The 72,089-nt window shown below is 41.1% G+C and overlaps 3 protein-coding genes and 2 long non-coding RNA genes across 9 annotated transcripts; 2 read left to right on the top strand and 3 right to left on the bottom strand.

Annotated features, from left to right (window-relative positions):
* Positions 1–524: 524 nt before the first annotated feature.
* On the bottom strand, positions 525–3,430 carry LOC141652399 (uncharacterized). Of its 4 annotated transcripts, XR_012547192.1 has the most exons (5): positions 3,267–3,430; positions 3,093–3,141; positions 2,042–2,195; positions 1,492–1,603; positions 525–836 (listed from the first exon to the last, which is right to left on the bottom strand). It is a non-coding gene; the product is annotated as an uncharacterized LOC141652399 (long non-coding RNA). The 4 variants fall into 4 exon arrangements; XR_012547190.1 differs by lacking the exon at positions 3,093–3,141 and having other exon boundaries at positions 1,970–2,195; XR_012547191.1 differs by lacking the exon at positions 3,093–3,141 and having other exon boundaries at positions 1,140–1,603.
* Positions 3,431–22,988: 19,558 nt separating this feature from the next.
* LOC141653780 (tubulin beta-4 chain-like) lies at positions 22,989–25,281 on the bottom strand. Its single transcript, XM_074461631.1, has 3 exons — positions 24,789–25,281; positions 23,996–24,265; positions 22,989–23,891 (listed from the first exon to the last, which is right to left on the bottom strand). The coding sequence occupies exons 1-3, from the start codon at positions 25,180–25,182 to the stop codon at positions 23,230–23,232; spliced, it is 1,326 nt and encodes a 441-aa protein (XP_074317732.1). The 5' UTR covers positions 25,183–25,281; the 3' UTR covers positions 22,989–23,229.
* A 1,596-nt stretch (positions 25,282–26,877) lies between these two features.
* On the bottom strand, positions 26,878–36,813 carry LOC141653779 (glutamate--cysteine ligase, chloroplastic). Of its 2 annotated transcripts, none has more exons than XM_074461629.1 (17): positions 36,523–36,813; positions 35,319–35,595; positions 34,778–34,928; positions 34,205–34,312; positions 32,961–33,053; positions 32,329–32,412; positions 32,135–32,203; positions 31,969–32,039; positions 31,791–31,859; positions 31,062–31,155; positions 30,737–30,826; positions 30,533–30,613; positions 28,859–28,951; positions 28,331–28,411; positions 28,180–28,249; positions 27,909–27,999; positions 26,878–27,309 (listed from the first exon to the last, which is right to left on the bottom strand). In XM_074461629.1, exons 2-16 carry the CDS (start codon positions 35,585–35,587, stop codon positions 27,911–27,913), a joined length of 1,512 nt encoding a protein of 503 aa, XP_074317730.1. In that variant the 5' UTR covers positions 35,588–35,595; positions 36,523–36,813; the 3' UTR covers positions 26,878–27,309; positions 27,909–27,910. The 2 variants fall into 2 exon arrangements, with proteins under 2 accessions (XP_074317730.1, XP_074317731.1); XM_074461630.1 differs by having other exon boundaries at positions 35,319–35,856; positions 35,991–36,523.
* A 14,806-nt stretch (positions 36,814–51,619) lies between these two features.
* LOC141652398 (uncharacterized) lies at positions 51,620–54,572 on the top strand. The gene is made up of 3 exons (XR_012547188.1): positions 51,620–51,787; positions 52,886–52,972; positions 54,376–54,572. It is a non-coding gene; the product is annotated as an uncharacterized LOC141652398 (long non-coding RNA).
* Positions 54,573–69,597: 15,025 nt separating this feature from the next.
* Positions 69,598–70,538, top strand: LOC141651897 (uncharacterized). The gene is made up of 2 exons (XM_074459589.1): positions 69,598–69,812; positions 69,938–70,538. Exons 1-2 carry the CDS (start codon positions 69,598–69,600, stop codon positions 70,536–70,538), a joined length of 816 nt encoding a protein of 271 aa, XP_074315690.1.
* The last annotated feature ends 1,551 nt before the right edge of the window (positions 70,539–72,089 follow it).

The following is a 72,089-nucleotide window of genomic DNA, read 5'->3' as shown; positions in this document are numbered from 1 at the left end:
TCCACTACAAGAAAAAGGCCTATTTGCAACGGACCAATCCGTTGCGAAATAACCCTAATCCGTTGCTTATATACAGTTTGCAACGGATATCCGTTGCAAACTGGTGCGTTGCTTATATGGCGTTGCAAATGAAAAAATATGCAACGGATCGGCGTTGCTAATTTTTATGCTACAGACGTATATTATTTGCAACGAATGATCCGTTGCTTAAATGAGGTCCACGTGGCACCTGTTTGGTCAATTATGAGACGGATTTCCGTTGCAAAAAAAATGTTTTCCGTTGCATAGTAGAGGGAAAAGTCAACCAATTGACTTTTTAAATTAATGGATAGCCGTCACAAAACCTGTAATTTCCGTTGCAAACACAAATGCATTGACTTTTTTAATTAATGGATAGCTGTCACAAAACCTGTAATTTCCGTTGCAAACACAAATGGGAGATTCAAGCATTCCTGCATCCATTTTCCTCCATTTCGTTACGATATCAAACAATTAAACAATAAACTTTAAAGAAGCCAACAATATAGAAACTTGGAATTGTTCATTTAGCAAATTTAAAAGAGTACATACATTGAAAACATCCTCAAAAAAAATCCATACGTAATTTGCTAAGCAATTTCGTTGTCTAGCTATTATGGAGTAATCTAGAAAATTAGTTGGGATTGATGTCGAGTTGCCACTTACACCATCATCATTGAAGTCGTCTCGATTTTGGAACTGGTTGCTATCACAATTTGGGACAGAAAATAAGAACTGGCATTGGCATAGAGGAATGTTACGGGATCAGTCTCCATCTCCACATGAAACTTACAACACATCAGGTGATTACCTACACTCTGTAATCAATTAAATTACATGGTTTGATCGAGTATAAAAAATTGATGACTAAAAAATCCAACTTCATCGTTGACACTTGTATATAGGATATTGAAATGGTTAAAGCTACTATAGATAGAAACAAATTAATGCCCCAATCAATCATTATCCTTCTTACTCTGTGTATTTTACTCAATTAGTTTCATACGTGGCATTCAAGCACAACAAAATTGGAATGATACACTAAAAAAAAAGTGAAAGGAGGAATGAATTGAAACGGAGGGAGTAATAACTCTATCAAATGCAATTAAGGGATTTTTTACCATTGGGATTGTAGGTGCAGTGATCGCCAAACTAACACGAACTGAGGGTGTCCCACGATAAATCCGGGGACGTGAAAGACTAAGAAAAGCATGGGCTGGATACTTGGGAGTACACCGGTTTAACACTATCATCAAAGTGTGTTCAAAGTAAGATATCCGGGTTTAAGGATGAAGACAAAAACAATAAATCACCTACCGAGAATATAACACAGTAACGAAGTTGAAGAATATCAAGTATATAGCACACCATATTAACCAAGACCAAACAACAATATATAACACACCATAGTAATGTCAATGCAGTAAGAGCCTATATGTACACTCATAGCATATTCCAGATTCAATAGATTACCATTTTCTTAGAGGTTTCAGATACAATCAGAATCTTCATTAAAAAGCCATCTAAAAAAGAATGAGTTGAATGGAGTAGTCGCCATTAGAAGCTCATCGGCACCAACTTCTTCCTGTAATGATCCATTAAAGAAATGTAAGATAAAATATATATAGGAAAACAACTTCATAACAATAATAAGTGCGAAAGTACAAAAGAGACATTGATTGGAGAAGGGCAATAAACCTTATTCATGGAATCAAAGATTTTACAGTGACCCTGGTATCATATAAGTATTTTCTAAACTGTCATTAATTCATATCAAAACATTGAAGAATATAACAAACAATGTCATTTCGTTTTTGGTACGCACAAACAATGTCATTTCGTTTTTGGTACGCACAAACAATGTCATTTCTAAAATCAAATAAAACAACACAAACTGAATATTCAAATTCATTGTAACTACTTGACTGCACATCAGTTAGATAACACACACCAAACAATGTCATCACCACAATTAATTCTCCACTTAATCATGCGTTATGATTAACTTAAACCTTCTCTCTACCTATAACTTGGAGCCACCAACAGAGTCCCGTCGATGAGTATTATTTTTGTACAGATGAATGGGGAGTATCTAACAACCGTGTAGTTCTGCAGTCTCATTTGTAATTGCCACTTTTGTCCACCTTTCTTCAACCCAACCCTATATGGCTATATACCTACACTTAATAATACGAAAGTGTGAGAAGAGGTTAATAGGGATAGATACGATAGAACCGTAGTTAGAACATTGCAGCGAAAAAAGGATAGGTTGGGATTTTTTAGGTAGCAATACCATGGAAAAGTTTGAGAGATGAGAGGGAGAATAAAGGCAGGGAATATGATTTAAAATTTTCATTAAAACCGTCTTAACTTAAAAAATTTTAGGTAGGAATACCACGGAAAAGTTTGAGAGAGGTGGAAATTAGAGAAGGTTATGATGGGTTTTAAGTTAAGACGGTCTTAAGCATAACAAACTAAAATTTCATACGGAGTACAATTGATGGATCCTAATAAGAAAATGCAATTTGACAAATTTGCTTGTGTCTTGAATGACCGTTTAACATACGTCGTAAGTCAATTAAGGAGTCCAAAACCATCAATAAACCTAGAAGATTATAGTGAATATAATCTTGCCCTCGACAACATAATACTTAGTGGAAGCAGCACCCACACCGTAAGAAAATCAAAGACTGGGTTCGGGTCATCGTTCTCCACTTATACAAAGTTGTGACTAATCCCTCAAAATGGTTTAGAAGCATCGTCAAAGTAAAGAAATAATGTTCACCAAAAAAGGACTAAAGAATAATGTTCACTACTAACTTAATAAAGCAGCGTCGAAAGTCACTCCGTAACACTTTGATTTACCATCGACAATTTTTTCATTCACCAACAATATACTCCTATACTCCTATTTATTACTTTGTGAATACTTTAATTGTTTGCGTAACATATGTAAAGAATAAAATCACATGAATTGAAGTGGACAATGAATTTAAGCAAAAATCAACACAACAGATTTGTTGATTCAAACGAAAGTGATACATGGAAGAACAAGAGGTAAAAAAGTTACATACCCTCGCAAGACCGATTAAAGCTTATACAACTTGTACATGCCTAATCAATCTAAAGTATTCACAAAGTAATAATTAGTACTCTGTAATTAATTGAAAATACTGATCCTAGCGAATAGCGGAAAACTAATTACCTCTTTAATAATGAATTTTATAATCAATAGCACCATGATATACCTGTTGCTTGCTTCATTATTCAAGAAGTAGGCAGCGAAAATGAAAAGAAAGAGGAGCAGCGACAATCGATCTGAGTATGATGCCAGAATAGCGGGACTTCGAGAGCTTTGTATTATTTAGGGTTAAGTCAATTAAGCACTCTTAAGCGAAATTAGGAGGGCTGTAGAGATAGACGGTTGAGGCAGTATATGCTTGAGTAGATTAGTTTATTAGGGTTGGATAGGTGGGCGGGAAAAAAATGCATAGAAAAGCGACACGTGTCCAGTCTAATTTATAGCGGTTCTTTTATTATACTTTTATATAGAATATAGATATAGATAGATCGCAGGAGTTTAACCAATATGCAACGGATAGGCATTACAAAATCCGTAGCATAAATTAACCAACTTTAAATTTATTAGGCGGGTAAATAGATATGACGCATATCCGTTGCAAATTTTCATTAAACCGTTACATAATTTAATATCCGTTGCAAATTTTCATTTAGCCGTTGCATAATTTAATATCCGTTGCAAATATAATAATATCTGTTGCAAGTAATACTTAGCAACGGCTTATACAGTTCGTTGCAATTAGTCCGTTGCAAATCAGCCTTTTTCTTGTAGTGGTCAAGAAATAAGCGCCGTCGCAGTCACCCTAAATAGTAGACGCTTCGGCAGTCACTTAAAGTGGTAGACGCTACGTAACACGCTATCAAGAAATGCGACCTCACTCACCTTTGTCATCCGACAAGAGCGGCGATCTCTATCAAGAAAAAGACGCTCACCTTTGTCAATCCGACAAGAGCGGCAATCACCCTCAGGAGGCAGACACCGCGACAGTAACGGCCAGCGCAGTTTATACTCGCAAAAGCGATCGAAATGCCTTAGAAGCGTTGAAACACAGTTGAGATACGCACTCTAAACCGCCTCGGCCAAAAAGCGGAAACAAAAAGAGGCGCTCAATTAGTAATGTAAGAAGACAACTCAGACGAAGACGAGAAAAGACCTTGGCCAAGCCAGAGGCAAAGTGAAAACGCTAAAAACAGTTGAGACGCTCAGCTATTAGCGCAAGAGAAAGAAATGAGATAAAGACCTCGGCCAGGCCGAAGGCAAAAGAAACGAACTCTTATAAAAAAAAAAAAAAAAAAAAAAAAAATAACGGATTACGGTGAAGAGAATACGACGACACGGCCCCCAGGGATAAGCCAAAACACAACCTACCAAAGTTGTACAAAATACAAGGAAAAGCAAAAATTACAAATATATCATTTGGAGCGCCAAAAGATGGCGGGAAGGAAGGGCTTAATAATTGGCTCCCGAGCAATTTGAAGCTATCAAAACGCCGGGTGAGCCTGTGACAACCGCCGTCTCCCTATGCACATTCTTGCTTGCCATCGGCGGCGGTAGCCGCATCTTCTTCAATAGGCAACCCAGCGGTTTTCCTAGCGACCTCGGCCTTAGCCTCGGCGGCATCAGCTGCCCTCATTTTCTCGGCTTCCTCCTTGGCCGCCTTAGCCTTCTCAGCAAGAGCTTTTCTCCGCGGCCGCCTCTTTCTCTATCTTCGCCCTCACCGCCTCCTTGGCGGCCTCCGCCACGGCCTTCTCCTTAGCTTCGAGCCTATCGTCAAGCGGCTCGTCAAATTGGCCCCCACGGAAAGGAACCATCAAGAGGAAGAGCTCCCAATCACTTCCTGGCGACTTCTTCGGCCAAATCCCGGAATTTGGCGCACATGTTAGGGAGCATGACGGTTTGGAGCATCTCAATGTCCTCCTCCTTTTGCCCGATGATGGCCTCTTTGCTCGGATCACCTCCCCACGGGCTTTAAATGCGAGGCCCCTGGATTCGTCCCTCTGCTGGAGATGAGGTCGGCGCGCCTGCGAACGAGGTTACACTTCTCCAATGCAACCTTGCGGCTTCGGCCGCCGCGGCCGCGGCTTGGCTCTCTCGGCAAGGACCTCCTTTTCAGCATCCTCCCTGAGTTTTCTCTCGGTAAGAGCGCCCTCTCGGCATCTCCCCTAAGCTTACGCTCATTGAGGAAATCCGGCTTAGCAAACACGGCCACAGCTGATGGCATTACGCTCAAAAACAGTTGAGCCACGGCTTTCTCTGCTCTATGATGCGAGCACGGTCACTCGTTCCACCTCGCAGACTCCTTGATCGGCTTCGTGCCTTCCACTATAAGGCGGGGAGACGGAAGCCTTACAGGATGAAGGGACGGTGGTGACATTTTGATCACCCGACTGCAGTGGGGAAAGGGAAGCCTTACGGGATGAAGAGACAGGTGGTGACGTTTTTATCACCGACTGCGGTGAGAAAAGGAAGCCTTACGGGATGAAGAGACAATGGTGACGCTCGATCACCCGGCCGCACGGGTTCTCCTCCACTTCTTTGATAAGAGCGACGGCCGGCAATGGTGATCTATAAAATTTAATGAAAGCATCGGTGTCAACACGCATTGACATACGGAGAGCCTCGTCATCGGGAGCACCTAATGAACAGAAGCTAAATTTGAGCCACGGGATAGATCCGTACCATGCTTGGCCTTCTTGGCGGAGGACGCATTTCCTTGCCGGGTGGAAGCTGTCTCCTTCCTCTTACGGATAAGGGGAGATTCTTCCGCATCGGAGTCCTCCCCACCGATGATATCAACGATCTCCACCGTCTCCTTCTTAGGGGGGGATGGGAGGTGGAGGCAGGTGTCGCCGCCGTTGCCGCCAAAGACTTTGTTTTCCGCGTCCGGCGCGTTATCTTAACAACCTTCGCTGGGCCTCCTCCATGTTCAAGCCCTTCAGCTGTTGTTCCATAAGATCATTCGGCGACGTCCTGCGGTCATGGGCTAGAGCCTTGGGATGCAAGTTGGCAACGGTTTTATCTTTGTGCGACCCCATTCTCCGGAGGATATCCTCGAGGCAGTCCGGTCCAAAGTGGTCTGCGAAAGAAACAAAGCAAGAGTTAAATAGAAGAAATAAATCGAAGTTCGAGAAACAGGGAACATTGAGAGGGTGATGGGCCTCACACCCCCCCACTCACCTTGCTAGGGCCGGTATGAGGCCGACGTGGCGGACGGCTCATCTGAAGAATGATCTGCGTCGGGGAATCCATCTTTTCGGCACCCACTCTTGTCCACCTCAAAAAGCCTCATCGCGATTTCTCATCCTCCTTAAGAGGGACCTTGCTGGCATCCATTTTAAGCTTCTTCCGGGTAACCCATCTGTCATGCTCGCCTTAGTCTCACACACGCAAATTAACTTGGTCTTTGGAAGAAGCGGGGCGCGGATAGTCATCCACACCTTAACGTACACCCACCCACCCGACCTTGCCAGTCCTTGCAAGAAGAAAGTTTGTCAACAGAGACATAACCTTGCTCCATTTGCACACTGTACCATCCGACGCGGCCAGAGATTGACGGTTTGAGATGATGAAGCCGACGGAATAAATTCACCGTTGGGGCCTCTCCCTTGAAGAGACGAGCCAGGCAAGCGATTATGGTCCTCATGGCCAACGGGTGCAGTTGGGCAACGGCAACGTTCATGGCTCTAATGATGGCCATAACGTACCCATTCAGCGAAACGGGCCCATACTCCAAATGCGCATGTATACGCCGGTGTAGCCCGGTGGAGGGCAACAGACGGCCTGACCCTCCTCAGGGATAACAATTTTGTATCCCCTACCAAAGAAAAAATGGCCCTCGAAAAATGTCTCGCCGGAACAACTAGCGAGCTTATGAGTCCAAGCACGGTCAAGACGGACCTTACAGGCGTCGCCGTGATCCATAACGTACTGCCTCCCCTCATTAGGGGCGAGGCCTTTCCATCATCATCATGAAATCATCACCAAAATCACCGACATCATCATCATCCTCCCATTCCTCCAAAATTTGAGGATCAACTTCAGGAGAAGGAGACCTACGGCCCCCCGACGCAGGTTTACTAGGTCCAGCATCGGCAGAAGACATGTTCGCAACAATTACTAACAAAATAAAAGAAAATTTGTTTGTTTACCTTGAAGAAAAACACTCGCCGGATCAAAAATTCCGAAGATTAGAAGAAAAGGAAACCCTTGAAAGTTTAGAAAGATGAAGATGTTGGAGAAAAATTTGAGAAAATGAAATTGGTGGCCAAAATCACGGAAAAATGCCCCATTTATAGGAAAAAGCCCATGAAGAGGGACCAATCAGGGCACAGCCCATGAAGCGTCAGCCAATCAGCGAACAGACACGTGTCGGACATGCAACCACGGGATGTCAATCGTTGCAACAGTTGAACGTCAATCAATGCAACAGTGACCAAGCGTCTTCAACACGCCCCTTCATATCTGAGTGCCTATTCATCTTCCTCAACAAATTCCTAAGCTTCCGCTCTCCGCCGGCCACATGATCAACCAAGCTAGGAAGCACCGGCCGGGGGCAATCAAAAACAACCGGCACTCTCAACCCTGGTCTCGGCCAGCGTCATTTTTCTTTCCACATCAGATGCCCTTTACGCATCCATGCGGAGGGGGGATATATATGGTACGGCCTAATAAGAACCGGGCCGAAGTAGAAGAAGCCGATGCAGTAGAAGAAGCCGATACAGAAATTTTTGCAAATTACTTGCGCAGAATATACGTTCACATACATCGGAGCCCATACCACGGCATAGACTACGCTGGGGGCAAATTGATGGGGCATATTCTGCACCGCTGACCAAGTCAACATATTGAGCAAGGTCAAAGATATTCACAGCAAAGTCAACGACTTAGACAGTCTAGCCGACGCTCTCTGTCGGCCCTGTCACTTGGGTCTCGGCCAGGCAACTAGCCAGCCGGGGCACATATCCGCGCACTCACATCCAAGACCCCTCGGTCGGCCTGCCACTGGTCCATCGGCCGAGGGTAGAACGGTCTTTCCGCCTGCTAGCCACTTGGCCACTTGGCCACTACGTGACAAAAGGTGAAAGTCTATAAATACTCCTCAACCTTCATTGAGGAAAGGATCCACAAATTAACCTAATAACCACTATTCATCTGGTAATATCTTCCTTATCTCTCCCCTACATCCCCTATCTCAATGCGTATTGTAGAGAGATAAGGAAGATATTACCAGATGAATAGTGGTTATTAGGTTAATTTGTGGATCCTTTCCTCAATGAAGGTTGAGGAGTATTTATAGACTTTCACCTTTTGTCACGTAGTGGCCAAGTGGCCAAGTGGCTAGCAAAGCGAAAGACCGTTCTACCCTCGGCCGATGGACTCATGGCAGGCCGACCGAGGGGTCTTGGATGTGAGTGCGCGGATATGTGCCCTTACCGGGTTAGTTGCCGCCGAGACCCAAGTGACAGCCGACAGAGAGCGTCTGGCAGACTGTCTAAGTCGTTGACTTTGTCAGAATATCTTTGACCTTGCTCAATATGTCGATTTGGTCACCGTGCAGTAATATGCCCCATCAATTTGCCCCCAGCCGTAGTCTATGCCGTGGTATGGGCCCGGCGTATGTGAACGATATTCTCGCGCAAGTAATTTGCAAAAATTTCTCAGACGGCTTTTCATCGATCGGCTTCTTCTACTTCGCCCGGTTCTTATTAGGCCGCACCATATATATCCCCTCCGCATGGATGCGTAGCGGCATCCGATGTGGAAAGAAATGACGCCGGCCGAGACCAGGGTCGAGAGTGCCGAGTTTTTGATTGCCCTCCGGTGCTTCCTAGCTTGGTTGATCATGTGGCCATGGAGAGCTAAGCTTAGGAATTTGTTGAGGAAGATGAATAGGCACTCGATATGAAGGGGCGTGTTGAAGACGCTTGGTCACCGTTGCATTGATTGACGTTCAATCGTTGCAACGATTGACATCCCGTGGTCGCATGTCCGACACGTGTTCGTTCGCCGATTGGCCGACGCTTCATGGGTCGTGGCCCCGATTGGTCCTCTTCATGGGCTTTTTCCTATAAATGGGGCATTTTTCCGTGATTTTGGCCACCAATTTCATTTTCTCAAATTTTTCTCCAACATCTTCATCTTTCTAAACTTTCAAGGGTTTCCTTTTCTTCTAATCTTCGGAGTTTTTGATCCCATGAGTGTTTTTCTTCAAGGTAAACAAACAAATTTTCTTTTATTTTGTTAGTAATTGTTGCGAACATGTCTTCTCGCCGATGCCGACCTAGTAAACCCGCGTGGGGGGCCGTAGGTCTCCTTCTCTCCCGGTTGATCCTCAAATTTTGGAGGAATGGGAGGATGATGATGATGTCGGTGATTTTGGTGATGATTTCAGTGATGATGCGGAAAGGCCTCGTCCTAATGAGGGGAGGCAGTACGTTATGGATCACGGCGACGCCTGTAAGGTCCGTCTTGACCGTGCTTGGACTCATAAGCTCGCTAGTTGTTCCGGCGAGACATTTTTCGAGGGCCATTTTTTCTTTGGTAGGGATACAAAATTGTTATCCCCGAGGAGGGTCAAAGCCGTCTGTTCCCTCCACCGGCTACACCGCGTATACATGCGATTTGGAGTACGGGGCTCCGGCTTTCCGCCGAATGGGTACGTTATGGCCATCATTAGAGCCATGAACGTTGTCGTTGCCCAACCGCACCCGTGGGCCATGAGGACCATAATCGCTTCGCCCGGCTCGCTCTTCAAGGGAGAGGCCCCAACGGTGAATTTATTCCGCGCTTCATCATCTCAAACCGTCAATCTCTCGGCCGCGTTGATGGTACAAAGGTGCAAATGGAGCAAGGTTATGTCTCTCGTTGACAAACTTTCTTCTTGCAAGGACCGCAAGGCTCGGTGGGTGTACGTTAAGGTGCGGATGATATCCGCGCCCCGCTTCTTCCAAAGACCAAGTTAATTTGCGGTGTGAGACTAAGGCGGAGCATGACAGATGGGTTACCCGGAAGAAGCTTAAAATGGATGCCGCAAGGTCCCTCTTAAGGAGGATGAGAAATCCGGCGATGAGGCTTTTGAGGTGGACAAGAGTGGGGTGCCGAAAAGATGGATTCCCCGACGCAGATCATTCTTCAGATGAGCCGCTCGCCACGCCGGCCTCATACCGCCCTAGCACAGGTGAGTGGGGTCGGTGTGAGGCCCATCACCCCTCTCAATGTTCCCTGCTTTCGAACTTCGATTTATTTCTTCTATTTAACTCTTGCTTTGTTTCTTTCGCACCACTTTGGACCGACTGCCCGAGGATATCCTCCGAGAATGGGCCGCACAAAGATAAAACTGCTGCCAACTTGCATCCCAAGGCTCTAGCCCATGACCGCAGGACGCCGCCGAATGATCTTATGTAACAACAAATGAAGGGCTTGAACATGGAGGAGGCCTGGCGAAGGTTGTTAGCAGATAACGCGCCGGACGCGAAAACAAAGTCTTTGGCGGAACGGCGGCGACACCGCCCACCTCCCATCCCCCCCCCCCTAAGAAGGAGACGGTGGAGATCGTTGATATCACTGGTGGGGAGGACTCCGATGCGGAAGAATCTCCCCTTATCCGTAAGAGGAAGGAGACAGCCTTCCACCGCCGGCAAGGAAATGCGTCCTCCCGCCAAGAAGGCCAAGCATGGTACGGATCTATCCCGTGGCTCAAATTTAGCCGGCTTCATTAGGTGCTCCCGATGACAGCCTCTCCGTATGTCAATGCGTGTTGACACCGATGCTTTCATTAAATTTTATAGATCACCATCAACGTTGCCGCGCTTTATCGGGCAAAGAAGTGGAGGAGAACCCCGCGGCAGCCGGGTGATCGAACGTCACCATTGTCTCTTCATCCCGTATATTTCCTTTTCTCACCGCAGTCGGTGATAAAAACGCCACCACCGCCTCTTCATCCCGTATAGGCTTCCCTTTCCCACCGCAGTCGGTGATCAAAATGTCACCACCGTCCCTTCATCCTGCAAGGCTTCCGCCTCCCAACTTATAGTGGAAGGCACGAAGTCGATCAAGGAGTCAAGCGAGGTGGAACGAGCCGACCTGCTCGCATCATAGAGTAGGAGAAAGCCGTGGCTCAACTGCTTTTTGAGCGTAATGCCATCAAGCAGTGGTGGCCGTGCTCGGCGAAGCCGATTTCCTCAACGAGCGAAGCTTAGGGGAGATGCCGAGAGGGCGCCCTACCGAGAGAAAACTCGGAGGATGCTGAAAAGGAGGTCCTTGCCGAGAGAGACAAGACCGCGCCGCGGCGCCGGGCGGCCGCGGGTTCCGTTGGAGAAGTGTAACCTCGTTCGAGGCGCGCCGACCTCTATCTCCAAAGCAGAGGGACGAATCCAGGGGCCTCGTTTAAAGCCCAGGGGAGGTGATCCTGAGCAAAGAGGCCATCATCGTGCAAAAGGAGGAGGACATTGAGATGCTCCAAACCGTCATGCTCCCTAACATGTGCGCCAAATTCCGGGATTTGGCCGAAGAAGCTGCCAGGGAAGTGATTGGGGAGCTCTTCCCTCTTGATGGTTCCTTTCCGTGGGGCCAATTTGACGAGCTGCTTGACGATAGGCTCGAAGCTAAGGAGAAGGCCGTGGCGAGGCCGCCAAGGAGGCGGAGGGCGAAGATAGAGAAAGAGGCGGCCATGAGAAAGAAGCTCTTGCCGAGAAGGCTAAGGCGCCAAGGAGGAAGCCGAGAAAATGAGGGCACCGATGCCGCCGAGGCTAAGGCCGAGGCCGCGATATCGAGGTCGCTAGAAAACCGCCGGGTTGCCTATTGAAGAAGATGCGCTACCGGGCCGCCGATGGCAAGCAGAACAGTATAGGAGACGGCGGTTGTCACCAGTGCTCACCCGGCGCTTTGATAGCTTCACTGCTCGGGAGCCAATTATTAAGCCCTTCCTTCCTGCCATCTTTTGGCGCTCCAAATGATATATTTGTAATTTTTGCTTTTCCTTGTATTTTGTACAACTTTGGTAGGTTGTGTTTTGGCTTATCCCTATGGGGACGGCCGTCGTCTGTATTCTCTTCACCTGTAACCTGTTATCATTTTTTTTTTATTTTTTTTTTTTTTTATAAGAGTTCATTTCTTTTGCCTTCGGCCTGGCCGAGGTCTTTATCTCATTTCTTTCTCTTGCGCTAATAGCTGAGCGTCTCAACTGTTTTTAGCGTTTTCACTTTGCCTCTGGCTTGGCCAAGGTCTTTTCTCGTCTTCGTCTGAGTTGTCTTCTTACATTACTAATTGAGCGCCTCTTTTTGTTTCCGCCTCGGCTTGGCCGAGGCAGTTTAGAGTGCGTATCTCAACTGTGTTTCAACGCTTCTAAGGCATTTCGATCGCTTTTGCGAGTATAAACTGCGCTGGCCGTTACTGTCGCGGTGTCTGCCTCCTGAGGGTGATTGCCGCTCTTGTCGGATTGACAGTGTGAGCCGGCGTCTGTTTCTTGATAGAGACTGCCGCTCTTGTCGGTATGACAGTGTGAGCCGGCGTCTGTTTCTTGATAGCGTGTTACGTAGCGTCTACCACTTTAAGTGACTGCCGAAGCGTCTACTATTTGGGGTGACTGCGACGGCGCTTATTTCTTGACTGGGACTGCCTCTCTTGTCGGATTGACAGTGTGAGCCGGCGTCGGTTTCTTGACAGAGACTGCCGCTCTTGTCGGATTGACAGGTGTGAGCTAAAGGCGTCATTTCTTGATAGCGTGTTACGAGCGTCTACCACTTTAAGTGACTGCCGAAGCGTCTACTATTTGGGGTGACTGCGACGACGCTTATTTCTTGACTGGGACTGCCGCTCTTGTCGGATTGACAGTGTGAGCCGGCGTCGGTTTCTTGACAGAGACTGCCGCTCTTGTCGGATTGACAGTGTGAGCCGACGTCTGTTTCTTGATAGCGTGTTACGTAGCGTCTACCACCATAAGTGACTGCCGAAGCGTCTACTATTTGGGGTGACTGCGACGGCGCTTATTTCTTGACAGAGACTGCCGCTCTTGTCGGATTGACAGTGTGAGCCGTTGACTTTGCTGTGAATATCTTTGACTTTGCTCAATATGTTGACTTGGTCAGCGGTGCAGAATATGCCCCATCAATAATAATAAGTGATAGTAGGAAATTTGTCGTCTACTTCCTAAACCAAAACTATTTGTAAAACCCGAAAAAGCGTAGTATTTAGTCGGGGTCGAACTCAAGGACGGCGGGGGTTGCTACAAAGTTCGATTAAGAGTCAAGTTTAATCAAAATTAAAAGTAAAGGTTTTGGTTATAATCACTAGAGCAAAAGACAAGCAAGATGATGATAATGAATACGGTTAATTAAAAGCTAGGGCTTTCGGGGTCATCAATATGGTCTAGGGGCAAACATGAAGATCAAAAAGGGTCAATGGTGAGAGATTAACCTAAGATGAAGAACCAATGTCTTGGGTATCTTAAGGGTGGCTACTAATTTTCATTAAGTATCCCTCCTCTCCTAACATACATCAAGACTCCCAAAAACTTTCATTCTAAAGGAGAATTAAGCAAAAATTGAAGAAAGGCAAAAGCTTTCACTTGAGCAAATCAACAAACACCTTGAGTGCAATGAATAGGAAAGTTAAACAATTTCACCAAAGACCAAAATATTCAAAGAATCATGCCCATAAATCCCATAAAGAATCACCCTAAACCCTAGAAGGAATCTACTCACTCATGTTAAGGGAAATCAAGCTAAATAGAGAAGAAAAGCAAACAACACAAGGAGGAGACATAATAAAGGTTGTAACAAAATCAAAAGACAAGGAAAATGTAAACAAATGATAAACAAGTAAAAGAAAGGAGAGAAATTATACCAACAAAAGAAAAGATGGAAGCTTGATTGATTAATAGGAAGGAAAACCCTTCAAAATCCCCAATACAAACTTCAACAAACAAGTGTAAACAATTGACTGTTACTAGAACTAACTAATTCTTGCTAAATATTAATAATAATTATTGAAAGATTAGAACTTGATTAAGGAGATATTACAATAAATATGGAATGTTTTTCAGATCTAGGGTTGTGTGCAAAAGGGTTTAAGGAGGGGGTATTTATAGGCTCTCATTGGATTAAGGGAAGAAAGAATGAAAAAGCCCAACTCGTGCTGCGTGTCTCTGTGCCGGCGGGCCGGCTGCCGGCACCCTCTGCCGGTAGCGCGTTCTTTCAAAAACTTGAGAAAATGAAGGTTGCGTAATCCCCTACCGGTGGGCCGGCTGCCGGCCTGCCGGCAGAGAATTCCTCTTCTTGGGATTTTCTTCCAATTCTTAGTGTCAGGTACCCTCTGCCGGTTGACCGGCTGCCGGCTACTTGTGCCGGTAGCGCGTTGCTTTAACTTTGGCCAAAAACTTCTTCGAAAATTTGACTAAGTATGGGATAGTGTTCCCTGCCGGTGGGCCGGCTGCCGGCCTGCCGGCAGAGGACATCTCTTCAGCTTGTTTCCTCCACTTTCTCAACATGGCCATATCCCCTGCCGGTGGGCCGGCTGCCGGCCTGCCGGCAGAGGATTTCTTCTTCAAAATCCTTCATCTCCCTTTTCTTCATGTAAAGGCATTAGAATGCCTTTTCACGCCCCAATTCCTTCATACTTGACTCGGTTCCTACAAAAGGGCACACAAAATGACAAGTACGGGGATCGGGCACAAATGCAAGGAAAGGCACACGAAACCGACTCGTTATGAGCCGGAATGCGTCAAAGAAAGAGGGAAATAAGGTGTAAATAATTCACATATCAACCTCCCCACACTTAAACCTTACTCGTCCTCGAGTAAGTCCAAAATCAATGCACAAGTCCCAACTAAAATAGACAAGGAGAGTGAGTGCACAATATAAGCATCACTCAACTAACCTACTACTTAAGCCGATCGAGTATTAGCGCACTCAACGCCCCTTCAACTCACAATTTGGCACCCATGAGGGGAGAGTGCCCTATTGCAAGGCAAGTTGGGTCTTGCTACAAAATTTTTGATGCAAACATTCAATTAAGCACAAGTCAACATATATGAAGCATCACAAAACTCAAACCGCTTTCCTCATCTAAGCGGCCGTTTTACCTTGAACGATTAAAGGTTTAGGTTGGGAGATACCATCTCATAGTCTCGGCGGGGTGTCAATGCCCTAATGGTGGCTCAAGCAACCAAAATTTGACAACCAAATGCCTAGGAAACAAATTCAAAGGCGGGAAAGGGGGAAACAAAGCCTAACCTTCGAGAATCACATGACACACTCAAGATTCAACTCCATATCAAACCTTTGACCAAAAGGAGACCAAAGACCGACTCTCACGGGGTTCACTAGTCACTCAAATGAAAGAACGGGGTGATTTTTGTGACAAAAAGTAACCAAAATCACTCTCCTAACTCGACTTGCGAAGCATGCCCGCAATCTAATATGGTACTATATCCAATATCCGCAAGAGAAATGCCAAATGATGCACATACGAGAGACAATCGGGTTGTAATGGGGCTTGGGTTAGGTGAAAAGGGATCGGTGCAAACACCGTTTTATGACATGTGAGGCTATCGGATTGAGTAGTCGCCACATCCAACCAATTCACTAAACCGTACCAATGCAAAAGAATTCTTTCACAAAATATGACAAAAATTGTCATTTCTAACCATTCATTTCATTCTTTTCAAAATATGACTCAATTGCAAATCCATCCACCTTTTATTAACACAAATACAACAATCTTTTCTTTTTGTTTTTCACTTCATTTTTTTTCTCTTTTCTATTTGATTTTCTTCTTCATTTTTTTTTTTTTTTTTTTTTTTTTTTTTTTTTTTTTTTTTTGTAAACCTCTTAATAATGCAAAAATTGGTCAACCATCAAGCTTCATTTCACTCATGTGGCATTAAGATCATACACCTCAAGGTGAGTCAAAATTTCAACCCAAATATACTCCACAAAAGACTACAATGACGAACTACTCAACCAAGGTGAGTTGTTTATGGGATGTAGTTATTTTGTTGGCAATAAAAACGATAAGGCTTAGGCTCAAAATGGGTTAACAAAATGAAACAATTGACTCAAAGGCATAACGAAAGCTTATTTGGCTTTGTGAGGTTACTTTATTTGAACAAAATTGTCTCAATATGCACACCGACACTTCTACGGAATCAAGGAATGAGCACCATACTTGTGCGTTTTGACATGACATACCACGTAAGGAGAACTACTCTCATGACCTAAACGGGACGGGTTGATGGACCGGCCATAAGGAGGCTCTATCCTCACATTTTAGTAGCTATGTCGGACCTAGGTCAAGTCTCGGGCCTAATTCGGTCTCACAAGGTGGTCAAAACTCTCCGGTCTAGCCTCATTTCCCGTATATAACGAGGATGTCACAAGGTGCAAGCCAATAGGAGGGGAAAGACGCGGCCAAGACAATATCATCATTGAGGTATCATACTCCCTTCCTAGACCAAATTTGTTCAAAAATTTATGTACAAACTCGATGCAAAATGTAAATAAAGCAACAAACACGTATTCACAAGGTACGAAATGCATTTCTAAGTACTAGCAACCTAAATAAACATGCAACAATTGTCTAAACCTAGCAGCACGTAAGCAACACACACCAAGTTCCAAAATGGAACATCCTCATCAACATAGCCCATCCTCCTCCATACATACAACAATTGTAAAAGAAAAGGAATGGAAAAGGAGAAAGAGATAAGAAAGATTGAACTGAGCGGTCTTCTAGTCTCCTAATGCCTCAAATGTCCCGTATGTGCCTGCACCACTTGTTAGCCAAACATATATATACAATGCAAATGTTTTTGTAATTTTTTTTGAAATTTTTCGATTTTTAGGCATTTTTTTGAATTTTTATCAAATTTAAAGGTGCAAATAAATATTCACAAGGTGGATATTTCCCTCCCCACACTTGAAATTTACATTGTCCTCAATGGAACAAAGTATAGGGAGAGAATAGGAAAAATAAACAACGTATTTTTGGTGGTTTTTTTTTAATTTTTGAAAATAAAAATAACATATTTTTGGTATTTTTGATTTTTGGAAATTAAAATGCATGTTTTTTTGTTTTTTTTTTTTGGGCCCTCCCCACACTTATTCATTTACATGGGAGGGCAATTGAGTGAAATAAAATAACATGTTTTTGGTGGTTTTAGTCGTTTTTGAATTTTTTAGTTGGTTTTTATGTTGGGAATGCAATGCATGCTCTATTCTATATGCAAAATTTAAATGACAATGCAATCTATTCTAAGTGAATGCAATTACTAAATGTGACAATATAGTAAAAATTGAAATCTAATGCAATTCTATATGAATGCAACTATATGAATTTCTAACTAAATGCATACAAAATTTAAATATGAATGAGAAGTTTGGATTGTTGGGGAACATACTTGATATTTGGATTGAAAAGGGAGGAAAGATAGGCCAAACTCGAGGCCGCCTAAGACTCAAAGTCCCCGTCATCATCATCATCATTGTTATCATTATCATCATCATTGCCATCTCCTTGCACCGCGGCAAACACGGACTCTCTAAGGAAGTCGTCGGTGTTCATGGGAGCGGTGGAGTCGCCGAAATTCCCGCCGGACGAAATGAAGCCGCCGGAAGCCGCCCCGGAGGCACTTCCAACCTCGGGGTTGGAGAAAAAGGTGGGTGTACCCCCGAACCATTGAGCATCATGCCCCTCCTCATGAGAAGCGGGAGGGGGGAAAACGGGTGGGGCGAAATAATCCGGCCGGATATTGATGTCGGCGTAGACAAACTGGTTGTCCTTGTGGTAACCACCATCCGGCTCAAGGTAGTAGGAGGGGTGGAGATGGGAGGGGTGCTCGTAGTTCCTCCTCCTATAATCATCATAAATCGGAAATTGACCCACGGAGGTGTCATAGTAAATCCGATCCAACCTTTGTTCAATGCCCCGCCTCTCACTAGCGGCGGTTTCCAAACCCAACCGCATGTCACTCATGAAGGTGACCAAATCGGCATGCATAGGAGGCGGGGGAGGAGGGACGTTGCTAGAGGAGCCTTCACCAAAATTGCCCCCCCAAGGTTGAGGTTGGAAGGTGGATGGTGGCCGGAAGGAGGGCATGGAGTAGTGGAGGGAGGATGGAGTTTCCCTCCGGTTGTCACGACCATAGGTGATGGGGTTGGTCGGGGGAGGTTGGGTCTCATCGGGCTCTTCCTCAATCTCAAGGAGGTAGGACTCCTCACCGGGCTTGATTTTGAATTTGGAGGCATTGGGAATTGGGACGGAATTTTTCTTTTGAACTTGCCAATACTCGATTCCATCAAAAGGATTGACCTTGATCCACTCTAGGTTTTTCGTTAACCATTGCTTGGTGATGTAGGTCTCTCCCCAGATCCACCTCAAGTTGTTCAAGTTCACCGGGCGGTCGAGGCTCTTGGCAATTCGGGTTATTATCCCACCCACATGAAGAGGGACTTTTTGCCCCGGTGATTTAGAAAGTGATTGCAAGTGGACGGCCAAATGGTGACCCACATTGATTTCATAGGTGGCCGGGGTGGTGAGCAAGTAAGACCCCAAAATCTCCAATTCGGTAACCCGAAAAACCCATGGCTCATGAGTTGCAAAAATAGAACCTCCCACAAATCGATGCCAAATGCGAATGGGGGCATTGTGGCACGCAATTTCCGGCCTTTTCACGCCGGTTTGGTCATCTAAGCCCGAAATGGCTTTCCACACCCGAGAAAAGTGAGCGGTCTCGGGTGCCTTGAAATTTGGGGGGTTGTTAAGGCCGAAAATTCGGCAAAGCCTTCCTAGGGACAAGGAATGATCACGGTTCATCAACCGGAAGTGTATTTGCTCGACCATACGGGTTTGTCGGTGCTTATCAAGACGGAAACTACTAAGGAATTCCCAAGTGAGGCGGGGATAAGTTTCCTCATGCAAATCATATAAGCCTTTCATACCAACACCCTTAAACAATTCGAAGGTTTCGTTGTCTAGTCCCATATTTCTCATAGCCGGTCTACAAATAAATTTTGTCGGGGTTAAGGGGCGATTTTTGAACAAGATAAATTTACCTTTTTGCTCTTGAGTGACGAACTGAACATCCGGGAAGTCGGGATCCGGGTTAGTGTCGCTCGCCGCCGCCTCAACCAAAAGCCGTTGAGCTTCCGCCATTTCCGACCTAGTTCTCTTGTTTGCCATGGTTGAAGGAGGAAATAAAGACTAGAAGGGAAGGAGGAGGGAAGGAATGAAGGAGGGTGAGGGGGTGGATTGATGGAGATTGTGAGGGTGCTTGGTGGTGGGGCGTTGGGTGAGGGTTAAAGGAGGTGAGGGATGAGGGAGATGAGTGGAGAAGGAAAGAAAAAGGAATGTGAGTAATTGGGGGTTCACGGGTAGATTCGTGGTTAATAAAGATCCCCTGCCGGTTTGGCGAACCGGCAGCCGGCCAACCAGTAGGGGATTCGAATTTGCTTCAAATTAAAACCAACGCGCTGCCGGTGGAGGGCATCGGCTGCCGGTCCACCGGCAGAGAATTCCCCAATACTCTCTTTTTGATGCTCAGAGGATCCCCTACCGGTGAGCCGGCTGCCGGCCTGCCGGTAGGGGTTTCCTTCCTCTTCAATTTCCCCGGCAACGGCGCCATTTGATAGTAGGAAATTTGTCGTCTACTTCCTAAACCAAAACTATTTGTAAAACCCGAAAAAGCGTAGTATTTAGTCGGGGTCGAACTCAAGGACGGCGGGGGTTGCTACAAAGTTCGATTAAGAGTCAAGTTTAATCAAAATTAAAAGTAAAGGTTTTGGTTATAATCACTAGAGCAAAAGACAAGCAAGATGATGATAATGAATACGGTTAATTAAAAGCTAGGGCTTTCGGGGTCATCAATATGGTCTAGGGGCAAACATGAAGATCAAAAAGGGTCAATGGTGAGAGATTAACCTAAGATGAAGAACCAATGTCTTGGGTATCTTAAGGGTGGCTACTAATTTTCATTAAGTATCCCTCCTCTCCTAACATACATCAAGACTCCCAAAAACTTTCATTCTAAAGGAGAATTAAGCAAAAATTGAAGAAAGGCAAAAGCTTTCACTTGAGCAAATCAACAAACACCTTGAGTGCAATGAATAGGAAAGTTAAACAATTTCACCAAAGACCAAAATATTCAAAGAATCATGCCCATAAATCCCATAAAGAATCACCCTAAACCCTAGAAGGAATCTACTCACTCATGTTAAGGGAAATCAAGCTAAATAGAGAAGAAAAGCAAACAACACAAGGAGGAGACATAATAAAGGTTGTAACAAAATCAAAAGACAAGGAAAATGTAAACAAATGATAAACAAGTAAAAGAAAGGAGAGAAATTATACCAACAAAAGAAAAGATGGAAGCTTGATTGATTAATAGGAAGGAAAACCCTTCAAAATCCCCAATACAAACTTCAACAAACAAGTGTAAACAATTGATCACTAGAACTAACTAATTCTTGCTAAATATTAATAATAATTATTGAAAGATTAGAACTTGATTAAGGAGATATTACAATAAATATGGAATGTTTTTCAGATCTAGGGTTGTGTGCAAAAGGGTTTAAGGAGGGGGTATTTATAGGCTCTCATTGGATTAAGGGAAGAAAGAATGAAAAAGCCCAACTCGTGCTGCGTGTCTCTGTGCCGGCGGGCCGGCTGCCGGCACCCTCTGCCGGTAGCGCGTTCTTTCAAAAACTTGAGAAAATGAAGGTTGCGTAATCCCCTACCGGTGGGCCGGCTGCCGGCCTGCCGGCAGAGAATTCCTCTTCTTGGGATTTTCTTCCAATTCTTAGTGTCAGGTACCCTCTGCCGGTTGACCGCCGGGCTGAAGCTACTTGTGCCGGGTAGCGCGTTGTTTTAACTTTGGCCAAAAACTTCTTCGAAAATTTGACTAAGTATGGGATAGTGTTCCCTGCGGTGGGCAGTGCCGCCTCTTGCGGCAGAGGACATCTCTTGACTTGTTTCCTCCACTTTCTCAACATGGCCATATCCCCTGCCGGTGGGCCGGCTGCCGGCCTGCCGGCAGAGGATTTCTTCTTCAAAATCCTTCATCTCCCTTTTCTTCATGTAAAGGCATTAGAATGCCTTTTCACGCCCCAATTCCTTCATACTTGACTCGGTTCCTACAAAAGGGCACACAAAATGACAAGTACGGGGATCGGGCACAAATGCAAGGAAAGGCACACGAAACCGACTCGTTATGAGCCGGAATGCGTCAAAGAAAGAGGGAAATAAGGTGTAAATAATTCACATATCAATAAGAGACGATGAACGTATGTCTCTTGAGTAGACTATTTCACAAAAAAAAAGTGACAATAATTTAAGCTCAATCTTTGATTCTTTGGTAATAATAGCATCTGCCAACCTTCAACATGACATTGTTAGTGAGACTAATCATGCCATGGAGGCATGGATTAAGCTCTCCCAATCTTCGTTGATAATATAAAACACAATATTTATACAGGGAAGATGCAAGGTCATACAACTAACCTAGACATTGACCAATATTACAATCCTACAGTTTAGGAAATGTAGCAACTAAATTGAAGATTTGCTAGCTAATTATACGGAGAAAATATGTGCAAAATATAGCAACTAATTATTGTTAGGAAGATTTTATCAGTGTGGAGGTTATTTGCAACCGTAATTTGATTTCCATCTTTCACAATTATATATTATATTTAATATTCATATATGGATATTAAACTTGGCATTAAAAGGTGGATGACATGTGGCAAAGTATTGTGATGTGACACGTGTCAATCAAAGAAGTACCTGGTTGTTGTTTTAATATAATATATGATGATACGATATGATGATATATGATTATATGAGCGAAATTCTGTAGAATATTTTTGTTTTATTTTGTAACAATTTTATTGGTATGATATTTTTTTACTTTATTTTTCGGTATATATACAATATTGCATCAATTATTAACATAGAAAATACTCGGAATATTCCATCACAGAAAATATTCCGAATTTTCTTATTTGCCATTTTTGCGGTATATTTGTTATGCTAAATTTTGTAGAATGATATGAGCGAAATTCTGTAAAATATTTTTGCTTTATTTTGTAACAATTTTATTGGTATGATATTTTTGGACTTTATTTTTCGGTATATATACATTATTGCATCAATTATGATTTATGAACATAGAAAATACTCGGAATATTCCATCATAGAAAATATTCCGAATTTTCTTATTTGCCATTTTTGCGGTATATTTGTTATGCTAAATTATACTCCGAATATTGTTCTTATTAGGTTAATTTTGTACTAAATTCTTTCCTTAATTTCACCCCAAATCAACTTAAAATTAGCAACTTCTACCGAAAATATCTCCTTAAAAATTGCGCAAATATCTCCTAAAAAAAATTATACCGAAAATATGTTAGAAAAATGATACTGAAAATATATCCAAAATATTTTTTAAGGTGACTTGTTGAAATATTCTGCCGAAAATGACTCCTAAAACATGAGAAAAATGATATAGTGAAAATATCTCCTAAATTGTGCAAACATCTCATAATGTGATTGCAAATCTTTATATTTTTTTTTAAATAGAAATTGACACGTGTCGTTTGAAGGAGTTTTGACACGTGGCGATCCACGGGACTTGCGGTTGTTGCTTTAATATAATATATGATGATATATGATATGATATGATGAGTGAGTAACATATTGTAAAATTACCATACAACACCATTTTACAGTATTTTACAGAGTGAGTAACATATTGTAAAATTGACGTCATTTTGGCCTTTGGGTTTTATTACTTTCTTTTGGGTGGTGGTTTTTGCTGATATCGGGCTCTTTTAGTTATTTCTGCAGCACTTGGTTACTAGAATTGCTCAGCAAAAAAAAAAAAAAGATTTAACTATTACAGAACATTTATATCGTCTGTATATTTGTCATCTCAATTAAAAAACAGTTCAGTATTTATATACTTAACACTTCAATTGTATTACGGGAAAATATATTGAAAATATGAATTGTGAAATTATCGTACAAAAAAAAAAACAAAATTCCCCTTCCCACAATCCCACCTGAATTTTTTGCCCTTGAAAAAATGGTGTACTGAAACTTGCACAACCAGATGAAACTCCTGCAACTTTTTTGACCTAATTCTCTTCCTCTTCATAATCCTCCTCATACTCAACCCCGGCATCCTGATACTGCTGGTATTCCGAAACCAAATCATTCATATTACTCTCGGCCTCAGTAAACTCCATCTCGTCCATGCCTTCCCCTGTATACCAATGCAAGAAAGCCTTTCTCCTGAACATGACAGTAAACTGCTCTGAAACCCTCCTGAACATCTCTTGAATTGAAGTTGAATTCCCGATGAAAGTCGAAGACATTAGCATTCCTGTTGGTGGAATATCACAATGGCTAGACTTGACATTGTTCGGGATCCACTCCACAAAGTTGGATGAGTTCTTGTTTTGAACATTGTTCATTTGCTCGTCGATTTCTTTGGTGCTCATCTTCCCTCGGAACATGGCCGAGGCAGTCAAGTATCGACCATGACGTGGGTCCGCTGCACACATCATGTTCTTGGCATCCCACATTTGTTGGGTTAGCTCCGGGATGGAGAGGGCTCGGTATTGCTGGGAGTTTAAGGAGGTTAAGGGTGCAAAGCCAACCATGAAGAAATGTAGCCGGGGGAATGGGATTAGGTTGACTGCCAGCTTTCGGAGGTCAGAGTTGAGTTGACCGGGGAATCGGAGGCAGCATGTTATGCCACTCATTGTGGCTGAGATCAGGTGGTTCAGGTCACCAACTGCAAGTTACCCGATGTTTGTACAAACAAGTTAGGTTCGCTTTGAAGGCTTTATATACAAGACGAGAGCAAATAAAAATGAGAACATCATTATAAGAGCTTACAGCTAGGATTTGTGAGCTTGAGAGTGCGCAAGCAAATGTCGTAGAGAGCTTCGTTATCAAGGACCATACACTCATCCGCATTTTCAACGAGCTGATGAACGGAGAGGGTAGCGTTGTAGGGCTCGACCACAGTGTCCGACACCTTTGGTGAAGGGAAGACCGAGAATGTCATCATCATACGGTCAGGATACTCTTCCTTTATCTTAGATATGAGCAGGGTCCCCATCCCTGAACCTGTTCCTCCTCCCAAAGAATGGCATATCTGGAATCCTACAACCACCAAAATTTAACCTTGATCTATTTCATTCCGTTTATATTTCTCAATTAATCATAACAAAAGAATATTATATTATCATACTTAAAGTTTTAACCAACAAAATCACAACCCCGTTTGCTGATTAACCAAAAAAATTATCGCGGAGGATCTCTCATTTCATTTTGTGACCCATAACAGATTCAAAGCGTCTTGCTTGTGACAGGTACATTTCGTCACAAGCTGAAGACGGAGTAAAATGTGACCCATTTAAGACGAAAATGTAACCATTTTACCTAAAAAGTTACCAGAACAATTTCCTAAGCTATAATAATTTGGCATTAAAATGGTCACATTTTGTCGTTAAAATGACGACATTTGGCCCGTCTTCAGCTTGTGACGAAAAGTGTCCGTCTTCAATGAGAATTGGTGTAACAGATTAGGAGACATAATGAGAAATCCACAATTCATATATATACACATTTCAAACATAAATAAAATGAGCGAACAAAAAACGGAGGAAAATAAAATAAAAAGAACCTTGTAAAGAGTCAGAATTCTCGGCTTCCTTACGAACGACATCAAGAACAGGATCAATCAACTCGGCACCCTCAGTATAATGACCCTTAGCCCAATTATTACCAGCCCCATTTTGGGCAAAAACAAAATTATCAGGCCTAAAAATCTGACCGTAATGGCTAGACTTAAGGGCATCCATGGTGCCTGGCTCAAGATCAAGCATGACAGCCCTGGGAACATATCGACCACCACGAACTTCGTTGAAATAAACATCGGCACGCTCCAACTGCAAAGGAGAATCCCCTATGTATTGACCTGTGTTATCAATACCATGCTCATTGCAAACTACCTCCCAAAATTTAGCGCCAATCTGGTTCCCACATTGCCCGGCTTGAATATGGAGGATTTCTCTCATCGTGTTTGATTATGTAGGAAGGGCAAAGATGGAATCGTGTAGGGAATAATGATAATTATTATTATTAATATATATTGTGTTAAAAATGTTGGTTATAGAAGAAGAATGTGGTTTGAAGAGAGGAATGGGCTTATGTAGGGAGGGGAGAATAAGGGTGGAGGACATGTTTAGGAAGACATGTCTAAGAGACTAAGACAACAAACATATGAGGAGATGCACAAACAACTGCCTGCTGTCCGATTCATTAGGACCCCTTCTTTCTACTTTTTTTTGTACCATCCGATCCAACACATTTCTATTCTGCATTTTCACATCCTTCTAAATATAGACAATATACCTTTGTTTCCCTTCCACTGTAAAAATAACATAGATTGTGCTACGACCGGTAAGCATGGTTTGGGTTTCGGTCACTCGTTCTTGGACAGACAGTGTTCATTTGCGAATTAAGCATTTTGCGGACTTTAACATGTTCCCTATATTTTTTTCCGAGAATAATAAGATGCGTTACAACACGCCTAATATGCAGACTCGTTATTATGTAACACTTCGATTAGGGTCATTTTCTAGGGCTGCGTTTTTATTAAATCATTTTGTGTACCGTTTGGATTGAATGGCTTCCGACTGTTTTCAGGTTTAGTTATCAGTGGGGTCAATGACTATGGTCATGACCACCAACACACTTGGGGTCAATGTCTGAAAAATTACTTTAGCTGCTCATATTTCTTAGTCATCATTTCTAAAGCCGCGATTCTTTTTCTAAAATTATAAATCTCGAAAAGACAATTATTTTGAAAAAAACTTCATTTTCTACCGGTCAAAGTTTCTTGAACGAATAAACTTTGACATGTCGTAACACAGTTTTATGATGTCAAAAAAACACGATTTTTTTTCACACTGAAGATTTCATTAAAGACGTTCCACTTGGGAAAAAAAATTGCGGATTTTCGATCTCATATCTAAGAGGTATGACTAGTCGAATGTTTTTTTTTTGACAAAAGTAGGGGTATTCAGGGAAAAAATGCAAACTTTAGGAGTACCATGATAATTATTCCAAATATAAAATGTGAGTTGATTAGCCATTTCGGTGCATTTTAATCGTGTTAGTATGATGTTGGATAGTTTCGGTCAGGTCAATTATTTCATACCATGTCAACCTAACATAAGCAGGTCACAGCTGTGTCGAACCAATCTAGCATAATTGGATAATGAAGAGTATAACTCTCCTTTTAATACAATTTGAACCTGGGTCCGGAGGTTAGCTCACCCCTAGGCTAAAACAATTTTTACCATCTCAGGCCAAAACAGTGTGGACCGTCCGGCCCTATGGTCTACACAAATTTTCATACAAATATCTCTCAACAAGCAATGACAAATATAAGACTTTTACAAGAGAGTTTATTGTCAAATCAACCCAAATACTCGACTAATAAAATTAGTGGCCCATGCAAGGAATTACACGTAATTTTCTTTTTAAAATTTTTTTAAAAAACATACTCCCTCCATTCAAAGATTTGTTTACCTTTGATTACAATACTCACCAAGAATATAAAAAGATAAACTAATAACTGAGACACAACAACAACAACATCAGAGCCTTAATCCCAAAATGATTTGGGGTCGGCTGACATGAATCATCTTTTCGAACCGTCCATGAGAGTAAATAGATAACACACTTCAGGTCGGACTAACAGCCAATGCAAATTAGTAAAGCTACATTTTCAATCAAAAATGTGCAGGTCGGGAAAAAAAAAGTTATTCGCAAACAGTAGAAGATTATTGACGATAAAATGTTAAGAGGGTGGGTGGTATCATGAAAATACACCAACCCACGTTTTTTGTATAGCTTATGTAGACAGATGTGCCTTCCCATCAGCTTTAGATAATGAAAACTTTAAAACCAAAAAAATAAAACTTAAAAAGTACAAGTCACTTTCAGGGAGCAGCAATAGAGCAGCTCTCTGACGGAGACAGCGCAGCAAATGGCAAAATTTCAGTTATTATTGGAGGAATGAGTCTCACTGTCTCTCTTCAGGTGTTTTCTTTGCAGTTAAAAAGCTCAACAAACCTTCCGGCCAGTACTACGCCTACTAATTATGAGCAGTTCATTTGTTGAATCCGATGGTTATCCTGTTGTGAAAGAGAAACGATTCAACAAATGGAAATGAAACATACTGCGTAAAGCCATAAAGCAAGTAAGAACACGCTCTTTGCGTTTAATAAAAGAGCACATAATTGTAAAAACATGAAACAAAGACTTTTATTAACTTAATGAAGTTTGCATTGTAAAGCATATATACAAAATATACTGATCACAGTCATAGAGTCTAACTCTTCATATAAACCTGACAAAAATCACCAAACCCACAATATGGGGGAAAACACGTAGACCATAAACTAGAAATTTGATTACATGTGTTTTTGGGAAATGACGGGAAATTTGCTTGGTGCAGAAGCAACATAAGTATAAATTCAGATGGCAGAAAATGACCATCACTAGAAGTTGATGGCGCTTTATGCTCTGGTTGTACCAGCAAATATCTTAAAGAAGCCGCATATTCTAGAACTCGGAGTTTGTATTACAACCAACAAATTAACAAAAGGAGATAACAAGCACAAGTTTTAGAAATGCTATGAAATCAATTTCAAAGCTTTAGAGCTTTGTCCTGACAAAGAAACTCAGTGATTCACAACCAGTCCAAAAAGAGATCCACAGAAGCTAAGATCACCTTTAGTAAAGCAGTTCCTCAAACACAGGATCCACATTTTGTCCCCATTTTCCATGATACATATCCAAGAGTCTCTCAGCTGGGGTCACCCCTGCAGAACACAAAACACAGCCCACAATTCGCATATAAATATAACAGAGTAGTGTGGATCTGTTCTTTATGGTATACAAAAAGTTTCATTTCATTGCATGAAGTTTATAATGGAGTCTAATGAACAGGATGGCGAAAGCCGTCATCTATAGACAAGAAAAAATTGTGACTGAAACAATACCTGTTCTGACTACTTCAGCGACCTCGTTCAAGAAGCCAGTCTCCTTAAAGCCTCTCCGTTCCAAACCATCCTGAAGAAATCATATTCCAATAGTTCATCAACATCATAGCAGCCAAAAAAGCACGCAGTAAACATAATGGAAAGAGCTTACCATAGCCAATTTTAAAACATCCTCGGCAACATGTTTAAGGTACCCATCTCGAAATGGAGTCTTAAGACCAAGCTTTGGTACCTAATAAGCACACTATGAAGTTAGAATATATTCTTACTTAATTTCACTAACTAAAAGCAATCTCTTCTGGGAACACCAATATTGCCATAACATTAGTTTTAGTTAATTAATTATTATACATCCTCGTACAAGACCACAAGGTGAAGAGAGCAGTTTAAATCAAGCAGTTAGTCTATGAGAAGCTGGAACTTCTATTGCATCACAATACGAATTTATCTAGTAAATTAATAAAAGATCGCGTGAGAATATTCACATCCTATATTCCTATCAGTTCTGAAACTTTCACCTTGTTTCCATTGAGCACAATAAAATAGAGGGGCCTTGGAGGGAGGACGGAGGATGGGAGAATTTTTCACATGTTTTATCTCGGCACGCTAAACCTAACATAACCAAAACATATATACAATTGTTGTGAAGCGCAAGTTAATAATGAGATGCTATCGTTACCTTATCCCTTAGCATCTGTCTTTCTTCTTTGTTCCAATCAGCTATCATATCTAGAACACTTTGCAATGAGTCTTCATCATATAACAAGCCAACCTGAAAAACGTATATAACTATATATAATATATCTTCACTGAAGCAATATATTCTATCTTCGAAAATTTTCAGTGAAATATAATCATATAGTAATAATGGACAACATAAATACACCATTTATTACCATCTCATTATAGATATTTTTACCCCTCGCACAATTATGCTAACAGATCAAAGAGCTAGAACAAGAAGGTACACACTTGAGAACTGCTCTTACAATGGAAGCACTACGAACAAAAACCACCAGGTCAATATTTTGTGTGGTTCAGAGTTCAGACCAATTGCTATTCCTTCCGCAATGTTTTGTTTTTCCCAAAAAACCCTTTTAGGATGTTCTAAACTTCACATGACTTCTCATTCCATTTTTCGTAAGTTCTCTCTACCAAATTGTCCTCCTCACACCCCCATCAACTATCTCCCTACCCCTTGACCCTTGACCCTTGACCCTTGCCTCACTCCCTATACAACATAGCCACTAGATCTCCCCACCCCTCGATCTCCCATAAACCTTCAACCTCCTCCCCCACTACCACATCAATTCTAATCTTCCTCACAGCGCTACCAAACCAACCCTAATTTCAAGCACTACGAGCCATGGCGAGACCCTTCCATGACGCGACCCCTCCATCCTCAACCAAAGCATTGTCTAATTGAGATAGTCGCGGTTAGAAATGGTTTGTGAGTGGCAGGACATGGCCATGATGTGGTGTGGTACGGAGGTGTGAGTGGGGGGTGGCTAGGTATTTGAGACGGGTACATATTAATACCGTAGCAGGGAGTTTTGACTTTCGACACCCCAATCATCAGACTTCTATAGAGTTGACTTCAATATAATAGTAGTGATTTCATGTTACGAAGAGAGTATTCATTTCATGTTTCCACCGACAAAACACCCTCTACAAGCCAAATTCTTTACTTCTTTATCTAAATAACCACGTACACTCATGTACCATACAGGTACACATTCACCATAAAAAGTCAGACGCATAAACAACATTTATATTCAATAATGTAGCAGGGAGTTTCTGGACTTGCCAATCATCTTCCCTAGTTGAAATACATTTCTCATTTACCATCAGAAGCCTAGGTTTTCCTATAGCGCACACCGCTGGATAGGTTAGACATTAGACAAGCTCCGGTGGACACGAAACTGAAATCAAATCGTTTTTACCCCTATGCCTTCACTAAAAATTTTACGAAAGAACTCCTCCAATGTGCTTACATAATGCTTTAAATACAACTTCACACTGGACCAGAATCAGACTTAAGATATAGATTTGACTACAATACAAGAGCCATTTTATTTCCAGTACAAGAGCAACAAAACTACGTCCAACCTCCATTACGGCGTTATCCCTGAAATTGCGAGAGCGCTTAAGGCACTAGGGTAATGCTGTTGTGATATGAGAGGAACACAAAGGTCAGACTCAGACCTTTATACAGAGTCCCTGCGCCCCTTTGGATAAGGTCATGGAGGAAGATGAGTGTTCTCTATATAACTAAGACATAAGGTCAGGAGTTGAAATTGGATCTCAGCGAAGTGTTGCCACATATATGAAGAAGACTCAATGATGTACGTACCCAAAATGCAGGCAACGCACACAATCTCCTCCACGGTCCTCCATCAGCCCCTCTCATCTCTATATACCGCTTCAACCTGACCTGAAAATGAGAGACAGAAAGAACTGAGACTGTAGAACAAAAAAAAAAGTAAAGATCACATGATCATGTAAAAGGCGCATCTCTTATAACAGCAGAAACAAAATTTTCAAGTGCATGACAGACCTCTGGAAAAATAGTGGTTAGATGATTCTCCCAATCATTTAGTGTTGGAAATTCACCAGGAAGAACCGGAAGCTTCCCTTCCAGAAAATCCTGCGTACATGATAATTATGATCATCATTTAAGAGTAGCCTAGATTTTAGAGAGGAAACTTGAAAAAATGAAGGGAAAAAAAAGAGAGATAGCGATGTGCTATACTGCTGTCAGAAGTGTCCGTCCCCATCTAACCCTCACCTCCCAAATCAAAAATCTCCCGATTCAGACATTAGGAGTCAAGGGCAGTGGCACAAATTGCAAAACTTGAAACCAAGCTTTAAGGGATGCATACCCGAAAGGATAATCCGCTGCAGTCAACATACTTCTTGTTTCGATAAACAAAATACATAGGGACATTAAGTGCATAGTCCACATATTGTTCAAACCTGCATTACAAAAATGACAATAGTCTCTCAATTATAAATGATAGACCAAACTAATGAGGCCCTCGGGAAATGAAAATATGCACAAAAACTTATGGATATAGAATACCACAAAAACGATACATCACAACTTTTTTACAGTGAAGGGGGGGGGGGGGGGTGATATATAAGATGCTTTGTATCATTTGCTATATCACATCCTCCTTTTCTTTAATTTTCATGAATCATGATTATCTAAGAGCTTCACTTTCACACTGGAACACATAGGAGACGGAACAAATTAAACAACCAGACAACTAGTCTGCTAGTACACATTCATAAGCATTTATCCCAAGTTAAATGCAGAATGGCTTTCAGAGCTAGTACCTTGCTGGATACTATATTAATCAAATAAGAAGTGATTTTGCTGCATACACAAATCGCACAATGGCGAATGCAAAGCCATGTGCTAACTGTACAAAAGATGTCCGAAATTGATGCGAATAGCTTCTCGATCACAAATAGACAAAATCTATGTCTAGAACCAAGAACTAGGTGAGATATTAACTAAGCACAACAGACAAAAAGAGTCATGTCCTGTGGTACTTTTTATGTGTTTGAAAGCATGAATTTGTCAGTAAACATAAAACCTTACTCACCCAAAAGAGTCATCAAACACAAAGGGTAGCATCCCAGCACGATTGTTATCCGTATCAGACCAAATTTGACTGTCAAAAATAAAGCCAGGAAAAGGAAACTGTTACACTGGAACCAAGAAATTCAAATACAACGGCATGAGGAAAAGGCTCGATCATACAAAGATGAAGGCAGACTAACCTTCTCATGCTTAGATAACCATTTGGCTTCCCCTCCGTGAAAGGAGAATTAGCAAATAATGCTGTCGCTATCTGTTCCATCAATAATAAACAGTGAGTGATAGGAATCTAAGCCCTGTTACCATCTGTTAACATCACACACATAAAACAATAAGAGATTTTCTCACTGGTTGTAAGGCAAGGCCGGCGCGAAATTTTCTGATCATGTCAGCTTCAGAATCAAAATCCAAATTCACCTACAAAGCAGACAGATACTAAGACAGCTCAATAAGTAAAAAAATATGCAGGAGAGCATGCACAGCAAACATTTTTACAAATAAACAAAAAAAAATGATTGTAGTGGAAGCGTCTCTGCAATTACCTGGACAGTACATGTCCTGAACATCATATCAAGTCCAAGTGAGCCAACTTTGGGCATGTAGTTCCTCATAATCTCGTATCGTCCCTAGTTGGCACAAAATAAAAGCTCAAAAATTGCAGATAGATCACAAGGAAGAACTATCTATAACAAAGATAGTATCACCATCACGAATTTCGAACGCAAGCAGAAATTAGAGTTCTATAACAGATAGCCCTTGACCAACCAATTATAATCTCGTATCTTCCTTGATTTACGGAGACAAAGTTGGCAGATAATAAAAGCTTACAAAATTGCAACTAGACCAAAAGGAAGCATACATTCAATAATATAGTATCACGAATTTGGAAAGCATGCAGAAATCATATCCATGAAACAAGATAGCTCTTGAGCTGCCAATCACTAAATCGTTAAAATATTAAAAAGAGAAATTTCAGAAGTCTATGGGTATAATTAGAAGATAACATCAAAACGTTTCCAGCTTTAAACTATACATAGGACAGATAGCAACACCCATAGTACAGGAAAAAGGAATGAAGCTCTGTCACAAGTGTAAGCAGGAACATATCAGGTTATCAGGTTGTATATAGTTAAATCCACCCACTAACAAGCTTCCATATAGAATAGCCAAGTACCTTGGGCATTATGGGGATGTCCTCACGTCGCCACTTTGGCTGAAAACCAATCCCTAAAAAACCAATGCCCATTTCTTCTGCAACAGCTTTGACCTGCCAAAAGCATTATATCTTAAAAGGGTAAAGTTAAGTCACTTAACTGGTACATGACTTTATTACAAAGCCCAGCAAAGTAGTCAATGACAAAGCAAGCCATCAGAGAGCGCAAGGTCCAATCATTTAGGTTTACAACCTAAGCAAGGTCTGTCATATTACCTTCAAAAACATGATCAAACTGGCATGGACATCATCAACAATATCTCAGGAAAAATTATAATTTCTAACAAAATAAAAAGAGTACTTGCATCATAGAGTGCACGCATTACTCTAAAACAGAAAAATTAGTTGCAATTACTTGTCAGCGTTCCTAAATCCTAAGTCCTAACATGAGCCCTCACAGATTGTGTATAGTGCTATCCACACACGGAGCTACTTCATCAACAAACATTGCGTCCAAACATCCCATTATTGTCACTCTCGTGGAGCGACAACACAAACAGAAGGAAATGTGAAACAGTCTACTGGTTCAGTTGTTATTCAACTCAGATAAAGGGATCCTACAGCAACTGCTCAACGGTTTTAGCTGGTCAATCACAATCAATAGGTTTCAAATTCTTCCCAGTCAAATTCTTGAATGAAACTGAATTAATGCTAGGACTCATTGGAAAGCTAGCTGGTTCAGAAGTTGCCTTACTTCAGCCATCTACTACATCTGGAGGGGGAGAAATAACAGGCTTTTTGCTGCTCAGGAAAAGACAGTCAGTCAAGTCTTCGGGCTTGTAAACATTTCAGTAGCCATTAGGCTTCTTTCTAATTTCTCGCCTTTGAATTATCATGAGATAGTACAGGAATTAAGCAAGTAGGTAGTTGTTTATCTTTCTTAGTGGTTATCCTTTGTAAGAAACATTTCCCTCTTTTCTCCCGCTTAGTGGATGAATACAAGCGCTTAATCTTCTTGCAAAAAAAATGAAGTTCTATTTTCTAGACTAAATTGATAAGAATCACCTTTGAATGCATAAAGGTCTTACAACTGTGTTTCAGGAGACACGAGGGCGGGCAGGACAAAAAAGGTGAGCATAAACTTTGAAAATGCTACAAGAGCAGCTGGAGATTAAGAGTGACAACAATTGAGAAACAAAAGTAAAAAACCAAGCATGTCGGACTTTCAGTTACTACGAAAAACAGAAAGCTACAGCAAAACTAACCTGGTAGAGATGGGAATTAACTTCAGCACAAGTTTGATGTAACGTTTCAAGTGGAGCGCCACTAAGTTCAAATTGACCGCCGGGCTCAAGTGATATGCTTTGCTTTCCCTGGCAGTAACCAAGAAGACAAGAAAAAATAAGATTCAAAGGAGCCACCAGAAGAAAAGGAGGTGCAATGAAAGATGCTAGATCAAACTAAAAGAAATATGTTACTTAGATGTTCGCTCTTCACAGAGTATTTGTAAGGCTTTATTAAGATATAGTTTTCTCAATGTCATTTAACGGTATACATCACTCCGTCTTACTAGACAGTATCTACAGCTGAGGAATTCACAAACTCTTATCAAACAATGTGATCTCCGCAAGGGTATGATTGGACTACTATAGTCTGACACTACATCAGTGGTATTCCTGGACACATGCAGATAACATTCATTACAATACCTAGCATAAATAAATATTCTATGGATTAAAAATATTAAAACTTACAGAGTTAAGCAAGCTAAAACCGAAAAAGTATTTTGGGTAATCAAAATGCACAAATCCTTAGCCTCAAGAATGGAAACAATTTACCTGCTTAAGTCCAATTATATAGTCACCTTCCATCACTTTCTCCCAGTCAAATCGCTCAGCAATTCCATTAAGCAGTTCTGCTATTTGTACATACTTCATAGGGCGTAAGGTGTCTATCTCGAAGCCAAATTTCTCATGTTCAGTACCTATTCTGCAAACACAATACAAAAATGTAAAATCTTAAACATTATACTTAACAAAAGAAAAGAGCAAATGTTTTTTTATCATTATCTTCAAAATGCATCATAACATTCCACTTTAAAGCAATAAACCAGAGCAGAGCATATAGATGCACATCATAGCTATTACAGATCCTAATAAGTCATCGACAACTTTCTCTTGTGTCTTCATGATTTAGAGTTAGCTTGATTACAAATGTGTAGACAGTGAATCAAGCAGCCACAACCACAACCTACATAATTGTAATGTCCGACAAACACTTACCAGTTACCATTCCTTTAACCAAAACCATGGTGTTATCACATCATATAGAAATCACGTGAAAATGAACAAGCACCTTCTAACAAGTGTAGGAACTCACCTCCATTTTTCTTTAGGTTTGCATCCTGATGCAAGATATGCGACAAGATCATCTTTTGTGAGTGGCTCGGTAGAAACCACAGCATCCTCTGTTGGTGGACTTGCTGCAACAATAGCACGGAACCCACGTGACCGTCCTCTTTTAGAAGAATCCAAAAACACAACCTTAGATGTTTTGGCAGAATTGCATAATGGAGAAGTCAATCCGCCATAACTGGCAGTATCGGTTTGTAGAGAAAATGGCACGGATGCTTTGAGCACAACTGCCATGTTATTCGCTGCAGGATATTCCAAACACAACATTTATTCAGAATCCAAATACCAAGCAGCCACCAAATCACCTCTAAAGTCATATTGCAACTAATACTAAGCCCATGAACACGACCAATCAGTTGAATCACAAAATGCACTCAACTATAAATATGAACAAACAGTGGATTTTCACAAATTCACTCGATGTAGACGACCAAACAGTTGACTCGCAAAATTCAATTGATTGTAGGACAATCAAATAGTTACCTCTCACAAAAAGCACTGGACTATAAATACGAACAAACAAGTGATTTTCACAAAATTTACTCGACTATAGATCAATTACCCTAGTCTACCTACAACAGCCCTGACGCAGGCGCGAGCGCGCACACACTCGAGAATCAAAGTGAAGCTCGACCACTAAGTTTACACTTTTGAAAGAAATTCAGCTAATTACATGACCAAACATTAAATTTCCAATCAAAAATGTAAACTTAGTGGTCGAGCTTACACTTGATTATCTTGAAAGCAATTCAGCTAATTACATGACCAAACATTAAATTTCCAATCAAAAATGTTGAAAACAATAATTAACAAAGCAAAATCAACGTTAATCCTGTTAGTTACACCTCCACAACAGCAACATTACCCCAGTGGGTACTCCGAATGACCTAGAATGAATATTGCGTCAAAAACTGCATCGAATTTTACGATAAGGAGAAGCAGCGCAAGAAGTTTAGTTACACCCAATTTATTTAACAAAATACAATCAATCATCAAAGCGCATCAATTATGAGCAACATAAATACATCAGCGTCCAAAATGATACTCATGCTAAAGTCGGAAATTAAAAATACTGTATGTTATAATGAGAGTATATATTGCGTTACAAATTTAAAATCATTAGCACAATGAATATTCATCAAGAATTAAAAGACAAAAAATGAGATTACCTTGGAATGAAGAAGATCTAGGTTTTCTTATATTACGTTGAGATTCCCGTTGGTGGTTTATGCGAGTGGAGTGATAGAAGAAGAAGAAGAAGAAAAAGAAAAGGTGGTGGTAACAAACTACCAACTAGGTAGTAAGGAAGGAAGGAAGGGGAAGAGCAAAAATGCTCTTTTTCTTTGTGTGGGTTACGATACAGATTGCAAGTGAATACTAGTACTAGAAAAAGGTGGACTTCTACTCTACTTTTTTTTTTTTTTTTTTTTTTTTTTCCGTTTTTTCATTTTAATGCTTTTACTTTACTTTCTTCCACGCAAACTAAAAAGTACAACTATTTTAGAATTGGATTCTTTTTCTGTTGTGGATCCATTTTCATTACTCAACCAATTATCGTACCTTCTGTTAAGCGATTGTGCTAATTAACTCAAGTTAGAGGTTCGATTCTCACCCACAATATAAGTGCAGACTCGTTTGAATTGAAAAAAAATAAACTTAAAAAATATAACGATAATATACGGAGAAATTAATTTACAACAAAAGTAAACAACACATGAATAAAGTGTATAAAAACTAGTATTTTATAGCGTTTAAGATCGGAACTTTTATGCAATTTGATGAATCGGATCCTTCGCGACTCTCAATGTAACACCCCATTTATTCAAAAGTCTTTAACAAGACATACCCAAGTAAATAGAAGAGTTACCATCTCAATTGTCTGGGCTAGTGAATATAAAAGACAAACAATGCAAAGGTACTTTAAATAATAACATTAATAAAGTGTCTAAGGACTTATTACAATTGTCAAACTGTATTGTTGGATTGCATGAGCATTTCATATGCTTCCTTCTTGGTGGATTTTGTACCCCAATCCTAAAGGTATTTTTTGAGAATTGCCTTCTTTAAAAGTTGGGACGGTATTCTTTATTATGAGGTTTAAAGGCATACCGGCCGGAAAGTATCTCTGGATTTGAGGATGTGGTTGACCAATAAGTTGGAGTAAGGATTGAAATATAAAGGAGCAAGCTAGCTCATTTTCTATCACATTGATTATCTGGAATCCTCCCAATTCGTGCATATGGTCGGAGACAACTTGGTCGTTCAACATCTTCTCGATCACGGCCTTGATTGGAGAAGAGGTGATAGCAACAACCTGACCATCGAGCGGTATTTTGATCTTCTGATGGGGCGTGGATGTTACAGATTTGGAAGCATGAATCCATGGTCTACCTAAAATTATGCTGAAGGATGCCTCAATGTCGACGATCTGGAAGTTGACTTTTCTTTCGACTGGCCCAGTGGCCATAGTCAGGTTAACCAATCCCACTGCCTTACGACGGGTTCCATCATAAGCACGAACCCCTTGGTTGGTTGGAGTTTAGTCTGACTCTTTCATTCACATTTTGTAAGTTTTGAGCGGTATGACATTGACTGCAGATCCATCGTCAACCAGTGTTATTGGCACATTCTTTTTGAGATATGTGACAGTATAGGGCCAAGTTATGGGTAACCCTGGATGGTGGTAGATCTTCATCAGAGAAAGTAACAGGGTTACTTAGCTTGTTGGTGTACTGTCCTGGAGGACAAAATTGACCATATCTTATGGTGTAGCATCGAATGCGACGTTTAGCTTTGCTAGAGTCTGCAGCAAGGCTTGGCGATGTGGAAATGAGCTAACTATGAATTGCTAGACTGAAAGATCAGCCTTGGTTTTCTGCAATTGTTTCATCAGTAGGTCAGTGGCTAATTCTTCATTTGTATCGGTTTGAGGCATAGCGTTAACAGTAGCAGTTGGGTTGCTAGTTTGCCAAGAGTTACATTTTGATATGGACGACTGATCGTGTGAGATGGTCGACGTCAAGGTCATCTAGGCTTTTGATTAGAGGATGCCCAGTGAGGTAAACATCTTCGACATCATCTCTCCACACACCATTGATTTCGCTTTCTATTCTAGTTGTTTGGTTTGAAATTAATAAATACGATACCAAACTCCAATAACCACCTCATAAAACCCACACCCACAAGTACACCACCACACTGTTGGAGCTTGTGTCCTCCACAAATTAGTGTGATAACATTTGTAAATCTCTTACTGGTTCACAAGGGTATACTTCGTATATTTAATCAGTTGATTAACGTTTACCTAATAACGGTTGGCTTGCTAGAAAGTTTGACGTTATTATCATACAGATGGCGGTGATCAACTGATCCCTAAAGGTCACACCTATAGGACGTGTTTGAGAAATGTGGTCATAGAAATATAATCACATTGATGCCCAAAATGACTAAAAAGTTAGTCGATGTGTTGATGAGATAATTATTTAATGAAAATTAAATAATATTAGTTGAGACGAATTAATCACAATTCGTAAATTAAATATAATAAGTTATATTTAATTAAATATATATAATGTTAGCTTGGACGAATTAATCTGTTAATTCGTAATTAAATATAATCAGTTGTATTTAATATCAACAAGTTGAATGTGTCATAGTGGTAATAGTGCTAGGGGTACATAAGCCAAGAGGTCATGGGTTCGATCCTCACTAGATGACAATTTAACACACTTTATATATTTTTGAAAAGACCAAAAATAAGGAGAATTGACTCCTTATTTTTCAAACCAAAAATAAGGAGAATTGACTCCTTATTTCGGTCACTTTGGCCGAAATTAGGAAAGGGTTTTTCTTTCCTAATTGACTCCAGGTTTCGGTCTGTATAAAAAGAAAAGTAGAGAATTATCTCTACCCTAATGCTTTTTCTTGACTTTGTCTCCTCTCTCTCATCAAAAAAACACAAAAACAACTAAATTTTACAGAAAACTTTAGATTGATTTCTAGCATAATCAAAGGGCATATCTCAGATCGTCTTGGGTGCAACTAATAGGCGAATACCTACTTTGGTATTGTTCTTAGGCCAATTTTGCTAGGACCGAAGGTTAATTCTAAATCCTTATACTTTGTTTATGTATTTTGTTTATGACCTTTAATCATCATTGTTAAATCGTTATAATCCTTCTAAATTAAGGGAAGTATACAGATTATTTCCCACAAGTGGTATCAGAGCACTAGGCTACGTTTTTAATTTTGATGATTTTCATAAAATTTGTATGTGAATAATAGGATTTTCGAAAAAAAAAAAATTAGGGTTTCGAATTTTTTTTGTGGTTCGAAACTTTTTTTTTGCCGTTCTCTTTTTTTCAGTTTGATGATATTTTTCTATTCTATTTTTCATATTATAGTTTATAATCAGTTAAAATTATCATATGAAGAATTGGTAGTTTTTGATTTAATGCAGATTAAGTTAAAATTAAATGGAATCGTCATGTTTATGATAAAAAAATTGTTTTTGCTATATAGTTATTGGCATATAAATTGATCATGTTTATTATTTCATATGCTAATCATGTTCTAATAGCAAAGGTAAACAATTTAGTCATCAAATCTTGTTTTAGGGCATATTGCCGCAAAAAGAAAAAATAAGGAGGCCGTTTTTTTTAGGGTTTACCGAAAAAAAAAAAAAAAAAACTTATTTTAATTTTGTTTTTGGTAAACCGAGAGAAAAAAAAAAAGGGAAAGTTTTTTTTTATTGCCTTTTTGCCGAAAAAGAAAGAGAAAAAATTTATGGAAAGTTTTTCCTTGTTTTTCCTATTTACCGAATTAAAAAAAAAAGGAAAGGGGCTGTTTTTAAATTCAGCCGTGACAGCTGAAAAAAAAATTGTTTTTTTTAGCCGAGACCAATTTAAAAATTGGATTTTTTTTATTTTTTTTTTATTTTGGCCAATTAGTTATTGTGAATCGGTTCACAATTTAATGATACCGAGTTATTTTAAAGCGGTTTAAAATTTTGACGGATATAATTCATATTACAAGTTTAATATGGATTGAAATGAAATTAATGTGATTAAATTGCGGAATTGTCACTTAATTTAATTTAAATAGGTGGTTTGGATAAATTAATCAACATAATTAATGAATTGTGTAATGTATGTTTAATTTATTTTTAGTTGATGCTTTTAATTTTGTTGAATGAATCGAATGAATGAATTTTATTTACGTATTTATTTTTGCAATCGGTTGTAATTTGTAATACTTAGTGTGGCCTTAGTCAAATTATGTTTTCGTAATGAAGGAAACATGATTTTTTATGTAATTATGAGATCTCGAATCTCCTTTATTTTAGTTTTGGGTTTTGAAATTAGAATGTAATAAATAGGTCAATTATGTAATTTTATTCATTGTAATTTCAAAGAAGACTAAAGATGAAGATTCAAGCTCACTCCCGCTACATGGATCAAGATGGAACATCAAGACAAGCTTCTCGGGTCCAAGGATGGATTCCAAACTTGTATTTATTGTTCATTTTGATAGGATAGGCCACACTAGGACTTTTACTGTTTGTTTTTTACGTTTTTCATTTTTTTATTGCTTTTCATTCACATGTTAGTAATTACATCATATTCCGCCTAAAACCAAACCATCTACTACTAAAATGCATGAAAATTGACTCATATAGTTGTATGTTAGTTTTCATGGACATGCAGATGTCACAGTCTATAAGCCATCACTTTAGTTTAAATCATTCTCGCATGCTAGATTATAGTTCACTTAAAATGAATTAAAAAGTTGATGGGATCTTCCTCTAAAACGGAAATTGAGATTAGTCTTTATAAGGGCAAACATCTATGAATCCCTTCTTCGTCGGTAAGCCTAATATGACCCCTTCTACGTTGGGTAAGTAGTTGTGTTGACTTAGTTTACCTCAACATCGTAGTCCGAAGAGTTTCTCGTGATTATGATGGACTAAAGATAGTATTTACAGAAATTTATCGACCAAGAATTCTAACGGTAGAATTAGCTAAAAGGTTAGCTTATCAATTTACAGAGAATTGAGTCTTGGGGTCATTTATATAATTCTTGAGGGAGGTCAATTGTATAAATGTTTTGAGTCTTCGCGTTATGACATTAGTTCATTAGACTTAAAATCAAAACGATGCACATGCTTATTATTTTTATTCTTCCTTCGCAGTGTAGAACACGTTTATTATCGATAATACTGTTACAACAAATGGCTGGAAATAACGAAATCCCAATGCCGAGTGTCACACTAGATCGTTCGTCCTGGCTGAGAATGTTCATGGACCAAATGAATCAGTCCACGAGACTGAAGAATGATGGGTCCAACTTTGTGGACTGGGAGGCGGCACTACGGAATGCTGCCATTGCTGACGGTAAGCTCAAGTACTTAACTGAGCCAATCCCGGTCAACCCAGGCCCAAATGCAGGAGCCAACGAGTCACTCGCTTATAGTGACTTCGTTATGGAAGCGGGTGCGATAAAGAACGTAGTCATCTTTGCAATGGAAACCAATTTGCAGAGACGCTTCATTGCCCAAGGTGCAAACAAGATTTTCACCACGCTCACTAACGAGTTCTCAAAGGCACCGAGAATCGTTACATATGAGCATACCCGTCGCTTCTTTGATGCGAAACTCCAGAAGGGCCAACCGGTTAGCCCACACATTCTCCACATGATTGAGAATATCGAAAAGCTGGAGGCAATGAATTGTAGAACCAGTGAGAGCATTATCATTGATCGAATGCTTCATTCTCTTCACGATGGTTTTGCCCTTTTCAGGGCGAACTACTATATGAATGACTTGAAAAAGAGTCCTCATGAGCTACACTCCCTTCTCGTACAGACCGAGAAGGATATGAAATTGAGTGGGAGCGTGAAGCAGGATGTTCTCACAATTTACAAAGGTAAAGGTAAGGGCAACGCTCATGACGACCTAGCTGTAGGTAAGCCAAAGTTTAAAAAGCCAGGAAACGGTAAGAGTGCGCCTGGTGAGACTAGTGGCTCACAGGGCAAGACAAAGAGCAAGGGCGGTGACATAGAGTGCCACCATTGTCACAAGACTGGACATTGGAGGAGGAACTGTCCCGTCTACCGTGAGGACATCAAGGCAGGCCGCGTCGTTCCTGTTGGTATGTCATCTTATATTCATATGATTGAGATTAACCATGCAAGTTTCGGAACTTGGGTACTAGATACTGGTTGTGGTTCTCATCTGTGTAATCATTTGAAGGGCCTAAAGAACATCATACCTCTCGAAAAAGGTGATGTGGACCTGCGAGTCGGGAATGGAGCACGAGTTGCTGCTGCCTCGAAGGGAACATATGTAATCCAACTCCCTAGTGGTTTTGAGTTATCTTTAAATAACTGTTACTATGTACCCAGTTTATCTAAGAATATTATTTCTGTTTCCGTACTTGCTAAAGACGGTTTTGCATTTTCAATAAAGGATAATAGTTGTATTTTCTCTTTTAATGAAATGATTTATGGCAAAGCAGTTTCCATGAATGGAATTTATAGCTTAGATCAAACCACGGAAGTATTACACATGAATAATAAGAAATTAAAGGTTGGTGACAAAGATCAAACCTATCTATGGCATTGTCGAATGGGACACATAAATGAGAAACGCGTAAAGAAACTCGTCGATAATGGGACTATTCCCTCATTCGGATTTTCTGCATATGGCACGTGTGAATCATGTCTCATTGGCAAGATGACTCGAATTTCCTTCAAAGGTGTTGGAATGCGCGCTAGTGACCTATTAGGACTCATACATACGGACGTATGTGGACCTATGTCAATTACCGCTAGAGATGGCTATAGATATTTTATCACTTTCACGACGATTTGAGTAGATACGGATATGTCTACTTAATTAAGCATAAAAGTGAGTCCTTTGAGAAATTCAAGGAATACCGCAATAGGGTACAAACCAACTCGGGTAGAAAGATTAAAGCACTCCGTTCAGATCGGGGTGGCGAATATCTTTCAAATGAGTTTGATCAACACCGGAAAGACTGTGGAATCATTTTGCGCTTAACTCCACCGAACACCTCAATTGAATGGTGTGTCCGAACGGAGAAATCGAACCTTACTTGATATGGTTCGATCCATGATGAGTCACACGGCAAAGTGCCTCGATTCATTATGGGGTTATGCTCTTTGTCACCGCTCTTATACTTAACCGAAGTCCGTCTAAAGTCAGTCGACAAGACTTCATATGAAATGTGGAAGGGAACAGTACCCAACTTGTCCTTTATTCGGGTTTGGGGCTGCGAGGCTTATGTCAAGTGGAGACACGAGGATAAGCTCGGCCCACGATCGGTCAAGACATACTTTATAGGTTATCCAAAAGGAACATTTGGTCATTACTTCTATTCGCCTACCGAACATCGAGTTTTTGTTGCGGCGAGTGCGACGTTCTTAGAGAAAGAATTTCTCGAGAACAAGTCGAGTAATAGAACCTTCGAGCTGTCGGAGATTCCAGAACCAACAACCGAGGAACAGATGGAGGAAGCTGTACCTCCAACTGATGATACGGTAAATATTCCTGAGGAACCTAGGAGGTCGGGTAGAGACTCTCATCCTCCAGACAGATACATAGGTATGGTCGAGGAGAATGAAGTTTTACTTCTAGAAAGTAATGAACCCGCAACCTATAAAGGTGCTATGGCCTGTTCCGACTCAAAGCCATGGCTTGAAGCCATGCAATCCGAGATGGACCCCATGTATGAGAATAACGTATGGGATCTAGTTGATTTACCTAATAAGGTAAAACCTCTACAGTGCAAATGGCTTTACAAAATAAAGCGTTCTGTAGACACGCAACCAGATATCTATAAGGCACGACTTGTGGCAAAAGGTTTCACTCAAGTGCAAGGATTGCATTATGATGAGATTTTTGCACCTGTAGTCATGCTACGTTCCATTCGGATAATCTTAGCGATTGCCGCATTTCATGATTATGAAATTTGGCAAATGGATGTGAAAACCGCCTTCTTAAACGGTTATTTGGAGGAAGAGTTGTACATGGTGCAACCCGAAGGTTTCATAGATCCTAAGCATCCTAAGAAAGTATGCAAGCTTAAACGTTCCATTTATGGACTTAAGCAAGCTTCTCGGAGTTGGAATCATCGTTTCGACCAAGTGATAAAAGAGTATGGCTTCATTCGATCGGTCGAAGAACCATGCTTATATATCAAGTCGAGTGGGAGCAAGATTGTATTCTTGATATTTTATGTCGATGACATACTCTTGATTGGGAATGACATTCCTCTCCTTTCTTCGGTTAAAGAATGGTTGAAGAACCATTTCCAGATGAAAGATTTGGGTGAGGCACAGCGTATTTTGGGAATCCGTATCTACCGAGATAGATCACGACGGACGTTATCACTTAGTCAGGAGTCTTATTTGGATAAGGTTCTTGAGAGGTTCAGCATGACCAACTCCAAGAAGGGGAACCTTCCTATGACGACTGGGATGCAGGTGAGCAAGTCTCAGTCACCCACGACGCCTGAAGGTATTGAGCGCATGAGTCGTGTTCCTTATGCATCTGCAATAGGATCGATCATGTATGCCATGATATGCACACGTCCAGACGTGGCATATGCATTGAGTATGACGAGTCGGTACCAAATTAAAAGACTCCAGGTGAAACACACTGGATAGCAGTCAAAAATATCCTCAAGTACCTACGGAGGACTAAGGATTGGGTATTGACTTATGGAGGCGATACTAAGCTATGCGCAACCGGTTACGCAGATGCTAGCTTCCAAACGGATCGAGATGATTCAAAATCTCAGTCCGGGTTCGTCTTCACTCTTAATGATGCTACGGTCAGCTGGAAGAGTTCCAAACAGAGTGTTGTAGAAGATTCTACTACTGAATCCGAGTACTATGCCGCTTTGGAGGCAGCAAAGGAAGCGATATGGATGCGTCAATTCTTACAAGGGCTTTCGGTAGTTCCAAGTTCGAATGACCCGATCACCATCTATTGTGACAATAGAGGTGCCATCTTCCAGGCTAAGGAGCCAAAGTCTAGCAACAAATCTAGACATGTACTTCGGAAAGCTCACTTGATCCGTGATTACGTGGAGCAAGAATAGATAGTGATTGACAAGATTGCGACGGATGATAACATCGCGGATCCTCTCACCAAACCGTTGAATTATGATAAGCATGTAGGGCATATAAATTCCATGGGAATTAAACATGTTCCTGAGTTGTAGTACTTGATTATGGATTTGATACATTATCTTTTTCATATATTATTTATAACTTCATCGTTTTATATATAATATTTTGTTTTTCATGTGGATTGTACTGACAACATTGAACGCCACAAAGTGAATCAATTACATTATATTTGTTTGGTCCGTAATCGCCGATGTGAGCCGATAACTCCGGCTATTATATTGTGCAGTCGATTGATGGTGGGTTCAACGAGCCATAAGTCAAACGGTTGACTGATCGATCACAGATGCGAGATTATGACGATACCTCGTAGGACAACTTTTTGTGACAACGTAATAGAGTCCTAAATGTTTAATAACATTCGGTGCCAGGTCGTGGATAGGACATCCATTGTGTTCCTAGAGTCGATTCTTTTGACTATCGACTGTCTCTTGAGATTAAGGCGCTTTTGGGTGACTTTGGTTTCTTTCTCACGGTCTACAAGAATCGGGGGGCTAAGTAGATTTTTTCTGGGTCATTTCATACTGTGCTTACATCTGCAGGATTCGAGTTGGGGAAAATATCCAACCCTTATCAGGTATAGTTATTTCTCAGGGCCACTCGAGGAGTTGTAACTGAAATGCATGGCCATGCTCGAATGTTGATTCGTTTATCAGTTAAGTTACTCTCTAGTCGGGGAAACCACTCTTGATATTGATCCCTTGTAAAATACGACCTTTGTGAATTCGGATTTGCAAATTGTTTTACATTGAGTGGGAGAAATTTTAGGATATGAGAATCGGTTATCGCACATACACTTGTGAGGACAAGTGGGAGTTTGTTGGAGCTTGTGTCCTCCACAAATTAGTGTGATAACATTTGTAAATCTCTTACAGGTTCACAAGGGTATACTTCGTATATTTAATCAGTTGATTAACGTTTACCTAATAACGGTTGGCTTGCTAGAAATTTTGACGTTATTATCACACAGATGGCGGTGATCAACTGGTCCCTAAAGGTCACACCTATAGGACGTGTTTGAGAAATGTGGTCATAGAAATATAATCACATTGATGCCCAAAATGACTAAAAAGTTAGTCGATGTGTTGATGAGATAATTATTTAATGAAAATTAAATAATATTAGTTGAGACGAATTAATCAATCAATTCGTAAATTAAATATAATAAGTTATATTTAATTAAATATATATAATGTTAGCTTGGACGAATTAATCTGTTAATTCGTAATTAAATATAATCAGTTGTATTTAATATCAACAAGTTGAATGTGTCATAGTGGTAATAGTGCTAGGGGTACATAAGCCAAGAGGTCATGGGTTCGATCCTCACTAGATGACAATTTAACACACTTTATATATTTTTGAAAAGACAAAAAATAAGGAGAATTGACTCCTTATTTAGGTCACTTTGGCCGAAATTAGGAAAGGGTTTTTCTTTCCTAATTGACTCCGTGTTTTGGTCTCATAAAAAGAAAGGTAGAGAATTATCTCTACCCTAATGCTTTTTCTTGACCTTGCCTCCTCTCTCTCATAAAAAAAACACAAAAACAACTAAATTTTACAGAAAACTTTAGATTGATTTCTAGCATAATCAAAGGGCATATCTCAGATCGTCTTGGGTGCAACTAATAGGCGAATACCTACTTTGGTATTGTTCTTAGGCCAATTTTGCTAGGACCGAAGGTTAATTCTAAATCCTTATACTTTGTTTATGTATTTTGTTTATGACCTTTAATCATCATTGTTAAATCGTTATAATCCTTCTAAATTAAGGGAAGTATACAGATTATTTCCCACACACATAGGCCCCACCTCCGACAACTCCTTACAACCAGTATTGTTGATAATATGACAACGTTAGTGAATCGGGGTGTAAAAATCAAATATATGAAAAAAAAATATACTTTTGATATTGATAGAGAGATTTGTCGTCATTCCCTTATCAAAAACAATTTATAAAATAACCTAATATAAGTAGTACAAATCGGGTGTCGATCACAAAGATGGTAGGGATTAGTATTTAGCTTGTTGGAATCAAAGCTTAGCCTAATAAATGAAAGTGATTGTTTAACTATTGACTAAAAGTGTAAGCTAATGCAAATTTATAAAGCAAATACGATTAATGAAACGAGTTTTAAGAAATATGATAAAAAGGTAGAGTCTTTGGGTTCACCCAAGTAAGGTGGACAAGATTATGGGGTTAACGAGTAATGGATAGTGATTTGGTCAAGGTTTAAACACTAATTACTTAGTCTTTCTAAAGTCAAACACAAAATCTTCACTTTGTGTCTTAACTCTTCACAAACATACTATTAAACATCCATTTGCATTCTTGTGTAAGGAAATATCAAGCATACAACAATGAAAGACTTGAGTTTTCACACAAACAATTCATCGAACACTACATGTGCATGTGTATGAAGACCAAATATTTTACTCAAAACCATATGTTAACTACCCAATATCATCATCCAAACCCCTTCTCAAGATCCCCCTAAAACCCTACAAGAGACTACTCACACATACTAAAAGGAACATGTAAACAAATGAAGAAGACAATGTAAACATAGCAACAAACATCATGCTACTTCAAACAACAATTAATATGAAATTGAAATGTAAACAAACCAAAACCAAATCAGATTAAGTGGAGAATTATACCAAAAAATAAGGAAAGATTTCAACTTTGGATTGATTATAGAAGAAATTCTTCAATATCTTCTATTACAACTCAAATACTAAATGTAAAGAACCCAACTAAAGTAGAACTAAACTAATTTGTAGAGTATCTAAGACTTAATTAAGGAAAGATTAAAGTTTGATTAAGGAAAGCTTAACATAAATTAGGAGATAATTTCAGATCTAGGGTATTGTGTCTAATACAAATTATGACGGTCTATATATAGTGTTCTGATAATTAGGTCAAACAAAGAAAGGGAAGACAGAAATACGGAGAAGGGAGTCTGGGCCGGTGGACTGGCCGCCGGTCTTGGACCGGCTTAGAACCCGCTGGAAGTTCATCTTCAAAATTGGTCTTGGCTTGGGTTAGCAGTGGTTCTGGGCCGGTTGGCCGGCCGCCGGTCGTGGACCGGCTCAGAACCACCTGATTATTCACTTCAAAATTATTCCAAAAACTCCATGAGGGACTCTCAACCGGTGGACCGGCTGCCGGCCGACCGGTCGGGAATCCTCTTTTGCTTTCTTCCCTTCTTCTTCCTCATGCTAGCTTCGTATGCTGTTTTGCTCACTCCCTTGATCCTCTTTTGACTCAAATTCTGCAAGATGAGACGAAAAATCATAGCACGGGACTAAAGACGTAAAATGCAAGCTAAAGATGTCAAACCCGTCTTAATTAGAGACAAAATGCATAGGGAAGATGGGGAAAATTTATTCAAAATAAGCACACATCAAACCTCCCCACACTTAAACGTTACTCGTCTCCGAGTAAGTAATCTAAGCGTTGTTAAGACCCTTAACATAGACACGTGACTAAGACACTTTATTATAACATCCGAATCGGGTTTAGCTTCACCCGTAGCCCTTTCAACTCACAATTTGACACTTCATTAGGGGAAATGCCCTATTGCAAGGCAAGTGAGGTCTTGCTACAAAATATTGGTTCAAAAAGGCACTTAGCTACCAAATCATGCATGGAAATGAACCGATCAAAATACACCCATTTGTCTCATTCAAGCGGGGTTTTCAAAACTGAATCAAGAGAGTCTATTAGTGGAGAACACCGTCTTAGGGTCCCTATTGGTGTCAACCCCCTAATCTTAGCTCAAGTGGTCAAAAGTGATAACAAAAGTGACCAAGAAACACATTCAAGGTCGGGGAAAAAGGGAAAACGCAACTTGACTCACAAGATTTACAAAACCGACACGAGATTCGACACTAACTAGCCCAAGACTGTGAGATCTAAGGTAACGATTTCCTCGCAGTTTTCGCTCGTCATACAATTTAAGAACGGGTGATTATTGTGCAAATGGAATAAAATCACTCACCTACTACGACGAGCAAAAGGATGCCCGCAATCTAACGTGGTGTTCATTCCTAATATCAAGTGAGAGATGCAAAAAGACGGTAGATACATGCATAACGAAGCAAGATGGGTTGTAAGGGGGCTAAGGACATGGGTGAAAGTAGAATGGTGCAAGCACCATTATGGAAATGTGGAGTTAAATGGCCAAGATGTTATCAAAATTTCCACTTAAAACCCAACTTAAATGCAACAAATGAGCATTCACATAACCCAACATTTTTGAAAGTTCGACTCATTTGGAAAAAACATCAACTTGCCCTTATTCGCCAACAATTTTCCACCCCTTTATTGATGTAAGAGGGGTGTAGTTTGATTTTTATTCGACACAAACGGCTAACAAAATACTTTTCTTTTCTTTTTCTTTTCGTTTGTCTTCTTTTCTATTTCCTTTTTCTTCTTTCATGTAACCTCTTATTCAACACAAACTTGACCAAATCGACGCAATGTTTCGACTCTTGCAATGTAAGCTCAAAATCTCATGAAATTAGGACTCAAAACCCCAATTACACGCAACCACAGAAAACCTGACAACTTCTTGATCAAGGAGAGTTGTTTATGGGAAGTAGTTGATTGTGTAGGCTTGTCAAATGAAAGGCTAAGGTTCAAAAGGGTGACAAAATAAGGGGTCTTAATCTAAAAGGGTTAAAAATATAGTCTATTTGGCAATGTGAGACTATAAACATGCAACACGATTGCTTCAAAAATGCATGCACAAAAAGTAATCATCTCTACGAATAAAGGAACGAATGTCACGTTATGCGTTGTGATATGATATTCTAAGCAAGGAGACCTACTGACAACCTAAAATGGGACCGGTTATGAATGAGTCGGCCTAAAGGAGGCTCTAACCTTACCTTTTATATGGTTGTATCGTCCCTTGGTCAAGTCTAGGCTATGTCAACGTCTCACAAGTTGGTCTAGACTCGGTGTCTATCATGCTTCCCCAAAAAGAACAATTATTACTAGGACATGAGCTATTAAGTGGGGCGAGACACGTAGTAGACAATTGTCATCATTTATGGCTAACATTCTCCACATTAAGACTCTTTACACCATTTATTTACAAACGGAATGCAATATGTACAAGATGCACCTAAAACAAATATGTACATGCTACGTGAATGCAAGTATATACAATCGTGACACATTCTCTAGCTAGCATGTGTTTGGGTTAAAAATAGCACAATGAATGAAGGCCCATTAAACAAAATAAAGGTTATGGATCGAATGGTAAGGAGGAAGGGAGCCCGCGGTCAGGAAAAGGGGAAACGGGCTTAAGAAGGGTCAAGAGCCCGTCATAGAAGGTGCCCGTGTTAAGGAAAGAAGTGTCAGGGAGAAGTTAGGGAGAAGTTAGGGAGATCAGAGAGAATTGGCAAGAGAGTCCGTGTAACACCCCGTATTTTATTAAGTTGAATAAAATTCTTTTAATTGCTATTTTGAATTAAATTACATCATTTAACGATTTATATATATATGCTTAGCTAATTAATTAATTTCATCATAATTCGATACGTTAATTTTAATAATCATTAATAAGTTTATTTAAAGTTAGTTCGAGTTTATTGAAATTAGTTCGAGTTTATTTATTTAATAATTTTCGTTTCTTTACGAGTCCTTATGAAAGTTGTTTTAAGTGAACCCGAGATGGATTTTGGGAACAAAACCGTCCAATTAGCTATTTTGAGCTTATTTCACTAAATTAGCAATTTTTATTAATATCCGTTGGTTTTGTAAAAATCGCTAATAATTCCGATTCAAGCTAATTTCGTATTATTTTAGTTAACTAGCTGAGTTTATTTTATTTTCATTCATTAAATTTATTTATTATTGAGTATGTTTTATCTCGAAAAACTTTACTAAAATCGCTTCTATTTAACTCGAGACGATTTTAAAAACGAGCGAAATTACTTAACGATGAAGAAACGTACGTATAATTAGTAGCTAGCAAGCTAGCTGGTGTTTCATTATTATTATTATTATTATTACTAATCTACCGTCCCCACCCCCTTCACTTTCCCTTTCCCTTCTTTTTTTTTTTCCTTTTCGAATTCACCAGCAACAACAATGGAACAATTCCATTTTCATCCCGACCTTAAAACCTCAGATCCCGCCTCCATTCTCAACCAAATTCGATAATTTTTGTACCATTAGCTTCCTCGTCCTTTCCTCGTCCTTTTAAGGTAAGAAAATCTCCTTTTTGTAGTGGTTTCGTCTTTCGCCGTCTTATAAAAGTGTCGTCTTTTAGCTTCTTTATTCCGTTTTCTTGCCCTTTTATGAAGGATTCGAAGGCCCGGGGTGAGGCTCGTGCCTTGTGGACCATATATCCGAAGAATAAGGGGCGTTTAAGGTAACATGATTGTTACCCTATATTGTTATAGTAGTATTTGTATATCTTACTTCGTTAAGTTAATTGTTTGTGAGATTGGTTTGGAAGTGGAGTCACTCGGTAATACAAGTACTCTTTTACGGTTGGAATGAATAAGGGATCTTTATTAATGAATGAGGTATATGAGCAATACAAAACTTGAAGATTGGTCATGGGTGTCGCACGTCAATGTCAGAGATTGGTTTAGGTGTGATCAGAATGGGATGAACTATACGTTCATTAGTTGATGGTATACCACTATTGATTTATTATTATTTGGACTTTGAGGCCAATTTATAGTGTTCATGATATTTAAGGTTCGTATTGTATTTTAATTGTCATTCTCTTTGGCCCTGACTCGTGGGTGAGTAGCTTAGAGTTATTCTCTAAATGTTGAGCAATTCTTTTAATGGAATATTTGATATTATCGATATTGAAATTGAGATGGAAATCTGGTTACTATGGAGTATTATATTATAGGACGAAGTAATGAGAGAGATGGGGTAGAGAGTTGAGATTGAATTAATTTTTGGGACGAGAGTGACTTTTATAAGGTTGGCCTAGCAATGGCCCCGGCCGTGGCCTCGCCGTAGCCTTGGCCGTGGCCTCTGTAGCCTAGCAGCGCATGGGCAAAGGGCCTAGCCGTGGCCTGGGCAGTGGCCCTGGCCGTGGCCTAGGCGTGGCCTTGGCCGTGGCCTAGGCAAAGCGTGGCTCGGCCGTGCCTAGGCAAAGGCCTAGGCAAAGGCCTGGCCGTGGCCTAGGCAGTGGCCTGGCTAAGTCGCGAGTTTGGGCCGTATCTATAAATTGTTTTGACGCTAGTTTGGTTTATTTAAAATATAATTAAATTAATTTACGTCTCATATTTTATATAAAGATAATTCGTTAATATCGTCCTTTCACATAACTATTTTAGGTGGCTCATATGGGGTTGAAGATGAAGAGTAATTTTGAGGTTTTAGAAGCTTTCTCAAGTTATTGCTTATCTCTTTGCTAGCTTAAGGTAACTATTCCGAGTTACTCGACGATTTAATGTCACATTAGTAGTTAATGTGTGCCTGTTGTTTGTTAAGTGTTTAGGTGATTGATAATGTGTTACTTTCGTTTTTCACATGATAGAAATTAGAAATAGCATGAGAATAATATTGCGATAAAATTTGTAATTTGGGCCAAAGCAGGCCAAGACTACGAAATGGGCCGATTGACCGAACGAGTTTGGTCAAACTAGGTTTAAACCAGTCAGCCTCGATTTGACCGATGACCCGTCGCGGGACTCGGGTCGAGGGTTTGTCTTTGAGGTGAGATTGGATGTTTTATGTTATGCCTTGATATTTGTAATTATCATTTCACATGTTGGTTGTTGGATGCTTTGGGTGCCTTATACTTGAGTCTTCTTGCCTTGTTGCCATTTTAGCTTGTTCTCATGAATTATGAGATTAACGGTTAGCTGGAGTTTGGATTATTATTGATATTGAGGATATTGTTGGATTGTCTGCTGAATAGACATTTATATAGCCCTTCACATGATAGAATGTTAGCATTTATGTTGGTAAGTTGGACTCTTTGCCCTCTTATGGTTAAGTGGGTGTCCTATTTGTCTTGTGTGGTGTGGGCTAAAGTATTCAAGCTGGGACTAGCTGGGACTAGGTCCTAGGTGAGTATTTCGGCCTTCATCATAGATAGGTCTTTATAGTCTCTGACGAGTATATGTTCACTGCTTAATAGCCTTTGTGTTCCTGACTAGTGGATTTATATCCAAGTTGGGGCATGACCTCGTTACTTATTTTGATAGTAAGTGGTCAGCTTAAGTACTAGCCAACCCTTTGGTGGACTCCTTAGGGTACTCACTAAGTTTTAGAAAAATTGTGGGTCTTGGGTGCGGTGGTGTGTATCCGCATGTCTAGGTCTCAAGATTTTTAGGCTAGGGTTGTGTTGTGTCTTGGCCATGTTTTATTAATATTAACCGCTGAGCCAAGATACCGGTTCGATTACCTTCCCTACCTCGTGGTATAGACTCGAGTTACAGAGTGACTATTGACGGTACTAAGAACTTATGCCTGTCTTTGATATATTGCCCTTTCTTGTATGGTGATTCTATGAATCATAGAAGGTGAGATGCAAGCCGGCTATGGTTGATAGAGTTTGGATTCCTGGATGTTATGTGATTCACATGATAGTGTAGTATGAGTCGGTCTAGTATTCACTGGCTAGGACTATGTGTTGTTATATTGTTGTTCACATGATAAGCACGATTGTCTAGCATCTATATGCTAAGGCTATGTGTTATTCATATTCATATTATTATGTTTACATGTTATATTAATTATGACATTTCGTGGCTGGGAGAACTCGGAGTTACTCCCCACTGACTGTGGCTTTCGTATTTGTATAAAATGCGAATGACAGGTAGGTGATGCATATATGGGGTACATGGACGAGCTAGCGAGCAAAGTAACCTTGGGACCTAGACTGGTTTTATTTTATTGTGACCCTTAAACCCTTTTTATGTCACATACATTTTAGGGACATATGTCTCCCTTTCTCATATTTGGTTTGTATAACTTTGTTTCGCGACTTTAGCGATGTTTCATTCATGAGATTTATTTTGGACCTTGCATGTTTGACACCTTCCCTTTTGGATATCTTTATAACAGGTTCAGGTTTTAAAAATTACAGGTTTTTACTATAATGAACCTATTACAAACATATCCATGCAGTTTTATTCTAGAATTACGTGTTTACTTTTCCGCAATAAATGAGGGTGTCACAGTCCGGGTTTGGAAAGAAGTCTTTATGGAAATTATATTCCCTTTCCATATTCGAGGTAGGGTATAACCAGGGTTCTTACCCTATAAATAGCGAAGGAAGCAAATCAAGAAGACATTCAACAACATACTCAAGACAACCGCACTTACGCATTCACATCAAAGCCACGGCATATTATTCTCAAATATATACCCACCTGAGATCTTGCCGGCCTGACACCTAGCGTCAGCAAGATCAGCATAAACGTTACTATTGTAATCATCCTCCTATTCATATAGTGCAATACTTGGCAGGGTACCGTCCCTCCCGCGGTTGTTCCCACATTGGGTTTTCCGCGTCACCAAAATCTTACGTGTCAATTTACATTACGCACTTTATTTTCCTATTTACTTATTGACATACGAACGAATATACATCCAACCAACGAATATAGACTACATTGACCCTAATTAATCGATTTGGGTAAAAATACCTAAACAGTTTGGCGCCCACCGTGGGGCATTGTGGTCGTCAATCGTTGATATCTTAGATACACAATGGATAAGCAAACATCTGAAGCCGTGTCAGGGAGCAGGCATCCATCGCCACCACCACCATCTACTCAAAATCCAACATCAACAGTGGCCACGCAGGCTCCCGGACATACCTCAAGAGTCATACCGACAGCAAAAGCTTCTTTACCTCCTAAGACCCCTGCTGTCTCAACTCAGACCAGATCAGACAAAGGAACATCAAGCTCAGGCGTCACTCCGCCGCCCAGTCCCACGCAAATCCTGCTCGCCGGCGTGGAAAATCTTCAGAAAGCTATGGAAAACATGAGAGAAGACCAAAGGAGAGCAGATGCTGAGGTAAGAAGGAGAGACAGAGAGCTCTGGGCACAAATTGATCTCCTAAAGCAGCAGTCCAACACTCCAGCGAACAGGACAGGTGAAGGAAGATCTCCCTTGGTAGATCTGACACAAGGAGCATCAGGCAGCAGGCAGATACCAGCTGAAATAATTACAAGATTGGATTTGGCTACGATACCGTCAGATGGAAGAATAACCCCACGAGGGTTAGGATACCTCACACCAGATAGCTGGCAGCCGACTAGCTGCATAGGGATACAAACAGGTGGCCTCCCCCGTCGCCAGCCCCCCAAAGAATCGATCAAACACCTGTAGCAGATCCGAGTCAAACCAGCAAATAAACTGGCAGCAGGAGACAGTCGTTACTACAACCCCCCTGGCTGCCGGAGCCTATCAGAACCTTCCAGGGCCCGGATCAGGAGGAAATATGCAGACAGCTGACAGACGAACCCCAGATTCAGCCAATATAACTAATCAGCAGTACTTGGAGCTAAAGGAGATGCTGAGCAGGGTTCCAGGGCTACCACCCCCACTCGAGAAAGCAGCTCTAGACAGTTACGCCGACTCACCATTCGTGGACACCATATCCATCACAGCCATGCCAAAGGGATTCACCAATCCAAACATGCCTCTCTTCGACGGCACAAAAGATCCCTTTGATCATGTCAGCCAGTATAAACAGAAAATGATAACGGTAACAGCCATAGGGCAAGTCAAGGAGGCTTGCATGTGCAAAGGGTTCGGGTCCACCCTAACAGGACCGGCACTCCGATGGTTTTTAAGCCTGCCCAACAGGTCGATATCTACATTTGCTGAATTGGTGAACGCATTTACTCAACAGTTCGCAAGCAGCAGAAAGCCACAGAAGCACGCAGGAGACCTGTACAGAATCGTCCAGGGGGCAGGAGAGAGCATTGGAGAATACAATACCAGATTTAACAATGAGAAGGTAGCAGTACGAGAGTGTGATGTCTCAACAGCAGTAGAAGCCTTCAGAAGAGGCCTCCACCACGACTCCGACCTATACAAGCAGCTGACTATGCATCCCTGCCATAGTTTCGAAGCAGTGCAGGAAAAGGCAGCTGCCGCGATCAGACTGGAGGAAGATATCCTAGCCAGAGCCAGCTTACAGAGCACACCGAGTATTTCTAGTACTTCAGCCGTGGAGAAATCAGGAAGAAAGCAAACCACCAACAAGAAGGACGAGAGATACAGACCATATGGGAGGGGAGTCAACAGAATCGAGGAAAATCAGCTACTCCCCACCCTGGCAGAATATGGGTTCACTACAGGTATCGGAGGAATCTTGAAGGCACTCAGAGAGATGGGAGATGGAGTCAGGTGGCCCAACCCACCAGTAGGAGAGCAAGCTTGGAGAAAGGATAGCAAGAAGAAGTGTGAATTCCATCGTGATATCGGACACAACACTGAGGATTGCTACACATTAAGAAGAGAGATCAAGCGCCTGTACGAACAAGGAAAGCTGAGCCACCTATTACCACGTGGGGGCAAGCAGCAGGATAAGGTAGGTTCCGCTGCCGGCACCCACCCACATGCACTAAAATTATAAACGTGATAACAAAGGCTCGGACTTAAGCGGCCGACATACTCAACAGCTAAGAGACATGCCACCGAGATCAAAGGAGACAGGCCAGCTAATTCTTGCAGAATCTCTCACAGTGATCTGCCAGCAGTAAGCTTTGATGAAGGAGATACATACGATGAACGAGAACATCATGACGCACTTATTATCACCTTATCAATGGCTAATTGCACAGTCAGAAAGGTCTTGGTAGATACAGGAAGCTCGGTCAACTTAATCATGCTGAAAACCATAGAGAACATGGGATTCAGCGAGAAGGATTTACAGAAGAAGACTATTCCACTAGTAGGCTTCAGCGGAGAAACAGCCAGCTCGCTAGGTGAAATAGTCATCCCAACCTATGTGGGAGGAGTCAACAAGCAAGTCAGGTACCTGGTTATAGATGGCCCCTCTACTTACAACGTCATCCTAGGAAGACCATGGTTGCACCAAATGAAAGCAGTCCCCTCAACATACCACCAGTGCATAAAATTCTCCACACCATGGGGAGTAGAAACAATAAGAGGAGATCAGGAGGAAGCTAGAGGCTGCTATAAAAAGGCACTCAAGTGCACTGCCAGCCCTCCCACATAGCAATTACAGGAGCGGCCTATCCAGGACGAATACATTGAACCCCCAGCAGAAGAGCTGGATCAGATCAACCTGGACAGGCTGCACCCAGAAAGAACCGTGCTCATTGGAGCAGGATGTACAGGAAGCTTAAAACAGCAGCTAGTCAAAATCTTGCAAGATAACATGGATTGCTTTGCATGGTCACACGATGATATGATAGGAATAGATCCATCCATCATAACACATAAGCTTAGCGTGGACCCAAAGTGTAAACCCATTCAACAAAGAAGAAGAAAATTTGCAGCGCAGAGAAACAAGGTGATCAACCAGGAAGTAGATAGCCTGCTGGCAGCAAAGAAAATAAGGGAAGTAAAATATCCAGATTGGTTGTATAATGTAGTGGTGGTGCCTAAAAAGAATGGGAAGTGGAGAGTATGTGTGGACTTCACCGATCTCAACAAAGCATGCCCTAAAGATCCATTCCCGCTGCCTCATATTGATGCAATGGTGGACGCAACAGCTGGACACGAGATGTTAACATTCCTGGACGCATGGAGTGGATACAATCAGATCAAGATGGATCCTGCAGATCAAGAGAAGATAACATTTATGTCCGAGAGAGGAATATATTGCTACAACGTCATGCCGTTCGGCCTAAAGAACGCAAGCTCCACATATCAAAGGCTGGTTAACCGAATGTTCAATGAACAAATAGGAAGAACAATGGAGGTTTATATTGATGACATGGTGGTGAAATCAGAAAAGGCCAAGGATCATATGCGGCATCTGGCAGAAACATTCAGCACCCTCAGGGAATACAAGATGAAACTAAATCCATCTAAGTGCACCTTCGGAGTATCTTCTGGCAAATTCTTAGGCTATATAGTAACCCAAAGAGGAATAGAGGCTAGCATCGAGCAGATCAAAGCCATCTTGCAGCTGGAGTCACCTGAAAAGCCTAAAGATGTTCAAAGACTAGCTGGGAAGATAGCAAACCAACAGTTCATTTCAAGATCTTCAGATAAATGCAGGCTGTTTTACGACGTACTAAGGAAAAGCCAGAAGTTTGAATTGACCTCTGAGCACGAGCAAGCCTTTAGAGAGCTGAAGCATTATCTCAGCAGCCCGCCGCTGCTATTAAAGCCGGAGCCAGGAGAACCACTATTCCTATACCTAGCTGTCACAGAAGTGGCAGTAAGTGCTGTCTTGGTCAGAGAACAAGAAAAGGAGCAGAAGCCAGTATACTACGTAAGCAAGTCTCTGCTGCCGGCGGAGACCAGGTACACATCTCTTGAAAAGTTAGTACTAGCATTGGTAGTAGCATCTCGCAAACTGCGCCCCTATTTTGAGTCACACATCATACATGTCGTGACAAACTACCCGCTAAAAGCTATCATGAGGAAGCCTGAACTGTCAGGAAGAATGTCCAAATGGTCTGTACACCTCAGTGGATACGACATCCAATACGACCCGAGAACAGCAATCAAATCACAAGCATCGGCCGACTTCGTGTCGGACTTCGATCATCGCCATCCGAATCCGGCGGATCAGATCCTCACTTTAGAAGGAAACAAGCAGACAGAAGTCTGGCAGATGCATATTGACGGAGCCTCCAACCAAAGAGGGGCAGGTGTAGGGTTAATTCTGCGGTCACCACAGGGAGACCTGGTAGCGCAAGCTGTAAGATGTGAATTCAAGGCAACCAACAATGAAACAGAATACGAGGCCTTGATATTGGGAATGAAGCTAGCTCTGGAGTTAGGGGTCAGACACCTGCTCATATCCAGTGACTCTCTGTTAATAGTCAACCACGTGAATGATGAGTTTATAGCCAGAGATTCGAAGATGATTGCATACATAAAAGTAGCAAAGGAATTAAAACAGAAATTCGAAACTTGCAAGCTTAAACAGATCCCCAGAGATCAAAACGTGGAAGCAGACGCCTTAGCAACCCTGGGGGCAACATTCAAACCAACAGAGCTATCCAGCATTCCAATAGCACATATGCTGGAACCTTCCATCCAGAAGGCAGACGAAATAGACAAGGGTGAACTGGAGGATCCACAAAGCGAAAAGGAAATCCAAGCAGTTACAGAGGAAGGTGAGAATTCCCGGCCAAACAGGCAGGCGCCTGACCAAGTAGCCGATCCAGCAGACGACTGGCGCACACCTTACCTAGACTGGCTGCACCGTAACAAGCTACCAGACGATAAGAAGGAAGTAAGAGCTTTTAGAATAAAGGCCTCCAGATTCATACTTATTGATGGTATATTATTCAGGAAATCGCTAGCAGGCCCTTACCTACGGTGCCTGGACAAGGAAGAAGCACAGACTGTGTTACATGCTCTCCATAGTGGCGAATGTGGAAACCATGCAGGGGGCAGGAGTCTGGCAAATAAAGCCCTCAGACAGGGATATTATTGGCCTTCAATGAAGGCAGATGCAGCAGAGTACGCACGAAAATGTGACGCCTGCCAGCGCTCAGTGCCCATGATCCACCAGCCAGCAGAGCCTCTGCACCCTATCATCTCTCCCTGTCCATTCATGGCATGAGGCATGGACATAGTAAGCCCCCTACCACGGGCCACAGGAAACAGAACCTGGATGCTAGCAATGACAGATTACTTCTCCAAGTGGATAGAGGCAGAAGCATTCACGGAGGTAAAAGACAAACAAGTCATTTCGTTCATAAAACGAAACATCATTTGCAGATTTAGTATCCCATCAGAAATCATATGTAACAATGGCTCACAATTCATCTCCAACGATACCGAAGGATACTGCGCCAGGTGGAACATCACCTTAAAGAAGTCAGCACCTAGGACTCCAAAGTCCAATGGGCAAGCTGAATCCAACAATAAAATCATTATGGACAATCTGAGAAGGAGGTTACAGGAGTTAGGAGGAAAGTGGGCAGATGAATGGCCACTAGTGTTATGGTCAGACAGAATGACACCAAAGATAGCAACAGGTCAAACACCCTTCAGCCTGGTGTTTGGCGCGGAAGCAGTCATCTCATCAGAAGTTCTAGTTCCCACTCACAGGTATAAAAATATGACGAGGGAACTGAACAATGCAGAGATGACCAGAAGCCTGGACACAATTGACGAGCTGCGAGCAAGCGCAAAAATCCGCCTGGCTGCCTACAAACAGTCAGTGGCCAGGAGTTATAACAAGAATGTAAAAGGCAGGCTCCTGGAGGTAGGAGACCTGGTTCTCCGAGAGGTGTTTCAGAACACCAAGAACCGAAAAGCAGGCAAATTCGCCTACAAATGGGAAGGACCATACCAGGTAGAAGGAGTTATTGGCTATGGTGCATACAGACTGATGACTATGGACGGTCAAATCATACAACGCCCATGAAACATACTTCACCTGAAGAGATATTACTTTTAATAATAAGTAGACTTTAGCTTTCAGAATAATGTACTATGAGAAGCCAAATCGTTTTTAAAAGATAAAATAAAATCCGGTAGTAGGCATACTGCCAATTTCACTCTTATTTCTGGTGTCTTTAGTTGTTTTTAAGACTTTAAACTACTATTGGATGGTGTGGTCTGGCAGCGTCCTGGGACCACAATTGCTCTGGTACCCCATGAGATGGCGACAGGTATTTCACATCATTCTAATAGATTTTCTTATTTTTAGGCTTCTCTAAGTACATCACTTTGAATCCTAGTGTCTATGGTACTTTGAAAGGATGTCTAGCAGGACTGTCAACTGCCAACGCGGGATGACAAGGCACACAACACTCCAACATGCCCAACCTATTTTCTCCACAAGGAGCACCCTCACCAGGCGGACTGTGGAACATACGAAAGGGAGCCTGGTTGACAGCTGAATACGCTTATCCAGCTACCCCTGATACCACCCCCTGGACGTAGCTCGCACTAATCGCAATTAATCAGGGCCCCAGCATGCATGCAAAAACGAACATGGAACGTAGGTATATCTGCGCTACCAGAATCCTGCAGCGTCTCCATTTGGTCCTAGAATGACGATAAACTTGCCTCAATGACGCCCCTGCTGGCATAAAACGAGATGAACACACCTTGCGTCATGAACAAGGTTAAGTAGTCCAAAACTGCGGCATATGCCTAAATCAGCCATCCGGCTGACACGGCAGCTAGCTTGGTCTGGATCAGTCTTTTCAGGCTGACCAGGCTGGTCTAAATCAGCCTCCAAGGTTGACACGGCCACTCCTCCTTACATTGCGGCATACGCCTAAATCAGCCATACGGCTGACACGGCAGCTAGCTGAGTCAGAACGTTAGCCTTTACAGGGTGACAGGACTCGCCTAAATCAGTCAAAAAGGCTGACACGGCAAAAACTTCCTAAAAACAGGGAAGATAAACAACAAACACACGATATGTAAGCTAAAACCTTGCCAAACTATGACAAGGGACATTTCAAAATATGGCCAAATTATGGCCCAAAGTTTAACCGCCACCTTGGCGGAGCAACCACAGAACAAGTTTAAAACTTACAAAGTCTGCCACCTCTGGGCCAGACTGCCAAAAAAGTTCATCAAAACATAAAAACTTAATTATCGGTCACATTAATGACCTCCACCTCTGGCATCTCCTCTGCCTGCTGACCTCTCATTTCAGGTACCGCATCAGCCTGAGCATCCTCAGCCGCCATAGCTCCCTGAGCTCCGCCGGCAGCGTCCTGGGACGTTCCAAAGATCACCCCCAAAGCCGCTCGGCCAAATAGGAGAATTCACCTCACCAACTTCCCGATCGCGACGCTCGGATCAGGTTGGGTGGGGTAGAGCATCTCCAGCTGCTTCTCCTCTTCCTCTACGGCCTGCTGGGTGGGAGCCTCCTCGAGGGCAGCATGCATCCCGCTGATCTTTCCTCGCCAGGTGGCATAGGCAACAACATTGGTGGCCAGGGAGATCAGCTCACTGATCTTCTCCTCAGATTGCTTCAGAGAGTCAGGAAAAGTGCTGCACACCGCCTGGGTTCGAGCTAGTTGATCAGCCCCCTCCTTCAACTTCTTCTTAGTGACAGAAAGCTCAGTCTTCAACTCCACCACACGCTCCTTCTGATCAACCCGCTGCTGTGTCAGATCTGCAACAATCTCCTTCAGCTCATGGTTCTTGGCGCTGGTAGCACGGCTGGTGGTCTGTACTATGTTGATCATCTTCCTGTTGTAGAGTGCAGACTGAAGAGTCTGGGGCAGGAATAATCAGAAGTCAGCAAGAAAGTTGAAAGATAAAATCCGAATGAAAGAAGACGAACATGTAGAAGACGAAGAGTATTTACCATAAAGGAATTGTGCACATCGTTCTCAGCCATCTCCTCTGGGGAGAATTCCGAAAACGTCTCCTTAACAGGAGGAAAGAGCAACTGGTCAATCTCCGGCCAGTACGGTACCTTGTCCACATTCCCGAAGCCCTCCGGGAAATGAGCAGTAATGCCTCCGCTGGATGGATGAGCGAGGACTAGCGGAGGAGTAGGCGGATGACGAGACAACGGACTAACTTCAAGGGCTTTGGTGCAAATGAACGAAACTAGGAGGAGTCCGAAAAGAGGCAGCAGGAGCACTCCTCTTGGAGGCAGAGGCCACATCAGGACTGGCGGAAGGTCTCTTTCTTTTAGCACTTTGGAGGATGAGTTCCAATGGATCAACTTTTGAACCTGCAAGCATACATAGTCTCAGACGACAGCATGATTGAAACATCAGCAGAAATGGCATGCAAATAAAAGTGGTTGCAGAAATCTTACCAGAAGACATACTGTGAGCTGATTGGGGAGGATTGGAGGAGGAAGCAGGCGAGAAACTAGGAAGTAGGTCTGGGAACTTTCTCTCAGACTCAGAAATGCTGAACAGTTTGCTGCAGGCAGGGATCTTGGCGCCAATACGGGTAAGGTCACGGGGGCCTGCACGAAGACGATGAAGTAAGCTAGTAAGCAGCGAGATAAAATAAATCAGGCGACAGGGAGGCTACTTACTCGAAGTCAGAACCCATTTCTCGAAAATATAATCAGCAGGAGGCTGGACGGAGTCCTTCCTCACGTAGAAGAAGTCCTCAAACCATTTTTCATCAGGGGATTTTGACACGTGTCTGAAGGGAGCATCTCCATGGCCCCGGAATGAGAACTGACCCCTGCCCAGGGATCTGATGCTGTACATGTGGGCCAGATCGCCCAGAGTGACAGATTTACCAGTACTCTGACCAGCGGCCAGAGAACAGAGAAGAACTCTCCATATGGCAGCAAAAATTTGTGCCATGGCGAAATTGTTGGTGAAAATGAAATCTTGGATGAGTTTAGGGAAAGGAAAACGGAGGCCATATTTAAACGGGTATAAGTAGAAACTGACCCACCCCGGACGGAGGGCGTCATCTTTCTGTCCCGGTTCAGGGATGGCGATATCCACCCCGTCACCAAGACCAAGCAGATTCTTGATCATAGGAATGTCGGCCGGAGTTAGGGCGGAGTCACAATCATGTGAATGCTTAAAAAGTCCCCGAGAAGGGAAAGTGGGGTCAAGATTACGGTTGGAGGGTGTGGGGGTTGACGAGGATTGTCGAGTTTTACCCATGGTGGAGAGGGAAAATGAAGATTAAAAGAAGAAGAGAAGATGGATTACCTGATGATGGAGACGGGGAAGGGGAACAGTGAAGCCGACGAGGAATAATGGAGAAGGAAGATTGAGGGTTTAAGAGAGAAGAGTTTTTGAAATGATTTGAAATGATTAATGAGAGTGGAAGAGGGATGTTGGAGTTATAAAGAGGAGAGAGGGAGTTGGGTGCGGAGAAAGAGGAGTAGGGCGGCTGGAAATGATGGATTGCATGGGAAGAAGTAAAAAGACGGCGTAGGGTTTTTTAGCATTTGGTTACGTAAATTCCTTGTTTGATACTTGAAAGCATACTACACAAGAAATTTGGGGCAAACTGTTTGGGTTAAAAATAGCACAATGAATGAAGGCCCATTAAACAAAATAAAGGTTATGGATCGAATGGTAAGGAGGAAGGGAGCCCGCGGTCAGGAAAAGGGGAAACGGGCTTAAGAAGGATCAAGAGCCCGTCATAGAAGGTGCCCGTGTTAAGGAAAGAAGTGTCAGGGAGAAGTTAGGGAGAAGTTAGGGAGATCAGAGAGAATTGGCAAGAGAGTCCGGGTTTGGAAAGAAGTCTTTATGGAAATTATATTTCCTTTCCATATTCGAGGTAGGGTATAACCAGGGTTCTTACCCTATAAATAGCGAAGGAAGCAAATCAAGAAGACATTCAACAACATACTCAAGACAACCGCACTTACGCATTCACATCAAAGCCACGACATATTATTCTCAAATATATACCCACCTGAGATCTTGCCGGCCTGACACCTAGCGTCAGCAAGATCAGCATAAACGTTACTATTGTAATCATCCTCCTATTCATATAGTGCAATACTTGGCAGGGTACCGTCCCTCCCGCGGTTGTTCCCACATTGGGTTTTCCGTGTCACCAAAATCTTACGTGTCAATTTACATTACGCACTTTATTTTCCTATTTACTTATTGACATACGAACGAACATACATCCAACCAACGAATATAGACTACATTGACCCTAATTAATCGATTTGGGTAAAAATACCTAAACAGCATGCAACAACTACTTCTAATGCAAACAATGTCTAAACCTAACAGCACACCAACACACATATCCAACAAGTTCTAAAAAGGAACATCCTCATCAACAAATCCCGTCCTCCTCCATGCAATATGTACAAAAGGAAAAGGAAAGGTAAAGGTAAAGGTAAAGGTAAAGGAGAAGAGATAGGAAAGTGTATACCAAGCGTTCTTCTAGTCTCACATTGCCTCCGATGCTCCGTGTGCCTATGCCATTGTTAGACATTTTTATGGAGTTTTTTATGCATTGTATATATATATATATATATATATATATATATATATATATATATATATATATATATATATATATATATATATATATATATATATATATATATATATATATATTCGGGATCCTATGAGAACCATTAAGATAATGAGAACCATGAGAACCACTCATAGCCCTTAGATCTAACTGAAATTTGACGACTGAGATTGTTGGTAATAATAAGTTCCCGAAAATTCCAAACTCACTCACTTTCACAATTCCTCTCTCTCTCTCTCTCTCTCTCTCTCTCTCTCTCTCTCTCTCTCTTCGACCGTCCTCTCCAATCATTCTCCGATCATATCACTCTCCGATCACCCTCTCCGTTTCGACTCTTCTCAAACTGTTTCCCAAATCAGGGTTGAGTTCATCGATCATCACCATTTTCGCTCCTCCACTGCACATTTTTTGGGATTCAGGTAATGGCGATTATACTCCATACTTTCCCTAATTTGTTCATTCATGTAATTTTTCCTGAGATTCATCAATTTTTGTCCTGCAATTAAACCTAATTTCTATAAATTTTCCTAATTAAGCTAATTCATTGTTCTTATGTGGCAAATTCTTAGATTTGCAGTCTTATTGTTTAACCTATGTAGAATTTTAGTTTCAGTACAGTTAAGCAATAATCGAATGCTAATTTGTCATCTCGTTGTTACTTTTCATCTTCAACCTACGAAAATGCTTCATTTCACTTCGTTAATCATATAACTTATCGATCATAGAGCTTGTCATTAGGTTTCGATTATTTCTGAATTTGTCTTTATGAAATTTCCAGGTAGCCCCGCAAAAAAGTGAATCTAGCAGAAATCACCTAGCAATACTCACCCCTTCTGGTATAGAACTTCTCATCACATTACGAACTCTTTCGATTATCTGTTTTATACATTTTTGTTTACAGTTACTTAATTGTATTTTTGCTGATGAGTTTTATGCTCGGTTTTACAAGCAAACCGGTTTTTTATTGGTGATTAGGAAATCAGTTTTACAATGATTTATAGTTCATTCCCTTGGAGATTCATTTCCAAGCTTACATTTCATTTCAGAGTCTACTAATGACTAGCGGTATGAGTTGTCCAATTCCTTGCAGTTGATTTCATAGTTTCTTCGATAAATGTTGCTATGTGGCTTAAATATAGTTAGAAATTTCAGTATCAATAGAAACTCACAGTAATGAAGCCATGTCTTAATGTCAAATAGTCAGATTTATCAACAGATTTGAAGAATTGCCTGAAAAAACATCCCTGCCATTGATAAATCAAAGATAAATGGTGTCAGCAATGCTTAATTGTGCTAGTCTATAACCTCTTGGTAGAAACACCCAAGTATATTTTCCGTCTTAATTGCTACTCAGCTACAAGTGAAATAAGGAAGCAACATAAGATTACTATGTGCAATCAGGAATCAATTAGTGTTCGGATGAATTCCACAACAATTCATACTTACCACATAAAACATAAATGGGATCCTTGCCCAAAAGCTGTTGTGTGTTTCCACAAAGGATGTCAAATGAGTGAGTCTGAACCTTGATGGATCTGATAAAATATTAACAATTAATTAAGTGCCATCATCATATTTTAGGGTTGGATTAGGCGGTCCGCGTATTTTAGGACACTATTCCCCTAGTTTTAATCCCGTCCCCTAAAAAGGGTTCACTCTTCCCCTTTATGGTTGTCTTTTCGTCTTGGTGCCGTTCGAATGACAATAAGGGAAAGGGTTGTCTTCAGTTGCATCAGTTGGTTAAATTACGATATATTCTAATTACTGTTGGTTAAGGACATTAATTTTATACGTGCATGAAATAAGGTTCTATGTGCATGAAATAAATTTTAAGTGGGCATGAAATAAAATTATATGTGCATGAAATAAGGTTCTATGTGCAACGGTTTATTTAAGCAGAACCGTTGTCAAAGTTTCATCAATAAAAATAGATAACGGTTGCATACCGTTGTCAATAGATAAATATAACAACGGTTTTGCATGTAATAAAGCCGTTGTTAAATTTTGACATTCAATTAAATAAGATAACGAAATGAACCGTTATCATATATAATATTTAACAATGGTTTTGGTACCACTAAACCGTTGTCAATAGTAAACTAAGACAACGGATTTGAAACCGTTATTAAGATTTAATAACGGTTTCTCAAAAGTATACCCGTTGCCATAAACATATTTAACAACAGTTTTACAACCGTTCTTGAGTTGTGATAACGGTATTATAGATCCGTTATTGATGTTATACAACGGTCGCGTGTTTGTACAACCGTGGTATATATTTAACAACCGTCGTTGCAATAACGATTCTGTGTTTCTATTTAAAAACGGTAATTGCATTATATGACCGTTATCGATGGACTTATTTGGCGTAGTGTCTCCTAGTGTTTTTTAGGCACTAGGGATTAGCAATAGCACAAACACTCTACAAGAAAACAAGTCACTAATCAAATAAACAAACAACTACACTAAGACTAAGCCTAAAACTCTAACTAACTAAGTATAACCTAACGCCATCCCCGGCAAAGGCGACATTTTGATAGAGATATTTGTCGTCATTCAAATTTTTTTTTATAAAATAACCCAGTTTAAGTAGTATAAATCGACTTTTCTAAAGAGAGAATGATAGAGAGAGAATGTGATTTAGGGTTCATCTTTTCTTAATAGCAATGGCTAGACGAAGGAAAAATTTCCCTAAATCTAGTAGATTACTTAGAATAATAGCAACTAATAATACAAAAAACACAAATAATCAATCAAATAGTAGTATTAACACATCTCATAATAATAATAATTTTGGTTCTCGGTATCGTGTAATCTCTGCTACTGAACATGAACTAGAGGATGATGTTGGTCAATCTTAGGAACCGGCATCGATTCTTCGTCCCTACAATATGAATGAGGTTATGGAGTCCATACTGGAGGAAGAGTCTGATGAGGAATGGGAGGAAGTATCGAGGGGAGACAAAGCACCAGGTTCTGATTCACCGTCTTCATCAAGGGTAAGTGGTCTTCAGCTCACTGATTCTGATGTAAGGGATGAGTTAGAATATTGGTCTACGGCTGTTTACTGTTACGTTTTGGGGGCTAATCCACCCTGGAAGGTAATAGAAGGTTTTGTGAAACGAATTTGGGGATTTACCGAGTTAGATAAAATCGCGTTTCATTCAAATGGGATATTCATGGTAAGATTCAAAACTGAAGAGATGAAACTTAGGGTTTTACAGGCGGGGCCTATCTTCTTTGATAACAAACCTGTAGCTGTTAAAGAATGGACACCGTCGGTTAAACTTGTAAGGGAGATTGTGGATGTAGTTCCCATTTGGATTCGGTTTTATGGGTTATCCTTAAAATTTTGAGGGAAATGCTCTTAAGAAGATTGCAAACTTAATAGGTGCCCCGATTAGATGTGATAGCAATACACAGTTGAAAACTTTTTTGGGATATGCGCGTGTAATGGTTGAAGTAACAGTTGGGGAGGAATTGCCTGATGTTGTGGAATTTCAGGATGAACTGGGTAACCACCATAGACAAATTGTTCACTATGAGTGGAATCTTACCATTTGCACTGAATGTAAGCATTTAGCACGGGATTGCAGGAAGAAAGATAAAGCACAGAAAGGGCCAGTACAGGGTAGGAAAGTCTGGATGCCTAATAAACCTGTACAACCTGTTACCAAACCTGTGAGCTCTCATCCACCTCCTGTGGCTGCTCCTATACCAGAGCAGTCTGTGGTGATGTCTAGGGTTGCAGGTCAGGGTGATGGGATAGGAGTTTTTGTCACTTCAATGCCTTATAATTATCAAACTGCTTTCTCCCCTGCTAGGATCATTACTCAGATGACTAGACAAGGGGGGATATGAGTTGGGAGTGCTAGGAGGACTTTCCTTGAGGTGGTTGAACATTCTTTTTAGATTAAAGAGGTTTTTGAACCTGGCAAAGAGTGTGACCTCACTTTAATTGAGAATGGGTAGCATTGGCTTTTGGAATGTTAGGGGGTTTAATAGTGGGAATAAGCAGTCTGATGTTAGAAGATTTATGCACCTGAATAATGCAGGATTTTTTGGTATTTTAGAAACTAGATTAAGGAGGAATTCCATTAATAAAGTGCACAATAGATTAGGGAAGAACTGGTCTATTGTTACCAATATTGATGCTCATGAGGGGGTAAAATTTGGCTGGTATGGGATCCAATGAACTACAAGGTTGAGGTTATCAATTGTGATGCTCAGGTGATTAACACTAGGGTCACCTTTTTGCCTACTGGAGTTCAATAGTGGGCCTCTATACTGTATGGTTTCAATAGGATTGCTGAGAGAATTCCTCTATGGGACTCTTTTATTCATATGCATGCTGTGGTGAATGGTCCTTGGGTGGTCATGGGTGATTTTAATAATGTATTGGCAATGAATGAGAGAATTGGATCTGAAACTACCAATGCAGAGTTGAGGGGATTCCAGGAATGTGTTGCTACTTGTGGTTTGATGGATACTCCTGCACAGGGAGCATTTTTCACCTGGAACAACAAACATGAAGTTGGGGATATGGTGTTTAGTAGGATAGACAGGGTTCTGATTAACAATGAGTGGTTGCCTCAATTTCCTGATGTCAGCACTACTTTTCACCCTGAAGGGCTATATGACCACTGCCCATGTACTATCACCTTATGGCCTGTAACTGAAAGAAAGAAAGGCAGTTTTAAGTTCTTTAATATGTGGGAACAAGATGCAGCTTTCTTTCCCACTGTCAAGAGTATATGGGATGATCAGATTGAAGGATATACCATGTTTCAGATTGTCAAAAAATTAAAAGCTCTTAAGTTTCCATTAAAAGCTCTGAATGAGTCAAGCTTTGCTAATATTGAAACATCTGCCAAGGTGGCCCTCATTCATATGCACGAGGCTTAAAAGAAGCTACATGCTGATCCTACCATGAAACTTTACAGGCTAATGAGAAATTGGCTGCCTCTTCTTTTAGGGAATTGGATAATGCAAGGAGAAGCTTCCCTAGTCAAAAAGCAAAGGCCCAATGAATGAGTGATGGGGATGAGAATTCTAGCTACTTCTATAGTGTAATGAGAGCTAAGAGACTTCAGAATAGAATCATGTGCATTCAGGATAGGCATGGGGTCACACCCACCACAATCAATAGTATTGAAGAGGCTTTTGAGGATTATTACATACAACTTCTGGGGTCTAGCAAAGCTGTAGGGGATGTGCACTTTCCCACTGTAAGACAAGAGAAGATTATTAGTGAGGAGCAAGCAAACTGTCTGATCAGAGCAGTTACTGATGATGAGATACATGAGGCTCTCTTCTCCATTCCAGCTAACAAAGCCCCTGGCCCTGATGGATACTCATCTCAATTTTTTAAAGATGCTTATAGTATTGTGGGTAAGGACATTCTCAAGGCTGACAAGGAGTTCTTTGACTCAGGTAAACTTTTGAAGCAGATTAACTCTACCACTTTGATCCTTATCCCCAAAAAAGATAGACCCACAAGTGTAGCTGATTTCAGACCCATAGCATGTTGCAATGTAATCTACAAGACCATTTCTAAGGTGATTTGCAATAAGATGGCTAGTGTGCTACCTGAGATAATAAGTGCAAACCAAAGTGCTTTTATTAAAGGTAGGGAGACTGTGGACAATATTCTAATCTGTCAGGATTTAGTAAGGCTGTATAATAGGAAGTCTTGGTCTCCTAGATGCATTATAAAAGTGGACCTCAAAAAAGCCTATGATTCCATTGAATGACAATTTATTGAGCAAATGTTGACAGCACTAAAGTTTCCTCCTCAGATGATCAGGTGGATTATGGTTTGTGTTTCCTCCCCCTGGTTCACTTTATCTCTTAATGGGTCTAGTTTTGGATATTTCCAAGGGAGGAGAAGAATTAGACAAGGTGACCCCATGTCCCCCTTGTTATTCACCATATGCATGAAGTATTTGAGTAGAGTCCTTAATGTTGTGACTGAGAAGTTGGATTTTAATTTTCACCCTCTCTGCAGAGCTATAAAGTTAAGCCACATGTGTTTTGCAGATGACCTACTCGTGTTTTGTAGGGGGGGACAAAGGGTCTATCAAAGTGATTTTGAAAGCTTTTGCCACTTTCTCCAATGCTTCTGGGCTTGAGATGAATTGTGACAAGTCCAATATTTATTTCAATGGGATTTGTCACACTGATGTGGATTATGTATTGAGGGTCTCTGGGTTCAAGGAAGGACAATTTTCTTTTAAGTATCTTGGGATCCCTATTTCCTATAAAAGAATGGCTATTGGGGATTGTACAAGGCTGATTGAAAAGGTGGTTGCTAGACTTAGAGGATGGGGTGCTAAGAAACTGAGCTACACATAGATACTAGTTCTGGTTCAAAGTGTTCTGTCACAGTTACATGTGTACTGGTCCAGAATCTTTGTTATACCAGCCACTGTAATTGACAGGATATCTAATATCTGT

This window comes from Silene latifolia, chromosome 4 (assembly GCF_048544455.1).
Source record: "Silene latifolia isolate original U9 population chromosome 4, ASM4854445v1, whole genome shotgun sequence".
Lineage (NCBI taxonomy): Eukaryota > Viridiplantae > Streptophyta > Magnoliopsida > Caryophyllales > Caryophyllaceae > Silene > Silene latifolia.
The sequence above is the reverse complement of the archived record's forward strand: the minus strand, read 5'-3'. Positions and strand labels throughout refer to the sequence as shown.

What these genes read in the sequence shown, in the direction of transcription:
- LOC141653780 (XM_074461631.1), bottom strand. Translation starts at nt 25,182, where the DNA reads ATGAGAGAAATCCTCCATATTCAAGCCGGGCAATGTGGGAACCAGATT. An exon ending in GAATTCTGACTCTTTACAAG is followed by an intron (nt 24,266 to 24,788) that starts GTTCTTTTTATT and finishes TGGTGGTTGTAG; the next exon opens with GATTCCAGATATGCCATTCT. An exon ending in CAAGCTCACAAATCCTAGCT is followed by an intron (nt 23,892 to 23,995) that starts GTAAGCTCTTAT and finishes GGTAACTTGCAG; the next exon opens with TTGGTGACCTGAACCACCTG.
- LOC141653779 (XM_074461630.1), bottom strand. Translation starts at nt 35,620, where the DNA reads ATGTTGTGTTTGGAATATCCTGCAGCGAATAACATGGCAGTTGTGCTC. An exon ending in ATGTTTTAAAATTGGCTATG is followed by an intron (nt 28,250 to 28,330) that starts GTAAGCTCTTTC and finishes TGATTTCTTCAG; the next exon opens with GATGGTTTGGAACGGAGAGG. An exon ending in CGCTGAAGTAGTCAGAACAG is followed by an intron (nt 28,000 to 28,179) that starts GTATTGTTTCAG and finishes TGTGTTCTGCAG; the next exon opens with GGGTGACCCCAGCTGAGAGA.
- LOC141651897 (XM_074459589.1), top strand. Translation starts at nt 69,598, where the DNA reads ATGGGTAGCATTGGCTTTTGGAATGTTAGGGGGTTTAATAGTGGGAAT. An exon ending in GAGGGGGTAAAATTTGGCTG is followed by an intron (nt 69,813 to 69,937) that starts GTATGGGATCCA and finishes TGGTTTCAATAG; the next exon opens with GATTGCTGAGAGAATTCCTC.